General features: G+C 44.5%; 2 protein-coding genes across 13 annotated transcripts; both read right to left on the bottom strand.

The window, feature by feature from the left end:
* Nucleotides 1-37,792: 37,792 nt before the first annotated feature.
* LOC123077908 (uncharacterized) lies at nucleotides 37,793-39,519 on the bottom strand. Its single transcript, XM_044500274.1, has one exon. The coding sequence runs from the start codon at nucleotides 39,283-39,285 to the stop codon at nucleotides 38,074-38,076; it is 1,212 nt and encodes a 403-aa protein (XP_044356209.1). The 5' UTR covers nucleotides 39,286-39,519; the 3' UTR covers nucleotides 37,793-38,073.
* Nucleotides 39,520-41,481: 1,962 nt separating this feature from the next.
* On the bottom strand, nucleotides 41,482-49,891 carry LOC123077906 (KH domain-containing protein HEN4). 12 transcript variants are annotated; one of them, XR_006436889.1, is made up of 10 exons: nucleotides 49,687-49,891; nucleotides 48,296-49,087; nucleotides 47,670-48,173; nucleotides 46,682-46,933; nucleotides 46,235-46,492; nucleotides 45,699-45,769; nucleotides 45,498-45,606; nucleotides 45,199-45,413; nucleotides 43,156-43,273; nucleotides 41,482-41,813 (listed from the first exon to the last, which is right to left on the bottom strand). XR_006436889.1 is itself a non-coding variant. In XM_044500271.1 (9 exons), exons 2-8 carry the CDS (start codon nucleotides 49,073-49,075, stop codon nucleotides 45,270-45,272), a joined length of 2,118 nt encoding a protein of 705 aa, XP_044356206.1. In that variant the 5' UTR covers nucleotides 49,076-49,087; nucleotides 49,687-49,891; the 3' UTR covers nucleotides 43,155-43,273; nucleotides 45,252-45,269. The 12 variants fall into 12 exon arrangements, 5 of the variants coding, with proteins under 5 accessions (XP_044356206.1, XP_044356207.1, XP_044356208.1 ...); XR_006436891.1 differs by having other exon boundaries at nucleotides 45,252-45,413; XR_006436890.1 differs by having other exon boundaries at nucleotides 43,156-43,265; nucleotides 45,252-45,413.
* Between the last annotated feature and the right edge of the window lie 22,198 nt (nucleotides 49,892-72,089).

Here is a 72,089-nt window from a genome sequence, read left to right as displayed (position 1 = left end):
CCAGACAATCTGAGCACATGCTCACTGCTTGAGCTATTCTCCTCCATCTTTTAGCTATAGAACTTGTTGGAGACTTCATATCTCTCAACTCGAGTATTTGCTTGAAATATTAACTTCAACTCCTGGAACATCTCATATGGTCCATGACGTTCAAAATGTCTTTGAAGTCCCGATTCTAAGCCGTTAAGCATGGTGCACTAAACTATCAAGTAGTCATCATATTGAGCTAGCCAAACGTTCATAACGTCTGCATCTGCTCCTGCAATAGGTCTGTCACCTAGCGGTGCATCAAGGACATAATTCTTCTGTGCAGCAATGAGGTAATCCTCATATCACGGATCCAATCCGCATCTTTGCTACTAACATCTTTCAACATAATTTTCTCTAGGAACATATCAAAAATAAACACAGGGAAGCAACAACGCGAGCTATTGATCTACAACATAATTTGCAAAATACTATCAGGACTAAGTTCATGATAAATTTAAGTTCAATTAATCATATTACTTAAGAACTCCCACTTAGATAGACATCCCTCTAATCCTCTAAGTGATCACGTGATCCATATCAACTAAACCATAACCGATCATCACGTGAAATGGAGTAGTTTTTAATGGTGAACATCACTATGTTGATCATATCTACTATATGATTCACGCTCGACCTTTCGGTCTCAGTGTTCTGAGGCCATATCTGCATATGCTAGGCTCGTCAAGTTTAACCTGAGTATTCTGCGTGTGCAAAACTGGCTTGCACCCGTTGTAGATGGACGTAGAGCTTATCACACCCGATCATCACGTGGTGTCTGGGCACGACGAACTTTGGCAACGGTGCATACTCAGGGAGAACACTTTTATCTTGAAATTTAGTGAGAGATCATCTTATAATGCTACCGTCAATCAAAGCAAGATAAGATGCATAAAAGATAAACTTCACATGCAATCAATATAAGTGATATGATATGGCCATCATCATCTTGTGCTTGTGATCTCCATCTCCGAAGCACCGTCATGATCACCATCGTCACTGGCGCGACACCTTGATCTCCATCGTAGCATCGTTGTCGTCTCGCCAATCTTATGCTTCTACGACTATCGCTACCGCTTAGTGATAAAGTAAAGCATTACAGGGCGATTGCATTGCATACAATAAAGCGACAACCATATGGCTCCTGCCAGTTGCCGATAACTCGGTTACAAAACATGATCATCTCATACAATAAAATTCAGCATCATGTCTTGACCATATCACATCACAACATGCCCTGCAAAAACAAGTTAGACATCCTCTACTTTGTTGTTGCAAGTTTTACGTGGCTGCTACGGGCTTAGCAAGAACTGTTCTTACCTACGCATCAAAACCACAACGATAGTTTGTCAAGTTGGTGTTGTTTTAACCTTCGCAAGGACCGGGCGTAGCCACACTCGGTTCAACTAAAGTGAGAGAGACAGACACCCGCCAGTCACCTTTAAGCAACGAGTGCTTGCAATGGTGAAACCAATCTCGCGTAAGCGTACGCGTAATGTCGGTCCGGGCCACTTCATCTCACAATACCGCTGAACCAAAATATGACATGCTGGTAAGCAGTATGACTTATATCACCCACAACTCACTTGTGTTCTACTCGTGCATATAACATCAACGCATAAAACCAGGCTCGGATGCCACTATTAGGTAACGTAGTAATTTCAAAAAAATTCCTACGCACACGCAAGATCATGGTGATGCATAGCAACGAGAGGGGAGAGTGTTGTCCACGTACCCTCGTAGACCGAAAGCGGAAGCGTTAACACAACGCGGTTGATGTAGTCGTACGTCTTCACGATCCGACTGATCAAGTACCGAACGCACGGCACCTCCGAGTTCAGCACACGTTCAGCTCGATGACGTCCCTCGAACTCCGATCCAGCCGAGTGTTGAGGGAGAGTTTCGTCAGCACGACGGCGTGGTGACAATGATGATGTTCTACCGACGCAGGGCTTCGCCTAAGCACCGCTACGATATTATCGAGGTGTAATATGGTGGAGGGGGGCACCGCACACGGCTTAGAGATCAATGATCAATTGTGTGTCTAGAGGTGCCCCCCTGCCCCCGTATATAAAGGAGCAAGGGGGGGTTCGGCTGGCCAAGGGGAGAGGCGCGCCAGGAGGAGTCCTACTCCTACCGGGAGTAGGACTCCCCCCCTTTTCCATGTTGGACTAGGAGAGAGAGGGGGAAGAGGTGGAGGGGAGGAAGGAAAGGGGGGGCGCCGCCCCCCTCTCCTTGTCCTATTTGGATTGGGGGGGAGGGGCGTGCGGCCCTGCCCTGGCCTCCTCTCCTCTCTTCCACCTAGGCCCACTAAGGCCCATTAAGTTACCGGGGGGTTCCGGTAACCTCCCGGTACTCCGGAAAAATCCCGATTTCACCTGGAACACTTCCGATGTCCAAACATAGGCTTCCAATATATCAATCTTTATGTCTCGACCATTTCGAGACTCCTCGTCATGTCCGTGATCACATCCGGGACTCCGAACAACCTTCGGTATATCAAAACTCATAAACTCATAATAAAACTGTCATCGTAACGTTAAGCGTGCGGACCCTACGGGTTCGAGAACTATGTAGACATGACCGAGACACCTCTCCGGTCAATAACCAATAGCGGAACCTGGATGCTCATATTGGCTCCCACATATTCTACGAAGATCTTTATCAGTCAGACCGCATAACAACATACGTTGTTCCCTTTGTCATCGGTATGTCACTTGCCCGAGATTCGATCGTCGGTATCTTAATACCTAGTTCAATCTCATTACCGACAAGTCTCTTTACTCGTTCCGTAATACATCATCTCGCAACAAACTCATTAGTTGCAATGCTTGCAAGGCTTAAGTGATGTGCATTACCGAGAGGGCCCAGAGATACCTCTCCGACAATCGGAGTGAAAAATCCTAATCTCGAAATACGCCAACCCAACAAGTACCTTCAGAGACACCTGTAGAGCACCTTTATAATCACCCAGTTACGTCGTGACGTTTGGTAGCACACAAAGTGTTCCTCCGGTAAACGGGAGTTGCATAATCTCATAGTCATAGGAACATGTATAAGTCATGAAGAAAGCAATAGCAACATACTAAACGATCGAGTGCTAAGCTAACGGAATGGGTCAAGTCAATCACATCATTCTCCTAATGATGTGATCCGTTAATCAAATGACAACTCATGTCTATGGCTAGGAAACATAACCATCTTTGATCAACGAGCTAGTCAAGTAGACGCATACTAATGACACTCTGTTTGTCTATGTATTTCACACATGTATCATGTTTCCGGTTAATACAATTCTAGCATGAATAATAAACATTTATCATGATATAAGGAAATAAATAATAACTTTATTATTGCCTCTAGGGCATATTTCCTTCAGTATAAGTCATGAAGAAAGCAATAGCAATAAAACTAAACGATCATAATGCTAAGCTAACAGAGGGGTCCTATCCATCACATCATTCTCTAATGATGTGATCCCATTCATCAAATGACAACACATGTCTATGGTCAGGAAACTTAACCATCTTTGATTAACGAGCTAGTGAAGTAGAGGCATACTAGGGACACTCTGTTTTGTCTATGTATTCACACATGTACTAAGTTTCCATTAATACAATTCTAGCATGAATAATAAAAATTTATCATGATATAAGGAAATATAAATAACGACTTTATTATTGCCTCTAGGGCATATTTCCTTCAGTCTCCCACTTGCACTAGAGTCAATAATCTTGATTACATAGTAATGATTCTAACACCCATGGATTCTTGGTGCTGATCATGTTTTGCTCATGGAAGAGGCTTAGTCAACGGGTCTGCAACATTCAGATCCGTATGTATTTTGCAAATCTCTATGTCTCCCTCCTTGACTTGATCGCGGATGGAATTGAAGCGTCTCTTGATGTGTTTGGTTCTCTTGTGAAATCTAGATTCCTTCGCCAAGGCAATTGCTCCAGTATTGTCACAAAACATTTTCATTGGACCCGATGCACTAGGTATTACAGCTAGATCGGATATGAACTCCTTCATCCAGACTCCTTCATTTGCTGCTTCCGAAGCAGCTATGTACTCTGCTTCATACGTAGATCCCGACACGACGCTCTGCTTGGAACTACACCAACTGACAGCTCCACCATTCAATATAAATATGTATCCGGTTTGTGACTTAGAGTCATCCGGATCAGTGTCAAATCTTGCATTGACGTAACCATTTATGACAAGCTCTTTGTCACTGTCGGTGTCAAAACCGGCGGATCTCGGGTAGGGGGTCCCGAACTATGCGTCTAAGGTCGATGGTAACAGGAGACAGGGGACACAATGTTTACCCAGGTTCGGGCCCTCTCTATGGAGGTAATACCCTACTTCCTGCTTGATTGATCTTGATGAATATGAGTATTACAAGAGTTGATCCGCCACGAGATCGTAATGGCTAAACCCTAGAAGTCTAGCATGTATGACTATGGTAATCAGTATCTCCTCTCTGGACTAAGTCCTCCGGTTTATATAGACACCGGGAGGGTCTAGGGTTACACAAGGTCGGTTACAAAGAAAGGAATCTACATATTTGGTCACCAAGCTTGCCTTCCATGCCAAGGAGAGTCCCATCCGGACACGGGTGCAGTCTTCGTATCTTCATAGCCCATCAGTCCGGCCCATGGCTAACAGGCCAGACGCTCGAGGACCCCTTAGTCCAGGACTCCCTCAGTAGCCCCCGAACCAGTCTTCAATGATGAGGTGTTCGGCGCATAGATTGTCTTCGGAATTGCAAGGCGGGTTCCTCCATCGATGACTTCAAGTAGTGTCTTTGGCCTTCCATTTAATGTTGTACCCCTCGGCTTCTGTGTATCAACAACTTCAGCTTCCACGTGTCGAGCGGATGCGAGAGGTCAGGGTATTTTTGCACATAACACCCCAGCCACGCGAGGGACAGCGTCTATTTAGCAAGATTGGATCCCAGATCTGTTCAATCATCTCGCGAAGAAAATCCTCAAAGGCTGCTAGGAAAGAACACTCCAACATGTCTAGCGTTCCCAGCCCCTCCTCCCATCCCTGCGGCCCAGAGAGAGGCGAGTGGGAGAAGTGCTCGGTATCCCACAGTCAGCTGGTGAAGCTGCAAACGCAGGGGTTTCTCCCCCCTGCGGATTTGGTCCCTGTTCGAGCAGGGTTAGCCTCCTTCGACGGCAAAACCCAGGCGGAGGATTTCCCCAATGCATCCGGGGGGAACGAGTGTGTTTTGTCCCCTATCTGCTAAGGGGCGTGGGATTTCCAATTCATCCATTCCTCCAAGGGCTTCTGGAATATTATGGCCTCCAACTGCACAATTTTACTCCAGCCTCCATCCTGCACATTGCGGGTTATGTCGCTTTACGCGAATTATTCCTGGGTTGTGAGGCCCATTTTGAACTGTGGAGAAATTTATTCTGCCTTGTCCCACATAACCATGAGGGATCGATATTTGAAGTGGGCGGAGCCGAAATATGGCGCATTGCCGAGACCGGATACCTATCCGGCACGCCGAAGAAGGCGTCTGAAGAGTGGACTTTCGAGTGGTTCTACATTGAGAATGTTGTACTTCCAGACCCAGCCCGGAGGGGCCTTCCTGAGTTCACAAGCGTCCCTTTGAAGAAACGCCACAGCTGGCGCCCTCGGAGCCTCGAGAAGGAAGATAGCGCGGAGGTTCGCCAACTCTTGAGCAAGATAAAGATGCTCGCCTAGTCCAGATATATGATAGTCGAAGTAATGGCGACCTCCATAGTGCGGGTGGTCCGGCCACTCCAATACAGAGGACTTCCCATGTGGCACTATAATGGGGAAGATGACGCCTCCCGCTGCGGCAAGAAAGGACCAGACACCCCTGCCGCCCTGGCCAAAATATTGGCCGAGCTGTTCAAAGGGGAGGAAGAGGAGTTCCTGCGCATCAAACACAGGGAAGGATATTCTATGTATAGTCCTCCTAGCTGGGTAAGCCCCCAACTCCTCTGCTCTACTCATTCTACTCCCTGAGCTATTTTCGATGAACATTAAGCCATCCATTTATAGCAGCACTGGCGAAAGATTTCCGAAGGGCTTCACAGCCCCGCCCCGCAGCCCGAGGGCCACAATCGGGACCTTGACACCGGATTCGAAGAGGATCCGGATATATCCATGGTGCTCGAGGGTGGGGTCTTTTACCAAGCGAGCTACGACGGCACAGAAGTGGCCATCATCGCCGATTACCCTGGTCTTCTCCCCACTTCACACGTAAGTAGTCAGGAGACATCTCCCCCGAAAGGGTTTGTGATGCCCCCGATTTGACCGTACACTAATCATGCACGCAAATGTGTACGATCAAGATCAGGGACTCACGGGAAGATATCACAACACAACTCTACAACATAAATAAGTCATACAAGCATCATAATACAAGCCAGGGGCCTCGAGGGCTCGAATACAATTGCTCGATCATAGACGAGTCAGCGGAAGCAACAATATCTGAGTACAGACATAAGTTAAACAAGTTTGCCTTAAGAAGGCTAGCACAAAAGTAGCAACGATCAAAAAGGCAAGGCCTCCTGCCTGGGACCTCCTAACTACTCCTCGAAGTCGAACTCCATGTAGAATCATCCTCGGGATCTCTAGCTCCTGGACTCCAGCATCTGGTTGCGACAACCAGGCATAGAAAGGGGAAAAGAGGGAGAAAAGCAACCGTGAGTACTCATCCAAAGTACCCGCAAGCAAGGAGCTACACTACATATGCATGGGTATATGTGTAAAGGGCCATATCGGTGGACTGAACTGCAGAATGCCAGAATAAGAGGGGGATAGCTAATCCTGTCGAAGACTGCGCTTCTGGCCATCTCCATCTTGCAGCATGTAGAAGAGAGTAGATTGAAGTCCTCCAAGTAGCATCGCTGAAAGGATCTAGATGACGACTAGAGGGGGGGTGAATAGGCATTTTAAAACTGTTACGGATTTGGCTTTATCCTAATGCGGAATTAAACTAAACTGATACCTTTCAAGCACAAATCCTAAATATGCTAGGCTCAACTAAGTGCACCAACAACCTATGCTAAACAAGATAGGCACTTAAGGAAACTAGCAAGCACAAACTATATCACAAGATATGGAAATGTAGGAACAACTAAGCAATTCAACTAGCACAAGATATATCAATATGAGCAAGTATGAATTGCGGTAAGTAAAGGGTGTGGGTAAGAGATAACCACAAGTGAGTCGGAGACGCGGATTTATCCCGAAGTTCACACTCGTGAGAGTGCTAATCTCCGTTAGAGCGGTGCCGAAGCCAAAGCTCCGGGGCGTCACCAAGTGACTCACCGTATTCTCCTTTTCGAGTCACCCCCAACGGATGAGCCTCGATTCACTCGGGGTTGGTCTTGAAGGCGACCACCACACCTTTACAAACTTCTCCTGAGCACACCACAAACAAGGAAGCTTCCGGAGGAACTTGACCACCTAGGCCACTTCAACACCCTTCCCCGGAGCACACCACAAGAGGAAGCTCCCGGGGGAACCTTGGCCACATAGGCCTCTTTCACAATCTTCTCAATGTATCACCAAACCGTCTAGGAGGCGGAGGCCTCCAAGAGTAATAAACTCACGGGCTCACACTCGAACAAATCGATGCAGGGAGCTCAAACCAATGCAACAAATGCAATGCAAGGTCAAGCAGCAAATGCTCAACTCACTCTCTCAATCTCATAAGATGCACTCTTGAAAGTAGGAGATTGAAGAGAGGGGATGCTTTGGATATGATCAACAAATGGCTCACTAATCCATCCACAAATCCCCCTTCACATAGAGGGGAGATAGGGGTTTGGGAGAGGTGGAGAGAGGCTCAAAATGGTGTTTAGAATGTGTGTGAACCAACCCCCAACCGGTGGGAGGAAAGGGCCCTTAAATAGCCAAACTCCAAAACTAGCCGTTGGGGCTCCAACGGGCATTTCCTGGGCACCCCGTGCGCACGGGGGTTGAGACCCCGTGTGCACGGGGTCCCGTGTGCACGGTACGAGCCCGTGTGCACGGAGTACCCAGAATTCTGGACACCCCGTGCACACGGGGTCCCCAGGACAGCCAGCAGCAGCCCACTAAAACATCGATAACTTGGGCATACGGACTCCGAATTCGATGATCTTGGGCTCGTTTTGAAGCTATGGAAAAGCCCAAGGTCCTCACATAGAGAACCACCCAAGATCAACAAGAAAGAATGATGCAAGTAATGCAAAGGTTTGAGCTCTCTACATGCGACGTGATCAAGCTACTTGCCCGAGAGTCCCTCTTGATAGTACGGCTATCAAACCTATAATCCGGTCTCCAACCAAGCACTATGAGACCGGCAAAACTAGGAAAACCTAGCTAAGGTATACCTTTGCCTTGCACATTCAACTTGAGCTTGATGATGACTTTAATGCTTGCCTCAAGTTGGAATCCCTTTCTTGACGACCACTTGGTGAAGATACTCGAATTGCTTCCTCATGATGCAATGAGGGAAGCCTTATCTCAAGCCCATCTTCACATGCACATTATCATGATGTGGACCGCAAGCTTCAAAGTATATAACCTCCGGCTTCTCATCTTGCACCTGGACTCCCCGAACTCGATGACCATCACCACTTGATGTCATCTCATCTTGCACTTGGACTCCTCGAATCCGATGACCATCACCACTTGATGTCATCCACACATTGGCTACACGAGATCTTTCCTTTTGATGCAAGCCTATGAGAAACACCTAACCCACATAGACATAACAAACATATAGCATGGGTTAGGTAACAAAGCACAATTCACAATTACTTACCATACCACTAGATCACTTGATCTCACGTGGTACATTGTTTGTGCTTTGTGAGTTGACCACTTAGATATACTCTTCGAGCTTCATCTTGGTCAACCAACATCTTTACTTCAAGCTCCATCTTGGTTTCTTGAAAGCCACAATGAACTCTTCATTTCACTTCATTGCTTCAAGACAATATCACCAAAGACTCTTTCATGACCATATCAAGTTCCACTATGAATATCATCTTGGTCACCACTTGCCCTTCTAAAAACTTCATCCCAAACTCTTGAGAGGCATAATGAATTCGTCACTCTAGTTGCTTGCTTCAAGACTTGATCAACATGATCTTGTCTTGAGAGGCATAATGAATTATTCACTCTAGTTGCTTGCTTCAAGGCTTGATCAACCGAAACCCAACACATGAGCTCACCATGATCTTGTCTTGAAACCATAACTCGAATTCTTCTCTTTGATTATTCTCTCAAGCCTTGATCCTCAGAAGACCAACTTGAAACCTCGCTGGATATGGAATCTCGAGAGCCAACACCTAGGCCCCGTGAGCACGGGGTATCCAGAGAGTTGACACTCGACCCCGTGCGCACAATATAAGCCCGTGTGCATGGGGTATCCAGAGAGGGATACCATGAGGACTTCTTCGGATGCTTTGATGGCAATCTTCACATAACAACCCAAAGAACTTCAAGCATCACTATGGAACATATCTTCATATAAGATCCAATGCACTTGATGCTCCATAGGAATTGTCATTTAATACCAAAGCTTAGAGCAAATATAACTTCATCTATATGGACTTCATCCTTGATTCCATCCAATAACCTTGAGGCATTATCTTCATATATATGGACTTCATCCTTGATTCCATCCAATATCCTTGAGGCACCATCTATGGACAAAACCTTCAAATATATCTCACTGAAAACATTAGTCCATAGAGATTGTCATTCAATTACCAAAACCACACTTAGGGGCTACATGCCCTTTCAATCTCCCCCATTTTGGTAATTGATGACAATCTCAACAAGAGGGTTTATATAATGAATTTAAAACAAGTATGGAATCTATCCGAGAATAAATTGAATACTTGAGGTGGTTTTGATAGCCTCAAATATCACAAAGATAGTTGATGTTATCAAAACTGGTTGTACTAGCATCGAACTACTACACAAGAATTTGATGCTAGTAGAACCACACTATATAGAGCAAACTCCCCCACAATATATGCATGGAAGAACTTGGTGGAGTTTCCTCTATATACACATCCATGCAACAACCACAACAAATGTAGATATGCATGAACCAACCTACTTCACCTAAACCCTCTAAACTTCTCCCCCATTGGCAACAAGTGCCAAAATGGAGGAAAAAATCTAGAAGACCAATATAGTATAAGTTCCTCCTTAATTTGTGCATTTCTCATATTGTGAGTGGAATCAAATGCACATATCCAGTTACGAACAAATGAAGAAATTCACACTATATTGAGGATCTATAAAATACACCAAAAAGATATTATGATATGAGCATAGGAGTGTTCTAAAGAACATAGAGAAGCTCCCCATGATTTGTGCATTATTTAGTTTTGTACTTGGATACAACGTGCACAAAATAGGATCATCACTTGACTAAGCAAGGGTCCAAAATATATCCAACAACTCATGAGTGCAATGATATATGCAATACATACAAGCACTCACTACTCAACCTCTTACCGGATCCACCAAAGAACAAAAAGAGACAATTCCAAGGACAGGCAAGGAAACGAAAGGATATCAAAGAGGGATATGCACTTTCTCATGTGTATAAGTTTCTTACGTGGCCAATAATCATCAAGTTGAGCATCCACAAAGAAACTTGCACACACAAAAAGATACAAAAGATAAGAACATGATATCCAAGAATGAATCCATTATTTATACAAACTTGATCTTAGCGTAGGGCTTTGTCACATGGCACATGGCACAAGGCACATGGCGCAAACTGATCTCATTTGCATAAAAATGAATTACTAAGCATGAGAGCAAATACCACAACCAAAAAGATTGTTTCTTGCACTTTTATCAATATTGCACATAAGAGCACTTTGAGGAATTGGTATGCAATAAATTGCTTAATTGGCATATTTGGGATAAGTGAACCATGAGCATGGTTTTATAGATCCCCATGATATGCTTCTTCTCAAAAGTCTCATAGATGCAATAAGGAGGTTTAAGCTGTTGCAAGAAACACAAACTCAACAAGTACTAAACATGCCATGATGCAACATACACAATGTTGACTCTAATTTAAACAAACGCATGAAGTAAGTACTTGTTACCGAGAGAGCATTGGTTCAAGGGGCCCTTGATCTAGCCCATGAACATGAGGGACTTGATCTTGTTCTTAGATAGGTAAATGATCTCCCATAGCATCTTGATCTTGTGTTGGGGGTGATGACTTCCCTTGTGGTGGATCCACAAGAGGGGCTCTTACTCCTTCTTCTTCTACATGGACAAGGGGTGTTTCTTGTGGAGGAATATGACCAATCCCCATTGTACTTGTAGCTTGGGAAGGAGCCTCATCACCTACAACACTTGAAACAAATTGCTCCGCATGGAAGCTGTTATTCTCATCACACTCCACATTCACCATTTCCTCAATACATCCCGTGGATTTATTGAGAATACAGTAAGTGTGGGAGTTTGATGCATATCCAGCAAAAATACCCAAATTATGTTAACCGGGTTGAATTGATGAGAATGAAACACTTACAACCGAATCGGGTTTTCATTTATCTTCTCCCTCAAATCAAGGAATCAACCAAGCTTGGCTCTAATAATTTTCCATGGTGTCTCCACCTTCCTTGTGAATAAGCCAAGCATCCAATGCTTCTCCACAGTACCTAAAACACATTAAGGTACAATTTGGTCCCCAAACATATTGGGTCCGAAGTAGTTAGGACAACCACAATATATAGGGCAAACTCCACATTAAATATGTGCAAAAGGATATGAACTTGAAGTTCATGCACACTTTTAACCATTAATGATTTTATGGAGTTTACCCTACATAGAGGATCAAGTAGCAAGCAAGGCATGAAGAAGAATATAAATAAATATGCATGCTCAGGCCTACCAAGATCCAGAGAGATACAATTTGGACAAAAGAACACTTAACCGAAGAATACTCCGATAATATCACAAAGTATTCAAGTTGTCCAAATTATATCAAAGAGACGAATCCACACAGGACCGCACACAAAGTACAACATATGAACTAAGCAAAAACCAAAGAGCATATAGGATATACAATACACACATGCTCAAAGGCTTATCTTACTCAAGAAGATAATAGATAGCACAAGCAGTGAGATAAGGCAAGTTGAAGCACAAGCCGAGAAGAAGATGATCATAAGGTTCTACCACATGAGGAAATGCCAATTGTAAGAGAATACAAATGGTATTTGGAATTAACACTCGGGGGTAGATTACGAAGATGCACAGGATCATCAACAACTCCAAAGCAAAGAAAGATAAATAAAGCGTACTTGGCCGGGTGGACATTTCTGCCCATAGGACCCCGTGCACACGGGCTAGGTCAGCCCCATGCGCAAGGTGTGTCCAGAGAAAAAACACCACCCCGTGCGCACGGGGGTCTAGGACCCCGTGTGCACGGGGTGTCCAGTGATTTTCACCCACCCCGTGCGCACGGGGGTCCAGGACCCCGTGCGCACGGGGTGTCCAGTAAGTTTCGTGGTACCCCGTGCGCACGGGGGTTAGAGACCCCGTGCACACGGGGTGTCCAGAAACTTACTGAAGAACCTCACAGGACACCGCGACGAAGCACGCAACAAAGGTAAATAACAACCAACAAGAGATAATTAGTGGATACTCTGAGAATTTGAATTTCAAATGAGCTTGACATACCACATAGTGACTAGATAAGATTGAATATCAATACTATGTGGCATTTCTCATATTCACATTTTGGGTTTGTGATGTGCACACAACAAAACACTCCCCCATAATGTGATGATCCACTAATATCTTGCAAGAGCCAATCATGATACAATACAGGCTCAAAACAGCAAACACCACTATATAATGTGCAATTCAACCTACACATGCTAGATAACACAAATCAAGATACTAAGAAACACAACATATAGATGCACATGCTAGATACAAAACCTAAGCATGCAAGGGGCGAGCAACTTTCAATGTAAGCAATATAAATACAAGTTACCGCAAAGAGGAACATTGGATAGATAATATGAAGATAATCCACATGACTTGGCTCGAACAAATAAATGGTGGATATCCTTTTCTTTATGAACTAGCCAAATCTCCAATGTCCTCCACACACCTATTGATCAAGTATGAGCTTGATGGTACCCAACCAAGTTGGGTCCTAAGAAGTTAGTCACAATAGGCTTGGCAACCCAAATGGCCTTTTCCATTTCCAAGCCACTTTGGGCGCCAACAAACTTGGCAAACAAATTGCCAACAACATCCTTCCTAAGCGAATAATGATCATTGACTAGAGGAGGCTTAGGGATGTTACCGTTGGGACAAGATGAGGATATGTGTCCCTTCCCACGACAATTATAGCAACATGTGCTCCCCCTTCTCTTCTTCTTTATTTTCTCAACTTGGGGAGCATTATCTTGGTTCATTATTGGTAGTGGCCTTTCTTCAAGTTGAGGTTGACCTTGAGATTGAACTTGAGGCCGCTTCCCTTGTTGCTTCACATTTGAAGCCTTCTTCTTCAATGGACAATATCTCACATGGTGTCCAACATTCTTGCACTTGAAGCATGTAATGTTGGCATCATTCTTGACTTGGTCTTGTCCCTTCTTCTTTTTCTTGGACTTCTTGTTGTTGGAGATGAAACCAAGCCCACCCTTGTCATGAGGGGATTTTTGAACACTCAAGATAGTGTTGAGAGTGGAATTTCCTTCATGACACATTTCCAAGTCTTTCTTCAAATTAGTGACTTGGGCCTTGAGCTCTTTGTTTTCCTCTACAAGGTTAGTATCAACAAAAGTACTAGAGGAAGTAGAAACTTCATTGTTAGAGCAACAAGGCAAGGAGAGCAATTCATCACAAGAATTGGGAATAATATGTCTAGATGAATCACTAGGACTAGCACATGTCAATAAAGCATTTTGAGTAGAAATAGTGCTAATGTCCACATGAGGCTCACAAGATGTTACCTTAGTCACAATAGCCTCATGAGCTAACTTTAGCCTTTCATGGGAGATTATAAGGTCATCATGAGAGCCCGAGAGCTTTTCATGACTTTCTTCTAATTTCCCATAATTACTAGTTAGCAAAACAAGTTGAGCCCGTAGCTCAACATTCTCCTTCAAGATAGATGCTTCACAAGAAGTAGAGTTAGTAGCACAAGCATCATTGACAATATGAAAGGAGCTAGAAGAAACTAGAGACTTCACATGAGTAGCTTGAAGTTCCTCATAAGACTTAGAGAGTTTGGCGAGCTCTCCTTTGACATTCTGGTAGCCAAGGTCAAGGTGCTCAAAATCCTCTTTAAGTTTATCATGAGCAACTTCAATCTCTTCTTTGGAAGATTCTAAGTCTCTAAGAGTTTCTAGAGCATCAAGAAGGTTACAATCAAGTTTATCATTTTGTTCTTGCTCTTCGTGAAGTAAATCATTACACTTTCCAAAATGAGTAATAAGATCTTTAAATATCTCATAAGTGTTCTTATTTACTCCACGAAGAGAATTACCAATTTCATATATTTCTTGACTCATATCCCTATCACATTCATCATCACACTCATCATTATCATTACTATGAGTAGATGATACCTCCATAGTACCTCTTACCATGAGGCACATGTGAACATCGGAGGTTGATGATGATTCTTTTGGAGAGGGAGATTCTTCATCATCAAGAGTAGGATATCCATGTCCGTCCTCTTGACACTCATAGCATTTCCTCTCCAACGTGGTGATGTTCTTCTTTGCTCCTCTAGCAATTTCTCCATTAATGATGTGTGCACTATTTTTCTTTATTTCCTCTACATTGTTAGTCAAACAACAACTAGAGGAAATAGAAGCATATAGATCATGGCAACAAGGAATATCAAGCATATCATCACAAGATGTATTCAAGGAATCTCTACATGATATGCAAGGACTATCAACACAAGAATGTATGTCATTTTTGGTGCTAGATATGCTCAAGTCCATAGAACCAACAACACTAGCATTTGGACATGAAAGATCATCAATGTTGAGCACAACATCATCATCATCACAAAGGATATTTCCACTCACCATGTCATTACCTTGGGACATGCCATATGATGGTGAGGTGGAAGAAGTTGAAATGTCCAAGCACACGGAGGAAGAAGCAATATGGAGTTCTTCATGATATGAAGATGTGGAGAACTCCTCAATTGACTCCTCCAAAAGATGATGAGCCTCATCAAGATTGGACCCACCATATATTACTTCAAGCTTGGTCCACATCTCATGAGCCGACACACAAGTCATGATTGACTCAAACACTTCGAGGGATATAGACCGGATTATGATATTCTTAGCATCATATCCACAAAGCATATCATCATTTTCCTCACTAGTTGGAAAAAGTCCATCCTTCCATGGAGAAGCCCCTACAAGAACAATTCGCACAAAATTTGGACCCATGGCCCGAAAATGACAAAGCAGGCGAATTTTCCACAAGTGATAGTTTGTGCCACTAAAACAGAAAGTGTCATCGTGCACTATACCACTAGCCGACATATTTACTCTCTAGGCGGTGAAGCCTAGCAAGGAGAGACCAAAGATCTGATACCAATTGAAAGGATCTAGATGACAACGAGAGGGGGGGTGAATAGTGGTTTTAAAACTGTTACGGATTTGGCTTTATCCTAATGCGGAATTAAACTAATCGGATACCTTTCAAGCACAAATCCTAAATATGCTAGGCTCAACTAAGTGCACCAACAACCTATGCTAAACAAGATAGGCACTTAAGGAAACTAGCAAGCACAAACTATATCACAAGATATGGAAATGTAGGAACAACTAAGCAATTCAACTAGCACAAGATATATCAATATGAGCAAGTATGAATTGCGGTAAGTAAAGGGTGTGGGTAAGAGATAACCACAAGTGAGTCGGAGACGCGGATTTATCCCGAAGTTCACACTCGTGAGAGTGCTAATCTCCGTTAGAGCGGTGCCGAAGCCAAAGCTCCGGGGCGTCACCAAGTGACTCACCGTATTCTCCTTTTCGAGTCACCCCCAACGGATGAGCCTCGATTCACTCGGGGTTGGTCTTGAAGGCGACCACCACACCTTTACAAACTTCTCCTGAGCACACCACAAACAAGGAAGCTTCCGGAGGAACTTGACCACCTAGGCCACTTCAACACCCTTCCCCGGAGCACACCACAAGAGGAAGCTTCCGGGGGAACCTTGGCCACATAGGCCTCTTTCACAATCTTCTCAATGTATCACCAAACCGTCTAGGAGGCGGAGGCCTCCAAGAGTAATAAACTCACGGGCTCACACTCGAACAAATCGATGCAGGGAGCTCAAACCAATGCAACAAATGCAATGCAAGGTCAAGCAACAAATGCTCAACTCACTCTCTCAATCTCATAAGATGCACTCTTGAAAGTAGGAGATTGAAGAGAGGGGATGCTTTGGATATGATCAACAAATGGCTCACTAATCCATCCACAAATCCCCCTTCACATAGAGGGGAGATAGGGGTTTGGGAGAGGTGGAGAGAGGCTCAAAATGGTGTTTAGAATGTGTGTGAACCAACCCCCAACCGGTGGGAGGAAAGGGCCCTTAAATAGCCAAACTCCGAAACTAGCCGTTGGGGCTCCAACGGGCATTTCCTGGGCACCCCGTGCGCACGGGGGTTGAGACCCCGTGTGCACGGGGTCCCGTGTGCACGGTACGAGCCCGTGTGCACGGAGTACCCAGAATTCTGGACACCCCGTGCGCACGGGGGTCAAAGACCCCGTGCACACGGGGTCCCCAGGACAGCCAGCAGCAGCCCACTAAAACATCGATAACTTGGGCATACGGACTCCGAATTCGATGATCTTGGGCTCGTTTTGAAGCTATGGAAAAGCCCAAGGTCCTCACATAGAGAACCACCCAAGATCAACAAGAAAGAATGATGCAAGTAATGCAAAGGTTTGAGCTCTCTACATGCGACGTGATCAAGCTACTTGCCCGAGAGTCCCTCTTGATAGTACGGCTATCAAACCTATAATCCGGTCTCCCACCAAGCACTATGAGACCGGCAAAACTAGGAAAACCTAGCTAAGGTATACCTTTGCCTTGCACATTCAACTTGAGCTTGATGATGACTTTAATGCTTGCCTCAAGTTGGAATCCCTTTCTTGTCCACGACCACTTGGTGAAGATACTCGAATTGCTTCCTCATGATGCAATGAGGGAAGCCTTATCTCAAGCCCATCTTCACATGCACATTATCATGATGTGGACCGCAAGCTTCAAAGCATATAACCTCCGGCTTCTCATCTTGCACCTGGACTCCCCGAACTCGATGACCATCACCACTTGATGTCATCTCATCTTGCACTTGGACTCCTCGAATCCGATGACCATCACCACTTGATGTCATCCACACATAGGCTACACGAGATCTTTCCTTTTGATGCAAGCCTATGAGAAACACCTAACCCACATAGACATAACAAACATATAGCATGGGTTAGGTAACAAAGCACAATTCACAATTACTTACCATACCACTAGATCACTTGATCTCACGTGGTACATTGTTTGTGCTTTGTGAGTTGACCACTTAGATATACTCTTCGAGCTTCATCTTGGTCAACCAACATCTTTACTTCAAGCTCCATCTTGGTTTCTTGAAAGCCACAATGAACTCTTCATTTCACTTCATTGCTTCAAGACAATATCACCAAAGACTCTTTCATGACCATATCAAGTTCCACTATGAATATCATCTTGGTCACCACTTGCCCTTCTAAAAACTCCATCCCAAACTCTTGAGAGGCATAATGAATTCGTCACTCTAGTTGCTTGCTTCAAGACTTGATCAACATGATCTTGTCTTGAGAGGAATAATGAATTCTTCACTCTAGTTGCTTGCTTCAAGGCTTGATCAACCGAAACCCAACACATGAGCTCACCATGATCTTGTCTTGAAACCATAACTCGAATTCTTCTCTTTGATTATTCTCTCAAGCCTTGATCCTCAGAAGACCAACTTGAAACCTCGCTGGATATGGAATCTCGAGAGCCAACACCTAGGCCCCGTGAGCACGGGGTATCCAGAGAGTTGACACTCGACCCCGTGCGCACGGTATAAGCCCGTGTTCATGGGGTATCCAGAGAAGGATACCATGAGGACTTCTTCTGATGCTTTGATGGCAATCTTCACATAACAACCCAAAGAACTTCAAGCATCACTATGGAACATATCTTCATATAAGATCCAATGCACTTGATGCTCCATAGGAATTGTCATTTAATACCAAAGCTTAGAGAAAATATAACTTCATCTATATGGACTTCATCCTTGATTCCATCCAATATCCTTGAGGCATTATCTTCATATATATGGACTTCATCCTTGATTCCATCCAATATCCTTGAGGCACCATCTATGGACAAAACCTTCAAATATATCTCACTGAAAACATTAGTCCATAGAGATTGTCATTCAATTACCAAAACCACACTTAGGGGCTACATGCCCTTTCAATCGCATAGCATAATCCTACCCGACGATCCCCTCCTCGTCGCCCTGTTAGAGAGCGATCACCGGGTTGTATCTGGCACTTGGAAGGGTGTGTTTTATTAAGTATCCGGTTCTAGTTGTTATAAGGTCAATGTACAACTCTGGGTCGTCCTTTTACCGAGGGACACGGCTATTCGAATAGATAAACTTCCCTGCAGGGGTGCACCACATAACCCAACACGCTCGATCCCATTTGGCCGGACACACTTTTCTGGGTCATGCCCGGCCTCGGAAGATCAACACGTCGCAGCCCCACCTAGGCTCAACAGAGAGGTCAGCACGCCGGTCTAAATCCTATGCACGCAGGGGTCTGGGCCCATCGCCCATTGCACACCTGCACGTTGCGAGGGCGGCCGGAAGCAGACCTAGCCTAGCAGTCGTTCCAGTCCAATCCGGCGTGCACCACTCCGTCGCTGACGTCAAGAAGAGCTTGGCTGATACCACGACGTCGAGTGCCCATAACTGTTCCCGCGTAGTTGGTTAGTGTGTATAGACCAAATGGCCAGACTCAGATCAAATACCAAGATCTCGTTAAGCGTGTTAAGTATCCGCGAACGCCGACCAGGGCCAGGCCCACCTCTCTCCTAGGTGGTCTCAACCTGCCCTGTCGCTCCGCCACAAAGTAACAGTCGGGGTCCGTCAGGAACCCAGGCCCACCTCTACCGGGATGGAGCCACCTATCCTTTCAGCCCCCTCATCAGAATCACTTGCGGGTACTCAACGAGCCGACCCGACTTTAGTCACCACATGTGTCATGTATATAAAGTATATAGTATATACCCGTGATCACCTCCCGAAGTGATCACGGCCCAGTAGTATAGCATGGCAGACGGACAAGAGTGTAGGGCCACTGATGGAACACTAGCATCCTATACTAAGCAGTAGGATAGCAGGTAAGGGTAACAACTGTAGCAACAATGACAGGCTATGCATCAGGATAGGATTAACGGAAAGCAGTAACATGCTACACTACTCTAATGCAAGCAGTATAGAGAAGAATAGGCGATGTCTGGTGATCAAGGGGGGGGCTTGCCTGGTTGCTCTAGCAAGTAGGAGGGGTCGTCAACTCTGTAGTCGAACTGGGGGTCGCCGGTAGTCTCGGGGTCTACCGGAAAGAAGTAACGGAGGGGGAACACAATAAATAACAGAGCAATCAAATGTAACACAAAGCAAGACACGGCAATATGCGGTGCTACAGGTGACCTAACGTAGTGGTAGGTGATACCGGCGAAGGGGGAAACATCCGGGAAAGTATCGCCGGTGTTCCGCGTTTTCGGACAGACGAACCGGAGGGGGAAAGTTGCCTGTTTGCTATGCTAGGGATGTGTGGTCGACGAACGGGCTGCGTATCCGGATTCGTCTCGTCGTTCTGAGCAACTTTCATGTACAAAGTATTATCATCTGAGCAACGATTTATTTTATATTGATTTTAAAATAATTTATTAATTTCTGGAATTTATTTAATTATTTAATATATACAGTATCCGAAACAGTGTTGCGATGACATCAGCATGACATCATGCTGACGTCAGCAGTCATCTGACACGTGGGTCCCACATGTCATAGACTGATTAGGGTAATTAGGGTTAACTAATTAATTAAACTAATTAATTAAATTAGATTAATCTAAACAGGGTTAATTAACTAATTAATTAATTATTTTTATTTTATTTTTATTTTTATTTTCTTTATTTATTTATTTATATATATATATATATATTATTCTTTTTAATTCCCTTTTTTCCTTTTTTCTTTTTAATTACGTTCTGGGCGCGGGGCCCACCTGTCTGTGGCCCATAGGGGGTTCGTGCCCAGGGGCAGTGGCTCAGGGGCGCGGGGCCCCACCTGGCAATGGCCCAGGGGCCACAGGCGGGCGCGGGCGCGGGCGCACGGGCGTGGGCGTGGGCGACGGGCGCTCGTAGCCTGTCGGGGCAGGGCGGGGTCGTGGCCATGGCGGGGGTTGCCGCAGCGGGGCATGAGGGCCTCGGCGGGCGGAGGCGGGGCGAGCGGCGAGCGCTGTGCGGGGCGGAGGAAGTGGCCGCGGGGCAAAGTGGCAGAGGCGACGGCGGTCGCGGGCGAGCATAGGATGGAGGGGCGGGTGCGGCGCGGCGGAGCGTGGGGCGGTGCAGGGGGCAAGGTGAGCGCAGGGAGGAGGGGCGCCCGTGCGTGCGGGTGGCCGCGGCGAGTGGAGCAGCAGAGCGAGGCGAGGCTCGGGCTCGCGCGGGGGGCAGGGTGCGGCCCCGAGCGGCGAGCAGGGGAGGGGACGAGCTCTGGGCGAGGGAGAGAGAGGAGGGGCGCGGCTCACGACGGGTTAGTAGGGTTCGGGGCAGCAGTGGTCGGGCTGGTTGATGGGGACGACGGCGACGTGGAGGCAGTCCGGCGCGGAGGAGGCGCCGGCGAGGTCGTGCTCCGGGCGGCGATGGACGAGGGCGAGGCGGCGGCGTCGAGCCCGATCCGATCTGGATCGGGGGAGGGAGGGGGAGAGTGGGGGAGTGGTGTGCGTGGGGGGTTAGGGTTTCGGGTGAGAGGGGGATATGGGGAGTGGCCGGCCTGGTGGCCCGGTTGGGCTACAGGCCAGCTGGGCCGGAGCCCGAGGGTTCTTTTCTCCTCTTTTTTTGTTAGTTATTTTTCTGTTTTGTTTCTTTTCTTTTTATTTATTTTTCTTTTACTATTTTACTTTTAGTTTTCTTTTATTTTAGCTTTATAAAAATTATCACTAGCACTTAAATTAATATTTTTAAATATACTATTGCCACATTAATTCTCAACCCAAATTAAAATAGTTTAATATTTTATAAAATTCAAAAGGCATTTATTTTAATATTTAAACCTCTATTTTAATTATTTTGAACACTTAAACATTTTATTAAATTTAGGTTTCTCCATCATTATTACCCATGATTTATTTAACACCTTTACAACATTTTAGTTTTGACTTTTGAAAACTTTAAATGTTTGACTTGATTTTGAATTTGAATTGGTTTTGAACTAACGCGAGATTAGCAACAGTAACTAAGGTGACACGGCATGACTAACTGGGAATTACTGTCACTTAAATATCCGGGCGTCACAATTCTCCTCCACTACAAGAAATCTCGTCCCGAGATTTAAGAGGTGGAGCAAGGGGGAAAGATTTGGTAGCGAAAACCTAACGAGTCTTGTCGTTCTTGGCTGCCCTTTCGAAGAGGTTGATCCCTTTCGTTGATGTCTCCATTACTCTGCTTCAAGTCACCATGATCAAGTCGTCATCCTTTCTTCGGGATCTCCATCGTACTTACGACAGAGTAAGGGGGGTATTCTGGAAGAACGGACCTCTGCAAGGTTGACTATCTGGTCAATATCATCGGGGAAGGTGGCGGAAAGTAACTCTCGAACTAAATCTTAAGAAAAAGCCGAGAGCAAGTAAGAAAGTACCATGAGAAGTTTCAAACGGGTAGGCAATCGTTCGAAGCTTGAAACAAAGTGTGAAAGGGGTTCAAAGCAATCGGAATAAGTATTATGTCTGATGCCAGTATAGATCAATAGGACGGTGGTCCGTGAATCACATACGAGGCCACGCGCGATGAATAAATTTGGGAACAGGGGGTGCACAGGAGAGTCAGGTTTTGATCCTGTGGAACTGTGGGTTATGGGCCCACCATGTGGTTAAAGTAGGAAGGGCGGTGACATCTTGCACGATCATGATAGCAAGGCATGTCAGAGGGTAGCCTGTCAGTTATATGTCAGCAACATCGTCGGTACCAAGGGCAAGGGACGAAGAGAACCATTTTCCTGCTCGTTGAAATGAGGCGGACCAATAGGCAAAGTTCTCGTCCATCGGTGGTTACCGAAATGTCACCAACAATAGTAACAGGGTCTTACTGACAGAGTTGTACACCGAGGTGTTTGCACAAGCAGGGAATTAATACTGCTTAGATCATAATGATCACCAGAAACGTTAAACCAACCAATGGAAAGGAAAAATATGATTATCAGATTAAACAGAACAATGGAAAGGAAAATGTGTTTAAACACATATTTCAGGGGTATATCCTTCCCAAGGACAATGGTTATAAGAGAACCATTTAGGTTAGGGAAGAGGAAGTTCATGACATTACCCAAACAACGGTGTTTGAATAATTGATAACGAAAATTTAGCATTGTGCTTCAAATGTTTTTATTGAAGATCGGGGTACCACAGACATGCTTCGAGATAGCATTGACATGATCATTAGGTAAGATCAGGCTATGGATACACAAAGGTTCCATCAGGAACAACTTATAGAGTAAGTCTTACAATTTCCTCATGGAAGAATGTATAACCTTGCTGAAAAGGAATCTATAACAATAGGGCCTCTAGGCATGATATCACCCTACTGGGTTATATAAAGACCAATGCTATGACTCTTGGAAAAATACTCCAACCATCATATCTGACCGAGATTCAGATCTGATTGGTGTCAGGATACCTTAGACTCAGGATGCCTGAGAAGAAAAGGTGCAAAACAAATTGACGAGATGACATTGTAAGATTCTCGGGAAAATTACTACGAAAGCGGGTTCCGAAACAAAAGCTCATCATTAAACCAATGAAGGGAAAAGGTAGTAGCTGATGAACTCAGCGGCAATTCATCGAGACTTCCAAAAGATGGGTTTCCACAATTATGTGAACAAGGAGATAACATTAGTCAGTGCAAATGATATAATGATGTATGCTCAAGGAAAACATACACAGTTAAACATTGGTTGAAAGGTGCACCTGAATATGGGCTTAGGTAGCATGATCAATGTTAGAATGGTGATTCGATAACCAATACACAAGGAATGAAACTATCGTTCATTAACTTACAAGCAATAGGGTTGCTGGAAGTTTTGAATTTTACACATCACAGTTCATTTGTGGGTACTTCGGTTAAAATCAACATGGGGACCAAGAACTGAATGTAGACGGCAGGATGTATTACTATATCAAGAATTCTTAAGAGGTGGTGAAATTCTCTCAACATTCTTGATATAAAAGATGGTAATACTCCAAAGTAAAGAAGAACAAATGCTGGATAGTAAGGATCTCAAGGTATAACACAAAACATGAACAAGTTTGTGTTGGGGGGGAGGCAAGAATGTTGTCAATGATAACACAACTCATCGAGGGGCAAGGATGGTATTTCTCATCCTGAATTTCAACACACAACTTGGAAGAAGTCAAATTGTTGACGATGATCACGACAAATTTGTCGAGAGGTTTTCAAGAAGATGTAATTGATCGACGATGACATCAAGTCAAAGGAATGATGAAAGCGAAAGGTTATTGGAACCACGGTTAGGACACAAACTCGAAATCAAGTTTGCTGTTCAAGGAGAAGTGATATGACGAGGAAGATTGACGCAAGATTAGCTCACTGTCGAAATTTGTGCGCTGGGAAGGTCCAGGTAGCACAGTTAAAATTCAGCACGATAATGATGTAGCCAATCAGGCTAGGAATGACGTGATCGGGTACAAACTCATAAGTAAAGAAGATTACTAAGAGTTGTTTAATCGCAGTGCGGACTCGATTCAGTTATCGGTGGTTTTGAGTGTTTAAAAACTCGAAGCCCGTGAAAAATTGGAATCAATGAGAATGTAGCACTAGATGGAGAACTCATAATGAGTTATGCAGTTTCGTGATAATCTCGAGATACCAGGGGGGTAATACTCGACGACAAACCAAAGTAGAGGTTGGACTGGGGTATTGCTCTGCAGAAGACAAGTGCTCAACTTGTACAAGAAATGGTATTTAAAGGAGAACATGGTCGGAACCACGATTGCAAAAGGCCAGATCCCAGATATAAGATGAACTTATACCAAGGGAATAATTAATTTAAGAGAAGCTTTAATGATAAGAGCTACATTGTGTCCATGGGCATGAACGCAAAGTTCAAGGTCGACTCCCAGTTCTTCAATGCATAACCTTTCATTCACTCCTCGCTTTGATAAAGGCATTAGTGTTGAAAGTTTTACCTGGTGAAATACCAGATGAGTATGACTCGTGAAAACTTCCGAGTTCACACATATTAAGGAAGGCATAGGTTCAACCCATCGGGGCATCGTGGAAACATATACCACAAGCTTCAGGGGTAAATAACTCAAGCTCGATAGTAGAGCATGGGTGTCAAAACGAGAGGATACAATTTACTAAAGGCATTATGTATCAGGGAAATAACTCACAAGGTGATTAAATACGAGGGCACTGTCGGATAATAATCTAACAAAGGATTTGGTCGTCCACAAGGGATCAGATGTGAGCATCGGTACTCAACTAGAGGAAGAAAGAATGCAAGGGGAGCAGATTATAGAAACAACTGGCTAACTCAAAGCTCAAGTGCAAAGGAATTATGATTTCCAAATCAAGGGATCAGAAGCAAACGCTCTGATTAAGGATGGATAAGTTCAATAGCCTTAGGGGTACAATCGATGGCAATTCGATTGGTCGATACCAGCTCATGTTTAAAATGACGTTTGAGCCAGAAGGAAGAATTCTAGGATCTGATTGAGGATGGTGAGCATTCGCAATATTTTGAATCAACAGACTCAAAATGATAATGAGAAGGAATGACTATAAGATTACGAGACTTATGGGATTAACCATAATGCAAGCAAGCAAGAATTTCAAGAGCAATAGGCTGCTCAGGATTTTCGGTAGATCGAATGGTATTTTGAACACTTTTGTGAAATACATGAATCAACTGGGGATGAGCAAATATCCGGTGAGTGCTAGAAATTATCCATAGTGGTATTCATGTGGCAAAGAACGGCAAGGCAGTAAGCTCAAAGGATTCTCGGAGCAACAAAGAGAATTTCGAGGTATCTTGTAATAACAAGATCAACTGGGAAACATTGTATGAATGGCGAGTATACGTGGTTATCCATAGGAGTTTATCGATGAAAGGGAATTGCAAAAGCGATGAACACAAGTTCTCGGGTTATCAGCGGAGAGTATCTTCAGGGTCTTCACGTGCAGCAGATGATCATCAGTAATAAGGGGCTCTCCGGGTGAAAGTGATAACGAGATCCTAATGTTAGATTTAGTAAAATTCACTTAACCCGAATAGAAGAGAGATCAGAGTCCCAGAGTATAGACAAGGAGTAAAAGATCCTAATACCACCCAATGGCGACGTGGGCCCGTAAGCCACACAGCCATGTTAGTAAAAGTTTTTCAATGACTAGACTCGACTTCGGCCAAGGATTTGGAAAGGGGGATTCCTACAGGCAGTCGGCTCTGATACCAACTTGTGACGCCCCCGATTTGACCGTACACTAATCATGCACGCAAATGTGTACGATCAAGATCAGGGACTCACGGGAAGATATCACAACACAACTTTACAACATAAATAAGTCATACAAGCATCATAATACAAGCCAGGGGCCTCGAGGGCTCGAATACAATTGCTCGATCATAGACGAGTCAGCGGAAGCAACAATATCTGAGTACAGACATAAGTTAAACAAGTTTGCCTTAAGAAGGCTAGCACAAAAGTAGCAACGATCAAAAAGGCAAGGCCTCCTGCCTGGGACCTCCTAACTACTCCTCGAAGTCGAACTCCATGTAGAATCATCCTCAGGATCTCTAACTCCTGGACTCCAGCATCTGGTTGCGACAACCAGGTATAGAAAGGGGAAAAGAGGGAGAAAAGCAACCGTGAGTACTCATCCAAAGTACCCGCAAGCAAGGAGCTACACTACATGTGCATGGGTATATGTGTAAAGGGCCATATCGGTGGACTGAACTGCAGAATGCCAGAATAAGAGGGGGATAGCTAATCATGTCGAAGACTACGCTTCTGGCCATCTCCATCTTGCAGCATGTAGAAGAGAGTAGATTGAAGTCCTCCAAGTAGCATCGCATAGCATAATCCTACCCGACGATCCCCTCCTCGTCGCCCTGTTAGAGAGCGATCACCGGGTTGTATCTGGCACTTGGAAGGGTGTGTTTTATTAAGTATCCGGTTCTAGTTGTCATAAGGTCAAGGTACAACTCCGGGTCGTCCTTTTACCGAGGGACACGGCTATTCGAATAGATAAACTTCCCTACAGGGGTGCACCACATAACCCAACACGCTCGATCCCATTTGGCCGGACACACTTTTCTGGGTCATGCCCGGCCTCGAAAGATCAACACGTCGCAGCCCCACCTAGGCTCAACAGAGAGGTCAGCACGCCGGTCTAAATCCTATGCGCGCAGGGGTCTGGGCCCATCGCCCATTGAACACCTGCACGTTGCGAGGGCGGCCGGAAACAGACCTAGCCTAGCAGGCGTTCCAGTCCAATCCGGCGCGCGCCGCTCCATCATTGACGTCAAGAAGAGCTTCGGCTGATACCACGACGTCGAGTGCCCATAACTGTTCCCGCGTAGTTGGTTAGTGCGTATAGACCAAATGGCCAGACTCAGGTCAAATACCAAGATCTCGTTAAGCGTGTTAAGTATCCGCGAACACCGACCAGGGCCAGGCCCACCTCTCTCCTAGGTGGTCTCAACCTGCCCTGTCGCTCCGCCACAAAGTAACAGTCGGGGGCCGTCAGGAACCCAGGCCCACCTCTACCGGGATGGAGCCACCTGTCCTTTCAGCCCCCTCATCAGAATCACTTGCGGGTACTCAACGAGCCGACCCGACTTTAGTCACCACATGTGTCATGTATATAAAGTATATAGTATATACCCGTGATCACCTCCCGAAGTGATCACGGCCCAGTAGTATAGCATGGCAGACGGACAAGAGTGTAGGGCCACTGATGGAACACTAGCATCCTATACTAAGCAGTAGGATAGCAGGTAAGGGTAACAACTGTAGCAACAATGACAGGCTATGCATCAGGATAGGATTAACGGAAAGCAGTAACATGCTACACTACTCTAATGCAAGCAGTATAGAGAAGAATAGGCGATATCTGGTGATCAAGGGGGGGCTTGCCTGGTTGCTCTGGCAAGTAGGAGGGTCGTCAACTCCGTAGTCGAACTGGGGGTCGCCGGTAGTCTCGGGGTCTACCGGAAAGAAGTAAAGGATGGGGAACACAATAAATAACAAAGCAATCAAATGTAACACAAAGCAAGACACGGCAATATGTGGTGCTAGGGGTGACCTAACGTAGTGGTAGGTGATATCGGCGAAGGGGGGAAACATCCGGGAAAGTATCCCCGGTGTTCCGCGTTTTCGGACAGACGAACCAGAGGGGGAAAGTTGCCTGTTTGCTATGCTAGGGATGTGTGGTGGACGAACGGGCTGCGTATCCGGATTCGTCTCGTCGTTCTGAGCAACTTTCATGTACAAAGTATTTTCATCTGAGCAACGGTTTATTTTATATTGATTTTAAAATAATTTATTAATTTCTGGAATTTATTTAATTATTTAATATATACATTATCCGAAACAGTGTTGCGATGACATCAGCATGACATCATGCTGACGTCAGCAGTCATCTAACACGTGGGTCCCACATGTCATAGACTGATTAGGGTAATTAGGGTTAACTAATTAATTAACTATTAATTAAACTAATTAATTAAATTAGATTAATCTAAACAGGGTTAATTAACTAATTAATTAATTATTTTTATTTTTATTTTTATTTTCTTTATTTATTTATTTATATATATATATTATTATTCTTTTTAATTCCCTTTTTTCCTTTTTTCTTTTTAATTACGTTCTGGGCGCGGGGCCCACCTGTCTGTGGCCCATAGGGGGTTCGGGCCCAGGGGCAGTAGCTCAGGGGCGCGGGGCCCCACCTGGCAATGGCCCAGGGGCCACAGGCGGGCGCGGGCGCACAGGCGTGGGCGTGGGCGACGGGCGCCCGTAGCCTGCCCGGGGCAGGGCGGGGCCGTGGCCATGGCGGGGGTTGCCGCAGCGGGGCACGAGGGCCACGGCGGGCGGAGGCGGGGCGAGCGGCGAGCGCCGTGCAGGGCGAAGGAAGTGGCCGCGGGGCAAAGTGGCAGAGGCGACGGCGGTCGCGGGCGAGCACAGGATGGAGGGGCGGGTGCGGCGCGGCGGAGCGTGGGGCGGTGCAGGGGGCGAGGTGAGCGCAGGGAGGAGGGGCACCCGTGCGTGCGGGTGGCCGCGACGAGTGGAGCGGCAGAGCGAGGCGAGGCTCGGGCGCGCGCGGGGGGCAGGGCGCGGCCCCGAGCGGCGAGCAGGGGAGGAGACGAGCACTGGGCGAGGGAGAGAGAGGAGGGGTGCGGCTCACGGCGGGTTAGTAGGGTTCGGGCAGCGGTGGTCGGGGTGGTTGATGGGGACGACGGCGACGTGGAGGCAGTCCGGCGCGGAGGAGGCGCCGGCGAGGTCGTGCTCCGGGCGGCGACGGACGAGGGCGAGGCGGCGGCGTCGAGCCCGATCCGATCTGGATCGGGGGAGGGAGGGGAGAGTGGGGGCGCGAGTGGGGGAGTGGTGTGCGTGGGGGGGTTAGGGTTTCGGGTGAGAGGGGGATATGGGGAGTGGCCGGCCTGGTGGCCCGGTTGGGCTGCAGGCCTACTGGGCCGGAGCCCGAGGGTTCTTTTCTCCTTTTTTTTGTTAGTTATTTTTCTGTTTTGTTTCTTTTCTTTTTATTTATTTTTCTTTTACTATTTTACTTTTAGTTTTCTTTTATTTTATCTTTATAAAAATTATCACTAGCACTTAAATTAATACTTTTAAATATACTATTGCCACATTAATTCTCAACCCAAATTAAAATAGTTTAATATTTTATAAAATTCAAAAGGCATTTATTTTAATATTTAAACCTCTATTTTAATTATTTTGAACACTTAAACATTTTATTAAATTTAGGTTTCTCCACCATTATTACCCATGATTTATTTAACACCTTTACAACATTTTAGTTTTGATTTTTGAAAACTTTAAATGTTTGACTTGATTTTGAATTTGAATTGGTTTTGAACTAACGCGAGATTAGCAACAGTAACTAAGGTGACACGGCATGACTAATAGGGAATTACTGTCGCTTAAATATCCGGGCGTCATAGGGTTTCCTCGTTCCGCCTCACCCACCGCACTGTCTCGTGCTTCAAAGGGGAGACGTTCGACTTACCGTGCTACTCCAGGAGCGACTCCGAAGAGAGCGGCTCCCGCACCGGGCAAGCCTTCGAAGAGAAAGGCAAACGAAGACACGGTCGGGCCCTCATCAAAGAGGTATGGGTTTGCAAATATGTTTTTTTAATAGTCACATCCAATTGTGACTTTCATGTTCGTCCTGTATTAGGAAAAGAGTTCGCCGGATTGTGTCCGGGGATCCGGCCAGTTATACTCCCAACAGCCGGGATCCGGCCCCAGCCGAAGAGACGGGGGCTGATATGGGAGTGACGCTGGACTGTCCTTCGGCTGAGGGCTCGAAAAATATGCCCGTCACCAACTCGGAAGTGGAGAGCGCCATGAATCATCGACGCCGGAGGGCGATTTTACGAGACCCCCGCTTTTCAGAAGAGGAGTTTAATGCCTTCAGCTCGGCCGATGCATACATCCGAGCTGCTCGAGATGGGCTTAGCAGAGCCACAAAGCAGCATTTAAAAGATGTGCAGGTAAGTTTACTGTGTCTGAGTATGGTAACCATATGCCAGTAGCCCCCGAGACTTAAAGTAGTTGGTACAACTAATTTGAGGATCGCTGCATAATTAGGTTCTTTCTGAGAAGAACGACTTGTTGGCCCAAGAGCTAGAAAAGTGTCAGACACAGTTAAATGCAGTTACCGCCGAACTAGAAAAATCCAAGAAGGCGTCTTCCGGTAATATTTCCCGCCATCGAGAAACAGTAATTGTATAGTGAATGTGTTAACACTGCGGCTTATCTCATAACAGGATCGTCAGATCAACTGGAGGAAAAAGAGTCGAAAAGACTACATGCCACAGGCGAGCGGGTGCTGGCCCGAGTCAGACAGGAGAAAAACAAACTCCAAGATTCGAATACCCAACTAGGCGAAGAACTGAAAGATGTGTGGGCCCAGTTGGCCGACTCCGTAAAGGAGAACAAAAGGCTGTGAGGCGGCATATTCAGTACGTGGCCGAACCTACCTTGTGATAGTTTGGAGACTAAAGGTATTGATAGACTTTATCTTTGTAGGTATGCTGACGGGCCGTCCTGAACAGGAGATGTCCGGATTCTCGGGCGACCTGCTACAAGAGCTGTCACGCATGCATGAGCAAGCTCGGCAGGCGATGCGAAGCGTTGCCAAGGCCTTGTGGCCATCTGCCTCTCCCCCAGGAAAGATGGAGGAGCTCCTAGAGCTATTCAAGGGAGCGCGGAGGCGCATTCGATTGTGGAAAATATCAGCCTGCTGATGTCTACTACGCAACCTTCTCCTTGTAGACGTTGTTGGGCCTCCAAGTGCAAAGGTTTGTAGGACAGTAGCAAATTTCCCTCAAGTGGATGACCTAAGGTTTATCAATCCGTGGGAGGCGTAGGATGAAGATGGTCTCTCTCAAGCAACCCTGCAACCAAATAACAAAGAGTCTCTTGTGCACTAGTTCGGCGAAGAGATGGTGATACAAGTGCAATATGGATGGTAGATATAGGTTTTTGTAATCTGAAAATATAAAAACAGCAAGGTAACTAATGATAAAAGTGAGCACAAATGGTATTGCAATGCTTCAAAACAAGGCCTAGGGTTCATACTTTCACTAGTGCAAGTTCTCTCAACAATAATAACATAATTGGATCACATAACTATCCCTCAACATGCAACAAAGAGTCACTCCAAAGTCACTAATAGCGGAGAACAAACGAAGAGATTATGGTAGGGTACGAAACCACCTCAAAGTTATTCTTTCCGATCAATCCATTGGGCTATTCCTATAAGTGTCACAAACAGCCCTAGAGTTCGTAGTAAAATAACACCTTAAGACACACATCAACCAAAACCCTAATGTCACCTAGATACTCCAATGTCACCTCAAGTATCCGTGGGTATGATTATACGATATGCATCACACAATCTCAAATTCATCTATTCAACCAACACATAGAACTCAAAGAGTGCCCCAAAGTTTCTACCGGGGAGTCAAGACGAAAACGTGTGCCAACCCCTATGCATAGGTTCATGGGCGGAACCCGCAAGTTGATCACCAAAACATACATCAAGTGGATCACGTGATATCCCATTGTTACCACAGATAAGCACGACAAGACATACATCAAGTGTTCTCAAATCCTTAAAGACTCAATCCGATAAGATAACTTCAAAGGGAAAACTCAATCATTACAAGAGAGTAGAGGGGGAGAAACATCATAAGATCCAACTATAATAGCAAAGCTCGCGATACATCAAGATCGTGCCAAATGAAGAACGAGAGAGAGAGAGAGAGATCAAACACATAGCTACTGGTACATACCCTCAGCCCCGAGGGTGAACTACTCCCTCCTCGTCATGGAGAGCGTCGGGATGATGAAGATGGCCACCGGTGAGGGTTCCCCCCTCCGGCACGGTGCCGGAACAGGATCCCGATTGGTTTTTGGTGGCTATAGAGGCTTGCGGCGGCGGAACTCCCGATCTATTCTGTCCCCCGAAGGTTTTAGGGTATATGGAGATATATAGGCGAAAGAAGTCGGTAAGGGGAGCCACGAGGGTGGAGGGCGCGCCCAGGGGGGTGGGCGCGCCCCCTGCCTCGTGCTCTCCTTGTTGATCCCCTGACGTGCACTCCAAGTCTCCTGTATTGCTTTCTTTCCAAAAATAACTTTTTCGAAGGTTTCATTCCGTTTGGACTCCATTTGATATTCCTTTTCTTCGAAACACTGAAACAAGGGAAAAAACAGGAACTGGCACTGGGCTCTGGGTTAATAGGTTAGTCCCAAAAGTAATATAAAAGTGTTAATAAAGCCCATAAACATCCAAAACAGATAATATAATAGCATGGAACAATCAAAAATTATAGATACGTTGGAGACGTATCACCTGCCGGGAAGGTGCGCGAGAGGCCTGGGCCATGGTGAAAACGCGGTACACCAAGCTTGATCCGAATCATATGGCTCGGGTCGGACCTCTAGGGCCAGATGGGAAAGAAGTTCCCATTAGTTTGGTATATGACCAAGTAAAAGTAGCCGCCAAGTATTCCCAGCAGGATTGTAAGTTAGATAGCCTGCTGGACAGCATAGAGGAGGAAGTTTTTGAGTCCTAAGTGACTATGTACTTTCCTTTGCATACGCAACTCTAGCTGAATTGTAAAATGATTGTGATGGCAGACCTTTTCGCTTCAACCTCTGGACCCGAAGGTGCGGAGTATTTCCGAATACCAGAGCGGCCGAGTAGACCGGGTATGCATGGACTGTTCCTATGTGCTGTTTTCTTGAACTGAAGAATGGACTTTCTTTTTAGTTCTTAGTACTCAATAGTAGCAGTCTAGCTGTAAAATTGACCTTCCATTTTATTGAGGTCTTTTTTTAGATTACCGTGTGGTCTTCTTAATACTAATTTTTTGCAAATATACGTGCGTTAACTGTTTCTATGTTGTGTTTTAGCAGGTTGCTTATAATGCAATCTTTCAATTAAACTACTTCTCCTAGCAAGTTGCACCTGATTTTCTTACAAGTGCAAGGAGAATTAGTTTAATTGAATGATTGAATTATAAGCAACTTTTTCATGAAATGCTCTGGTTTGCAGTCCATTCTTGTTCATGATTCCATTGCATTTGGTTAGGTATTGAAACATACTGTTATAATTCTGCCTTTGCGTTGCATCCTTCGGAATTATATCAATCATTTCACTTTGGCTGCTAAGCATTTTAAGGAATCAATGCTTCACCTGATGTTTGATCTTAAGATAAGCTGGAGAAATGAAACTTGTACTGATAAGCAGAAAAAGGTTATCATGGTCAGGCGGAGGCGCAGATTGTCTCCCCTTTAGATTCTGTAATTTCCAGCCGCATGTTCTTTTTTCTTTGACAGCCGCAGTGTGTATGAATTAGGTCCACTATGAGCCGGCTAGATAGGTTATAATCAAGAAGCTCTGATTGTTTCATGGTTGCCTGAAATTTACACCTATGTGAATATTCTTTTTGCCTGAAGTGGTTCCCGCGAAGTTAATACTAAAGTTACAAGTCATTCGGGTCAGTTCTTGAAATGTTGCCTGTTGTTCTGACTCATGTCTCTGTTTTCTTGAACTTAGCAGATATACACGTGTGTCATGTTCCTATTTTTTGGCTGTAGCCGATTATCCGCTTGTTAGTGATTAACAAGTGATTTAATTATAGCCAGCTTCACTTGTTAGTGATTAACAAGTGATTAAATTATAGCCAGCTTTTCAGAAACGTTCTGCAATTCACTCTTCCTTAATCCATTGCATCACTTGGAATATTCTGTTATAATTCCAGGTTCTCGTTGCATCATTTGGAATTATCATTTCAGTTTGGCTGCTAACTATTTTAAGGAATTAATACAACACTCGCACTATTCCTTTGACAATTAGCTAGGATCACCTATGTAGAGCTGATAGCAAAGATAAGAAATGAACCAAGTGTTTGTGGTGCCTCTCTCATTGTTGTTCTTTCTAACTGCAGTCACTGGATATTACTTTGCGCATTAGGGATTATTTGGTGTTCACTGTATTCAAGAACCTATCGCACCCGATTTCCATCCGCGCACAATACTGTTTGGCAATAATAACTTACCTAAAAGATGTATTCTTATTAGGCTAGTGCAGGCGATCGGCTGCGGTCATCATAAGGAAATAATAGTTCACTGTCATGTCAGGTATGCTCGCAGTTCAAACTATGTCTTGAGCTGTGGAGAACATCTTTGCTAGTTTGTAAGGCTCGCTCCTGTGTTTCCTCCTGAAGCACGGTGCAGCCAGTTTGCAAGACAGGAAGAAAATGAGTTGAATCCTTGTGTGAGTGTGTGCATCTATCGCTGTGGTCATTTTGACAATTTTTTCACGGAGAAGTGTGTGCAGCCTAGCCTAAATGCCTAACTGGTTACCAGATTCCTAGGTTTGTAAGGAACTTGTAAAGTTGTGATCCGTGCAGTTGTTGGTCTTGTCGTTTCACCTCCCGTTGGTGAGGTGAAATGAAACAGCCAGTCAGGGCCTGAACTTCTGAATCTGGCACCTGAGGAATGGTGTTGTTATTCAGAGCAAAAGTCCTGTTAACTGATAGCAGTTTTTCATTTATTTTCTTTTTTCTTTATGTCGTACATATTGTAACTTTATTTTTTTAAGGAAAATTACTTTGCGGCTAAAAAAATTACAGAGCAAAGGTAACCGTAACCATTGGCTCTTCCCGTATTATTGTTTTGTCTTTGCCCGACCTGATTTCCAGATGTTTGCTTGACGATAAAGAAGTGCAAGCAGAACATGTTTGCTTGATGCAAGGCGACGGAGGATACAACAGAACATCCCAGACGGAATATGGTGTCCGATGCTTTAACGCCAGCACTTAAGAATAGGTCACGCTGGTGGACTGGAAGGTTCAGAAGATCAGAAGAGAGAGCAACAGACATGCACACGAGCTTGCTACCTGAGAGGGTATCTTAACGGCAACCCGCAAAAATCCTTCCGCATTCGTCTGCGGACAAGGGATCAGTCTGCGGACACGGATACAACGCTAGCCGCATACATTTTCACAACAACTTAAATAATCGAACGAAATTCGATAAAACACGGCCGGATTTCATATAAAATATCAGATTTTCATATAAACATGGATTTCATTACATTTACATCAACTAAGCGGTGCTAGTCCGGCTCTGAAGGTATAATAATACCTAATCTAAATGGCCGCCCGCGGATCCTTTTGTCTTCCTCATGTTCGGCAGTCTGATCATCGGACTGCCGGGAGCCCCGGAGGTATATGCTTCACCGCAAAGGACGGCTCGCTTCCCCATCGCTCATCGGAGTGAAACCCCGGCTGATGCTTCAGCGGGAGGGGAAGGTGGCGCCTACGCTTCCGTGGAGCCCATATGGGATCGACGCAGGTCCTCGCAAGAGAAGAACCGGACAAGACACCGACTGTGTACGCCGGCGTCGCCTCGATGGTGGCCTTCATGGGATCCAACAGGCGACCGCCTCCCCCGTGTTCTACTTCTCCTCGATAATGGTGGCGAACACGAAAGCACTGGCCACCGACTCGTTGCTCTCCACGTACCTGGCTTCTATCTCTATCTGCATGGCGCGACCGCAGGCACGGGAGGCGTGGTACGACGCGGCGTCGTCGACGGTGGCGACGCTGCCCATGCCGCCGTGCTCCCCGCCAGCTCGCCACTCCTCATCGAGCTGGCCTGAAGCGGCGAGTTGTTATACCACGCGCCGGCTTGGGGCAGCAACTGGCTCCGTCAAGCTAGGCGAGAGAGGTGGAGCAGCATGCTGCCTCGCTCGTATCCGGCGGGCTCGGGGTGCCACCCAGCCGGCTTGTATGCCGGAGAACTGCTCTCCGGAAGCCATCAAAAGAGTGGTGAAAGAGGAGATGGGGGAGTGGCGGAGGGGATGCGATTCTTACCCGATGTCTGGCCTTGTTTAAATAGAAGTCAAACGAAAAGAGCTCAGCCGGCGTTGCATTTAATACCGGCCTGCTCATGAATGGACGTGTGGTCAGGACAAGTTTCTCGGCTTCCATGCGGGTTTAAGATCTCATATGCGATTGTAACCGCTTCCCATGCAACCTTGCCGAGAGGTGAGTTGCCGAGAAAAGATCATAGTGCACCCACCGATCGCTTCAACCGCGTGATTTTAAAGATAGTGTGTATAGATATTTTCTTTTTGATAACTTTCTTTTGGAAATGGAGGAGGATCCCTGGCCTCTGTATCTGGATGATGTATCCAGCCACTTTATTAATTATTCACACAAGACCTTATAAAGTCATATAACAGTAGGATTAAAGCCACCGTCTAGGCAACACCTGTCGCTACTCCTATCCAGATAATGAAGGAATGTTGATAGTCTGGGCCTAGTACCAAACAGACCTTGCAGCCAAACCTAAACATCTAATACCTGAGGTCCCAACCAGGACGCCTGTCGGGTATGGGCACCTACCAGTCTGGCGCACTCCTCAGCCAGCCAGGACGCCTGCCGGGTATGAGGCCGCCGCAGCCACTTGCCACCAAACCTTCTTCAAAGTTGTACTGTTGCATCTACTGTGCCAGGTCTCTCTGCCATCGACGCCACCACGACGCCAGACAGCGTCGTCCTCCTCCGCGAGCCCATCCTCGCACATCGGACGCCGAATCTACACTGCGCCACGCCGTCGAGATCTGTCGCCATCAATGTATAGGATGAAGCACCGCTCCACCAAAGATGCGGTCCACTGGTCCCTCGAGCCCTTGCACATCTCCAAGAACGACGCCCCCAAGGGGGAAACGACACAAGAGCGCCGTTGTCATCTGATCTACTGATCTAGGGTTTTCCCCGAAGGTAGCAGATAGTTGTCTTGAACTTCTCCTTGGTGATGCCTTCAAGAAGGAAAAGCCGCCTCACAGCACCGTCACCGCCGGCCTTGGCCAGGTTTTCACCCGGATCTGAACAGAGGACCTCCATCAAGCAACTTGTACACGAACCGCCGCCATCGCTGCCGGGGACTGGAAGGAGAATCCAGGCCGCCACCGCCTGACCGGCCATGGCACCACCATGGTGCCTAGGCCGGCGTCGCCAGGCCCACCATGCCCGCCTGTAGACGCTCACCAGATCCGCCGGCCCGTCGAAGCCCATCTGGGTACGGTGAGATCTGCGATCTGGGCCGCCGCCACAGGGGCTCCTCTGCCGCGGTATCGCGCCTGCTCTAACCCCGGTGTCACACTCGCCGCAGGAACCCGCCGCTCCACGCCGCCGGTGCCCCGCAGTTCTGTGTGCCGCCGCCGCCAGGGGAAGACGCAGCCACCACGCGAGAGGGAGAGCCCCGCCGCCGCCATCACTGGCCAGGCTACGGGCGTGGCCTCCGGCGGCGGTAGGGGAGAGAGGACGAGGGAGGAGGCCTTTGGGTCGGTGGCTGCAGATCGCCCCCCGTGTCGCCTAGGTTTAGGGACGCGGGGGCAGGGAGATAACAATACCAGTAACTTTGTATATAGAAATTTTAGGAATTTTTGTAAGGGCTCATATCCTAACTTTGCTTCGCTCCGCTTCAGTCCAAACCTACCGACGACGGATCTCGCTTCGGCTGCAGGCCGAGCTGGTTCACAAGTTGCCTCGCGGCTTCTACTCCCCATGCCTCTCGAGGCAGCCCAGCAGCTGTAGCAAACCATATCTCTACTACTACCACCACCATTGACAAGGATAACTACGATCGAAGCCATACTCGTTTTCTTCTCTTGGGTCGACAACCAGATTTACAAAAGAGATTACTCCATCAATTAGCCAGATTGCCAAAGCTACACAAGACACGCCCAAGTTTTCCTTTTCGGTTCAACACGCAATACCCTGTTCTTCTTAAACTGTACTGTATTCTACTCATATACTACTACAGAGAACATGCTTTGATTTAAGCTCGATCGCGGCAGGCAACGACATGCTTGCCTTGTGTACGTATGCACAGATGCATGGATGAAAGTTTGGAGCTCCATCAGTGGCAGATGGGGCACATCATCAAGCCGTTCTCGTTGCACTTGCCGCACCTCTCGACCACGCCGCCGGTGCCGCCGACCACCACCTTGCAGCCGCCGCCGCACTCCAGGCACGGCACGAACCGCGCCCCGCCGCACCCCTCGCAGCCGCGGCCGTCCTTGGCCGCGCACGCCTCCCCGCGCGCCCTGGCCCAACGCAGCATCTCCGCCAGCTTCCCGCTCTCCACCAGCTCCGCGCACGCCTCCGCGCCGCCCAGGTACCGCCCCATCACGAACAGCCTCGGCGGCGGCGAGACGCCGGCGCCCTGCTCCTCGTCGGCCGCCAGCAGCTCCCGGAGCTCGCGCAGGTACTCCCCGTGCAGCGCCACGTCGCGCTCGTCCACGGTCAGGCCCGCCGCCTCCGCGCACATCTCGACCGCCGCACGCGCGCGCTCGCATTCCTCGAACGTGCGCCGCACGCCACGGAGCGTCGTCGTGTACAGCACCACCCCGCCGCCGCTCGCGCCCGGGGGGCGTCGCTCGGGATACCCCTCAAACGGGTCCCTCCGGCGCCACTTGGGCGCGGTGGCGGTCCCGTCCGCGTTCTTGGTCTCGCGGTCCCGCAGCAGGAAGGGGTTTTCTTTCACGACGCGCCGCCCTGTGAGCTCCGGCGGCGCGGGCTTCCTCGTGTCAGAATCCGATGCGCCACGCGCGTACGGCGTCGGCGGTGGCGGGGCCTTCTTGGCAGCCTCTCCCGTGCCGGCAACAGACGGCGTCTGGGACGTCTGCTCCTTCTGAGTTGGCGGCGGTGCCGCCGGCTGGGCCTGTGCCTCAGCTGGTTGCTTCTTCTTCTTCTTTTTCTTCTTGGGGGCAGGCTTGGGGTCCGTCGTTTGCTTGGAGTCGAGCGTAGGCTTGATGTCTTCAAGGGCCTTGCTCACCTCGGACCACGACGCCGGCGCGAGCTCGTAGCCGTCGAGCTTGTCGAGGATAGGGAGCGCCACGCCGGCGGTGGGCTTCTTGGCGTCCTGCTCTTCCTCCTCCTCCTCTTCATCGTCGTCTTCGTATTCGTCATCACTCTGCTCTGCCTCGACGTCGCCGTTGGTGGCGGCGTTCTGCTTGGCGATGAGCCACGGCTCCTCGACGGCGCTGATGTCGAAGAGGGAAACGCTGGTGGCCGGAGGGCGGTAGGCAACCTCGGCCACCGCCACTTCCTTGGAGCCCGAGCAACCCATGGTGCGCCTGGTGCCTTGGAGCTAGGCGAGGTGAGACTTGGCTGGCGAGCTCCAGGTACGGCTTTTGTGGCTGTGGAGGGAAGGCGAGTTTGGAGGAGAGGATGCGATGGAAGCTGTGGAGGGAGTGGGCTGCTTGGGTGGTGATAAGATGGTGTGCACGGATGGACTCGCGGCCCGGTTAACATCAGAGCTGCTCCCAAATTTCTTCCCGCCGCTCTGCGCCATGGAATTGCATTTCCTGTTTCCTTGTCTCTCTGTCTTCGAAAAACCAGTGGCCGAGCTTAAACCTATACTGATATACTACTAGTACACCAAGGTACAGTAGGCTCTACATCTCTGCCGACTGGAAAATTCGGATTTTTTTTGTAATTGATGATCAATACAGGTTACTTCTCGCCTAACCAAAATCCACATGGTTACACACATTGTATAGATTGGGTTTTTATTTTATGGGGCATAACTTTATTTTTTGTTATGCAACTACATTTTTAACCAGCTGAATTGATGTGCTAGTTACCGCGGAAAAAACTTGATGCGATAATTCTGATAATTCTTTTTTGCGAGAAAACTTCCGATCGATTCATCTTCAATCATGGCAGTACAACGAACACCAAAAATAATAAAAAATTACATCCAGATCCGTAGACCACCTAGCAACGAGTACAAGCACTGAAGCAAGCCGAAGACGCGCCGCCGTCATCGTCCCTCCCTCGTCGATGTCGGGCACAACTTGTTGTAGTAGACAGTCAGAAAGTCATCGTGCTAAGACCCCATAGAACTAGCGCCATAACAGCAACCGCCGCCGATGAAGAATAACGTAGATCGGAAGGATCCAACCGGAGACACGCGAACATAGACGAACAACAACCAGATCCGAGCAAAGGTACCATGCAGCGGCCTCCTCCTCCAAAAAAAAGCCAGGGTTTGTGCCTCTCGCCAGCTCCGCCGCAGGTCCGCCTTGTCGCCGGTGGCCCTAGGGCCATGGGGTGCGGTGGATCCTGGCAAGGGCCAGCGGGAGGGCTCCGTTGTGAGTCGTTTCTTTGAGATTTGTTAGGGTTTGTGTCCTGCTCAGGAAGGCGAGACGGCGACGGCTCCCTGAAGATGGAATAAAGATCTCCCCGCCTAGCCCTCGTTTCGGTGGTGCGTCTAGCATTGTTCGTGGGCGTGTGGAGGTGTGTCTCGGGTGGATCTATCCTCGGTGAATTTGCTACCAGTATAAGAACAAGGCATCGATGCACCATTGTCGTTACTTCCCTACCAAAGGTCCGAAGCCAGCCTAACCTTGTCGATGACAGCCGGAAAGTCTTCATGCATTAATCATATCCTTAGTTTTCCTCCTCCCCAAGAAGTGACTCCCATGCGACTAGGGTTTTCCCTCCTCCCATCGGTGTCGATGTCGGTCCGCCTCACTTCCGATCCTCTTTGGGTCGTGGAGGTGGAGAGGTCCCGGGCCCTCTTCGGCGAGAGGGACCATGCTCTTGTTCTTGTTTGGTTCACCGTCCCGGTTGGGGCTTGTGGCGGCGCCGATGCCCCCTACTAGGGATAATGTCTCTATGTCCAATCCCCCCCTCCTCCTCGGTGGTGCATTCTAGCGGCGTTAGAGGGTGTGTGACGATGTGTCTCCATCATCTCGTGGGATTCGATCATGCTAGTGTTTGATGGATCTGTTTAGAACCAATCTTTGTTTTTCTTCGGTTATGTGTCTACATATTTGGTCCTTTCGATCTAAATTTTCTTGATTGACGACAGTTATTCTGGTGCACTGATCCAATCTTTGTTTTACTTCAGTTATGTGTCTACATATTTGATCCTTCCAATCTAAATTTTCTTGATTGACGACAATTATTCTGGTGCATTGGTCCGATCGGGCCTTAGCACGACCACTTCCCTACTAAAACAAGGTTTGCTCGCTTCTTGAGATGACATTAATCTACACAGGAGCACCGTCGAATTTGTCCATGAACAAACTCAAGAAGGATCAAAACCCAAAAGACAGCCTCAAAGGTGAGACACTGCCTTTCATCTGAACACCACTGCAAGAAAAAACCCAACTTAGACTACTAGCCATAACTAAGGAGCTGGGATTCCTCCTCTCCACAGAACCAAACAAGCAGAGGGAAGAAGAGCCCAGTGGCCGATGGGGGGATTAGATCTGCCGCCGCCTGTGTGAGAGAAGGAGAAGACGATTGACCACTATTGGAGTGAATTTGTACATGAGTCACAAAATAGAAGCTTCATACAACATGGGCTACAAAATAGAGCCGAAAGGGATTAGATTTGCCGCCCCTTGTGTAAGCGAGAAGACAATTGACCACCATTGGATGGAAGTTGTACATATGAGCCACAAAATAGAAGCTTCATACAATATGTGGCTACAAAATAGAAGCATCCTGGTGCTAGAATATCATAGTAATTTTCTATGTCCATCGCCTGTCTGAATGTGCTTGTGCTCATGTATGCACCGGAAGCGAGGCTTCATGCTGCGTCTGCCTACATTGCTCGTATATTGTGGAGTGCTGCTTAACCCTCTAGAACAAGTATACACAAACGAATGAGTAGTAGCCGTCCGATCCAGTAAATGAACGGCTCATAAACCAGAAGTTCACAGCCATACGGACATGCTGACAGCGCTTCAATCCAAAACGTCCATTTTTTTAGTGTACCAAGAATAAGGAATACCTTCTAAAAAAATAACAGGAATAGAACACTGCGCAAGTTTTTTTTTAAGACGAAGTGCAACGTTAATCGAGCTTGGTGCTTGTGGGCCACAATCGTCTCACACTGGTTGTTAGCTGTCCACGTAGTCCAACAGAAAAATGAAAGTGATTCAAGGACAGTCGCTTTCGTCTCCAGTCGAATCTCATCCGTTCAAGTTATGTATTTCACACCACTTAATTGTTTTCCTGGTTGAAACACGGTTGTCATTTACCAGCTGGAAACTGGATCATTAAAAATCAAAAGCGCATGACATGGGAAAAAATGTCATTTTTTAGTTTTTTCTCCTTTTTTTACAAGGCATTACATATTCAAATGTAAGATAGACACTTCTAGGTACAGCTTATTGTTACAAGGTTGCAAGCACAAATATTTCGAGGTGTTGCATGTTCCGTCTTCAGGACCATCCGCATGAAAACATATATGGCATGATCCTAAAACTCAACAGCTATATTTCATTTATTTTGGAAAGCCGCACATATGTAAAAAAAAAGTGGCTATGCCATCATAAACATCTTAGCACATATATTAATGACTGCAAATCCGGTAGCAGCAATGGATATTCCCAGGTTCGTAACCCAAGGCGGCTTAATTCTTCTTAATATCGTAAACCATATACCGCCCGGTTTTGGGGGCTGAAAGCGAAAACCAACAAGATTCGGATTCGACCCTGTTTAGTGGTCGCTAAGCAGGACACACAAGTACTAGACGAACACCCAGCTCATGCATCGCACCACAAGATCAACAGACTACTTTAGTGAATCACTGTTAAAATCCTCCTAATTTTCCATCTTTACCAATGTTAAAATCCTCCTAATTTTCCATCTTTACCAATATCAAACTAAACTAAGAGCCATCAGTCATAACTGTAGCCAACCCATCCATCCAAACCAAGGCATTCAGAATGATAATACATTAAGCTAATCGTGTAGGCATCTAACAGTATTTAGTAGGTATTCTTATTCACTAAGGCTATTTATTTCCAATGGTCAATCCATTAGTAAAGCAGGTTAGTGGAACATCAACAAGCAATAGGCTGAGTATTTGAAACTCCAATTAATACAAAAACCTAAAAAAAGGTTGGGAGCCTCGTTGATAAAAAATACATCTAGAGAAAACAAGTCAATCAATCAGACAGAACTACAACATTCATACCTTCTAGGATGCAGCCTCCAATGCTAACATAGCAGCAAAGTATAACCAAGCAGAGATGATAACCAACTGTCTGCCTACAAGGAACTACCCCAGTTGACAACTCACCAAAACTGCTGACCTTAAAACATAAGATTCATCAAGCAACCAAATGTCATTTTTGTATCATCATGGTAGCTAGTTATCAAAAGCAACACGAGCAAAGTAGGCGCGAAGCAAAAGAATGAAAGAAACTACAACCAAAATATAATAAAAATTGTCCTTTTCATGTACTCAAAATACTATGGGGGTGACTGGTTACCCCCAGAGAGTATTTGACTAATCTACAATGCCCATTAAGGCAAGAGATAGGTGATTGCTAACTTGAATCCCCTGAGCCTGTCTCAGGGGGGCACAGGCTAGGATACGCTGGTTCAACAAAAAAACATGCCAAGGGGTGAAAAATTATGGGTGGTTATTTGGTTGGCTTCATGAATGATGAATCTCAAAATCACTTAACCAAGGTCAACTCAAGTCTAGACATGGGAGCAGGCTCATTTTCCCCGTTCATGGGAGCCAGCACCAATGCTTAATTTTTGCATCTGTCAGGCCCAGCTACCAGGTGCAAGCTGATCAACCAATTAAGGGGATTGAAAAACATGCTGCATGAGCTATGCAAGTGAATGGATGAGCCAGCCCACCAATCACCCTCTATGTCCCTCTTGTACAAATTTGCTTGGGAGTCCTAACGCACTAATGCAATACAAATTTGCCTTCATCACATTTGTGAAATTCAGGTTCAGTTAATTCAATACCATGTTGGATTTACCAGCTAAAGCTACGAAAATAGGAGGTTTTGTCACCGAACAGCTTATACAAAGGGCAGCCCGGTGCATGTAGCTCCCGCTTGCGCAGGGTCCGGGGAAGGGTCGAAAATAAAATTCACCTCCGAGTGTCCATAAGGTTTTAGATATAGTAGCAACAGAAGTTTGAAGCATTGGATGCGCAATTCAGTAAGTAGAAAATCATGTATAAAGATTATAAAATAGCATGTACATGGTAATGGAAAAACGTACAGCATTAAGGGAAGGTGACTCAAAAATATAAATAATACTATTTATTTAAAGCAAATGAGACCAATAATGTTTGTAATGCATAACTATGTGAACTAGTAATATCCGTATGTCGCGAGCAGCGAAGTTTGCAGATATACATAAAAATGTATGTCCTCACAAATAATATAGAAAATACAACATATAACCAGCAAGACATGCATTCCTAAGATTTAAATGATTGACTTGCTCATATTAATCCAAGCAAGGTTCGCCATCATTAGAGCAGTGTTGTATGCAGTATGTTATAGCAAAAATAATAATGCTACCAGCAACTACTCGACTGCCCTTTGGTCCAACAGGTGCAATATATTAAGCTGCTGCTGCTATAGCTTATGATAGTCTACTACAAATATGTCACTGCAAAGGCCTCTGGGATAGTTGTTCTGCCTGAATTTGCTAGAAGTAATTAATACAGGACACTAGGAAATGATTTGATATGTTTAGGTACTATTACCAGTATTTGATACTCCCTCTGTAAACTAATATAAGAGCGTTTAGATCACTAAAGTAGTAATCTAAATGCTCTTATATTAGTTTACGGAGGGAGTACTAGATATATTAGGGTATTGGTCCAGCGAATAGTGGTCATGTCAGTCCTTAATAATGCAGATGTCAAACCAAAATTCATAATGATCACTAATAGGTTGTTTCCCTTTATAGAAGTTCACAACATCGCATGATCGGGTTCTCATACAAAAAGGTTAGAAACTTTCCAACCCCAAGCTATGGCTTGCATAAAGTGATAGATTCAGGCAGCTATAATGCTTTCCATATCTGGTGCCACAACTTTGGGAGATTATAAAAGGAACCTAGAGAAGTTCCACCACTGGAATTTTAGTCTTTGTTCAGCATAATTATCCATTCACGCATGCAACTCTGCAGACAGAGTGATGAAAAATTCAAACACACATAAGGTTACTAGCTTCATTGCCCAGCACGCAAACAGCATCACCTGGGCGTATGACCTCCCCAGAAGGATCAAAATATTAGAAGGGGATGCATCACCTTCAGAGATTTGAAATCTCATGAGGCAGGTGGTTCACTTAGAACAAATGCTTGAACAAGACTTCGGGCTGCATGCATCTGATCCGGTGTGCCAGATATCATAACAGGTGTATCGATGGAATCAGCTAGCGGTTCATCGATTGTTATCTTAGCTCCTGAAAACTGCATATAGGATTAATTATGTCAATCATACACATATATAGTTAACCAGATATGCTACATGACACATAACTTTCGGACACAAACCTCGCGAATCAGATTCAAACAACCTCCATCATGCCCACATAGAGCAGGTATAACTAATCTTGGAACCATGATATTTCCAGTTATGATTGGCCTAGATGAATGAACAGGACTGCAATTAAATTTTATCAGTAAATACATGATGTTTCCTGATGTTGCCAATCAAAAGGGAAGAAAATTTAAAACACAAGACAAGAAACAAACCCAGAGAATCCACCCATTCCTCTGTGTGCCATTCCAGGAATGCCAGATATTGACATCGGATCACCAACATCCTGCATGCCCAACAAAGTTGAGAGTAGGATCACGATGGTATAGGGCTATAAGCAAAAACATTATGAACTTATGGCGTATTAAAGCCATTTGCCTGATTAATAATCTACAATCCAATGCAGCATGTGATATATATTTGATCACTATTGATTTTGTTAATCAGATGGCGACTACAATTCTGGTGCCATGACACATAGATTAATTCACAACAAATCAGGCAAGTCTCGCATCAAAACTCTTGCATGCCCATCTTATGCAATGCCACACTAACTGGTGACCAAATCTGGTCCCCAGCCAAGCCAATCATTATAAGCAGACTTACAACCTTTCCAAAGAAAGAGGAGCTTTGCTTAGGATGTCCAACATAATTTTATCAACTGACAAACCAAAAGAACTGAATGCTGTAAACTACTGTTCCTCTTATAGCATGCTCAAGAAAATATTGGAAGAGAACAAATCGGTCGTACCTTTGTGGTCCAAGGAGCAGGCATCTCATCCAATGGTCGTCCCATGAAATCTTTATGAAACTGAGATGCATTAGGATAAATTCTAGGAGATGTAGATTCATGGATTCCCGCAAATGCACCAAACTGGGGATCCAGCAAACCAAAAGGTGGCTGCATACTGGGACCCATTGAAGCCATTCTGTCCCGGAAAAGATTGTTACGTAGCCTAGCAGTTATCTGCATCAGAGCTTCCTGAATAGCCTCAGAATCCCCGGTTATCTGAAAGAGTAGAAATTCTGCAGTTAATTAACCTGGAAAAGGAACTAAAAGTGTTGTACGAAAATATCCAGTGTGGTAAAGCCAAGATTGTAAAATAACAGATGAAGTTGACATTCGACAAGGCAAAGATCTTAATGCATTGTTTGTAATATTGATAAATAGGATCTATTCAATCCAACAAAAGCAGACCTGAACAACTTCATCAATTTCTTGTACACCCCTTGGGATCTTGTCTTTGCTCAGCACTATTATATGAGCTTTTGACAGCTTCCTCATTTCAGCTATGATACTGCCACCTTTGCCAAGGAGGCAGCCAACTTGGTTAGGTGAAACAATCAGCCTAGATATTGCAGGACCCTCCTTGTTAGAGGTGGGTGGCGTGATTTTACGCTGCACATGCAGAATTGCATTCTGTGCTGGGGAAATGCCATCACCTGGATGCTACAGAGCACAAAGAAAAATTAAAACATTAGAAAGACTACTTTCCAGGTAGAGGATAACTGCCATTCAGAATGGAATGCTAACAAAAAATAATTAAATGTCATAGCAAACTCCAATGCTATGATTTGCTATTAACAATGAATGCCGCATGTGTCAAAATAAGAAACAGACATTTGAAAAACATATAGCAGAGAGTGAGGAAAGAAGTACAAAACACCAGAAATGTGCCCCAAAATTCTTGTGCCATACAACCTTCTAATGCATTTACAATGTCCACTAAAAATAACAATTTACCAGATTATGTACTCCCTCAGTCCCATAATATAAGACGCTTTTGCAAGCTAACATGGCTTGCAAAAACGTCTTACATTATGAGACGGAGGGAGTACAATATTACCACCAGTTATGACAGGCTCCCTGGCAACCACATTTCTGGTTGCTGCCTGTACTCCCAAGAAATGGTACTGCATATGCTACCAAATGGTAGCCTTGAGGACAAAGCATGAAAACATATATGAAAATTGCCAATAACACATTCAAAGAATCCAATTATCTAGAAACACTGGAGAATGAAAAAAAACAAGAAAAACATTATCTATTCATTTTAATCCTTAAATGCCTTCACTGCCAAAAAACAGGTCACAGAATGGGCTAAAGGGGTAATGAAATAATGAATAGTTACTGGGTTTATTTAATGAATGAAACTGCACTATCAAGAGAAAAGTAAGGTTGTTACCGCCGGTCCAGAGATGATTATGATGTGATCATCTGACTTTGGAATAGTCTCGAGAATTTTTATTTCACAACCGGTATCTTTCTGAATAGTCTTGATACTGTTTCCACCCTTCCCTATAATACTTCCGACCTTGTCACTTGAACATAATAGCCTGAAGGTGAGAGGTTCTGGAGGAACTGAAGCGTTGCCATGCATGAGAGCATCAGGAAAAGCAGAAAAGGGAGGAATGTTTGAGCGTTGGTCAGGAAAAGTTGGGAAAGGTGCAACATTTGGCCTTTGGTCAATGGTATCAAAAGGTCCCCTGGCATGGGATGGCCCTTGAAAAGGGAGATGAAAGTTAGGTGGCATTCCTGGAGGAAGACCATCTGAGCGATCGAAGGTGCGTGATGATGAACCAGAAGGATGAACAACAGGAACTACATCACTTTCCCTAGGGGGGTGAGTAAAGAGCACTTGAGCCACTGCATTCAGACCTTTCCTAACTGAGTCAAGCTCTCCATTAATCTGCAGAAATGATATATCAAGAAATGCCAGAAATATAATCTTCCAAAAGCAAAATCTTGGATACACTACAAAAGATAATTGCAAGGAACAAGAAAACTAAATTCAGTACTGGAAAAATCTACCTGACAAAGTTCATCTTTGAGTAAAGCACATAAAGGAAGATTCTCCTTTGAAACTCGGATTTCACAGCCACTGTCAGCGGACATTTGCTTAATCACACTACCTCGAATTCCCAAAAGCGAACCTACTTGGCTATCTAGCACCAACAATCTGAAAGAAAGAGGAGTTTTCTGGCCTGATGCATCTCCAGTTCCATTTTCACTTTCAGTTATAAAAATCCTATCAAAGACATGCAAAACAGCGTTCATTGCTGATGGTATTACCCTCTCTGGCTCCAACTTTGTAGTTTTTGCAACAGAGGAATCATCATTTTCTTCCTTGCTGTCATCTCTCTCTGCATCATCTTGTTCTTCCTTGCCGTGGGCATTATCTGAATCATCTTTTTCTTCCTTACTGTGGTCTTTCTCCTTCTCATGCTCGCCATCAGCAGAAACAGCAGTACCACCATCATTCTCTTTACCTTGCTCGTGGCTAGCTTCTTTGTCCTTCTCAACGGTAGTTATGACAATAACTCTCTCGTCGCAACCAGGGACTGCTTCATCAACCCGGATTTTCACTCCGTTTTCTTGCCTTATCTTTGCAATGATGCTACCACCTTTACCAATAACATTCCCACATTTCTCAGTAGGGCAAAGAATGCGGATAAGAGGAACTCCAGGCTGTATTGTCAGCTGAGGCTGCTGTGAAGGAGCATGTTTTGTCTTTTGCCACTTGGCCCGACCATTGTGTTCTGAATACTTCTTCTGGAATGGTCTCTTGGAAGGGTACGCATGCGAAGCCATGTCGTATACTGCCTGACAGGCAAGCGGAGAGCACCAAAGAAAATAAGAAATTAGCTACTGTGCCAATAACCGACGAATAAATATGACCATTATCTGGTACCAAATATCAGCGGCCCAATTGTCACAACAAGATGATAATCTAACATCCAGATTTGCAGCACTCAAGTAACCGTAAAAGAAAACAGCATCACATGACAAATATGGTTAAATGTGCAACAAATAGGAGGACATGGCACATCCATATCAACAGAGGCAGATCAAACGTGCTACTTCTAATGCCAGGATTTCTAGGAGGAAACCACACTAGTGCTTGCTACCAATACATAACAGGCCCTAATTCCTAGACCTACATCCAGGGACGGACCTAGTGAAGTCCATGGGGCTTCAGTTGGAAAAATAAACTGCTGTCCGTGCTGCGCCAAGTAGCAAACAGAGAGCAGGCAAAAGAAAAAACTTCCCGGGCAATATAAGCAGGTTAGGGTAAGAAATCAATACAGGTGCGGATGGATCTCCGCTCCACGGCGACACTGTAGAGCGGAGGAGGTGGGGGGGGGGGGGGGGGGGGGGGGGGGGGGGGGGGGGGGGGGGTGAGTACTACGAGAGAAGAATACCTTCGAGGTTCCCGTGCTTCGCCGGGAGAAGGGCTGGAGCAGCGGGGGTGTTCGGCGGAGAGGGTTTCGGCGACGCCGTCGGGAGGGGATGGCGAAGAGGAAGCTCTGCTTCTGGACCCTTTTTTCAGATCCCTTTTACTGGGCCTCGGCAGAAGCTCGTAACTTGAAGGTCTGAGTGGGCCGAAACGTTCACTTCATACCGGCCCTCTCCAATTCTTCAAGCTAAGTACTTCCCATGGGAAATTCTCAAAAAAAAAAGTACTTCCCATGGGAGCAACTAAAGAAGGAGTGGTTCTGTCAAAAAAAAAATATAAGAAGTAGTTTCTCAAAAAAAAACTAAAGGAGTGATTCTTAAAAAAAATAAGGAGTACTCCTTCGGGAGCCCACACAAGGGTCACCTGTGTGGGTTGTGGCGCACTCTCAACCACCGCGACGTGTCACGCTTTGGGTGCTCCCTCCGATTTTTTTTCGCACATGTTTTCTGCTTTTTAGATGGTTTTTTTTTTTTGGCTTTTCGAATTTTCATCGGTCTTTCTTAGCTTTTGGACCAAATAACATGTTTTTTTCTTTCGCGAGAGGCACGGATTTTCTTATGCTAGAGGTCGTGCCTCTCGAAGACGGAAGGGTTTTTCCTTCCGCGAGAGGCACAGTCGTGTCTCTTTCGGAAAGGAAAAAAACATGCTCCCGTTTCGGTTTTTTCATCCGGTTTTTTTGTGAAAAAAGATCGTCAAAACCTATCAACATGAGACATAATTTTGAAGTCCCGATGCAAGGAATCCAACGGTGAAAACGGTTCAATATTTGTATGCGCGGTTTAAAAGATACAATATTTTGAATAAACCGATCTTAAAAAAAGGAAAACTCATGGGTTGCGACAAGTGGAACACTGCATGTGAAGGTGGGAGTGATCTTTGCAAACAATGCTCCTTAATTAGTGATTTTGAAAAATATGTAGCTCCCAGCAAAAAAATACGAGACGGGCCATGTCGGTGTATTAAGAATGGGGTTCTTAATACCCCCAGACTTATGCACAGGCAGTAGCAGCCTTCCCGGCGGCAAGGGCTTGTCGGAGGATAATCAAAGACAAATCTAAGTCGAGATTAATGAAGAAGCAAAAAAAAATCTCAAAAGATAGAGATCAGAAATATTGAAGATACGGCTCCAAAGCCCGGCAAGATCCTTGCCGGGGAAAATCGCCAAGATCCAAGCCCGGCAAGCTCCGAGTCCGGCAAACATCCCACTACCTTGCCACCGCTCCACCTCATCGATCAGGTTGTCACTTGTCGGTTAGGTGTCCAGTGAGCAGGTAATTAGGTGAAACTTGTCTAGTCACGTGGCAGCTCGCCTCTGAAGATACAGCTTTAATGACACTCGTCCAAGTGATGTGTCAAAGGAATTGAAGGTATATGGACGAACGACACACGAGGAGAGACCAGCCTTTCCGGAGAGCGCCATCCACAAGACAGAAATTTTTTTATAGCTTCTTGTGTAAAAAATTTAAGATTTTATCATGTTCTGACTATTTGCAAATATCCAAAACATAACAACAAACTTTCTGTTTTCAAACAGCAACAAGACTTGCAAAATAAGCAAGGTAAAGGCTATACTTGACACTTTTATTGAAGTAAAAGATACAAAACATTATTCTAAATAGCAGCAAGAAAATCCAACTAAAATAAAATGACGCTCGAAGAAAAACTCATATCATGTGACGAATAAAAATATAACTCCAAGTGAGGTTATCAATAATGTTGAAGACGAAAGAGGGGGTGCCTTCCGGGGCATCCCCAAGCTTAGTTGCTTGGGTATTCCTTGAATATTACCTTGGGGTGCCTTGGGCATCCCCAAGCTTAGGGTCCTGCCACTCCTTGTTCTCCTCATGTCGATATCTCACCCAAAACTTAAAAACTTCAATCACACAAAACTTAAGGGAACTTCGTCATATGGGTTAGTATAGTAAAACAAATCATTCACTTGGGTACTGTCAAAGACAAGATTCATAATAATTTACACATAATGCCTATTGTACCCTACAATTTCTACAATTTATATTGACCAATGTAAGCTATAGAAACTATAAAACAAGCAAACTATGCGTTGAAAACATAATCTGTCAAAAACAGAAGAGTCTGTAATGACCTGAACAATGCCCATATTTCTGTTACTCCAAAAATTCTAAAAAAAATTAGGACAACGTAGGAAATTTATATCAATAATGTGTAAAAAAAATGACGCTCTGGTGATTTTTAACAATTTGGTCACTGGGCGCAAAAGTTTTTGTTTTTGCACAGAATCCAATCAACTATCATCCACGCCATCCCAAAGGCTTCACTTGGCAATTTATTTAAACAAAATCTACAAAACATGATTACTAAGTAGCTTAATCATGTGAACACACAAAAATAGGGGTAAATATTGGGTTGTCTCCCAACAAGCGCTTTTCTTTAATGCCTTTTTAGCTAGGCACAATGATTTCAATGATGCTCACATAAAAATAAGAATTGAAACATAATGGGAGCATCATGAAGAATATGACTAGCACGTTTAAGTCTAACGCACTTCCTATGCATAAGGATTTTGTGAGCAAACAATTTATGGGAACAAGAATCAACTAGCATAGGAAGGCAAAACAAGCATAACTTCAAGGCTTTCAACACATAGAGAGGAAACTTGATATTATTGCAATATGTAGAAGCATATGTTACTCTCTCATAGTAATTTTCAGTAGCATCATGAATGGATTCAACAATATAACTATCACATAAAACATTATTTTCATGATCCACAAGCATAGAATTTTTATTACTCTGCACGTAAGCAAATTTCTTCTCATTCATAATATAAACTCAACAAAATAACTATCATGTGATACTTGGTTGGCATAATCAATTAAACATTAAAATCATGATGACAAGTTTTATGGTTATCATTATTATTTCTAGCATACTTGTCATCACAATAATCATCGTAGATAGCAACTTTGTTATCACAATCAATTGAAACCTCTTCCAAAATAGTGGATTCATCACTAAATAAAGTCATGACCTCACCAAATCCACTTTTATCATTATAATAAGATTCAACAACCTCCAAAAAAGCAGGATAATTTTTATCTAAAGTTGACACTCTTCCAAACCCACTTCATAAATATTGCAATCATCATAAATAGGAGGCATGCAATCATCATAACAAATTTGCACATCAAAACTCGGGGGACTAAAAATATCAACTTCATCAAACATATCATCCCCATGCTTTGGGATTTGCATATCATTTGCATCATGGATATTCAAAGAGTTCATACTAGCAACATTGTAATTATGCTTATCATTCATGGATTTTATGCCAAACATTTTATTGAATTTTTCTTCTATCAATTAAGCATAATTTTCAAATCCGCCATTTTCAAGAAAGACACGATAAAGACAAATATATGGGGCAACATTTTTTTGTAGTTTTCTTTTATTGACCAAACTAGTGATAAAACAAGAAACTAAAAGATTCAATTGCAAGATCTAAAGATATACTTCCAAGCACTCACCTCCCCGGCAATGGCGCCAGAAAAGAGCTTAATGTCTACTACGCAACATATCTTCTTGTAGACTCGTGTTGGGCCTCCAAGCGCAGAGTTTTGTAGGATAGTAGCAATTTTCCCTCAAGTGGATGACCTAAGGTTTATCAATCCGTGGGAGGCATGGGATGAAGATAGTCTCTCTCAAACAACCCTGCAACCAAATAACAAAGAGTCTCTTGTGTCCCCAACACACCCAATACAATGGTAAATTGTGTAGGTGCACTAGTTCGGCGAAGTGATGGTGATACAAGTGTAATATGGATAGTAGATATAGGTTTTTGTAATATGAAAATATAAGAACAGCAAGGTAGCTACTAACAAAAGTGAGCAAAAACTGTATTGCAATGCTTGAAAACAAGGCCTAGGGTTCTTACTTTCACTAGTGCAAAATCTCTCAACAATGCTAACATAATTAAATCATATGGCAATTCCTCAACGTGCAACAAAGAATAACTCCAAAGTTTCTATCAAAGAACGTAGGACGAAAACGTGCATCAAGTGAATCAATATAATACCCCATTGTCACCACAGGTATCCATATGCAAGACATACATCAAGTGTTCTCAAATCCAATATTCAATCCAACATAACGAAACAACAAAGAGCAAGACTCAATTCATCACAAGAAGGTAGATTCAACCCAGACTAACACTGTTTTCTGCTCAAATCATACCAAAACCATATAAAATTGTTGTAAACATGGCATGAATACTTCATAAATTATAGATACGTTGGAGACGTATCAGTACGCACGACATCTTTGGCGCACCAGCTAGGGGGAGTCACTTGTGCGAACCAGGATCGGCAGTTAGCGCCTCGGCTTCATCACCAGTTTCATCGCCATGGCGCCCAAGAAGAAGGGCACCACGGCGAACACTCCACCGATGACCAATCTGTTGGGGAACGTAGTAATTTCAAAAAAATTCCTACGCACACGCAAGATCATGGTGATGCATAGCAACGAGAGGGGAGAGTGTTGTCCACGTACCCTCGTAGACCGGCAGCGGAAGCGTTATCACAACGCGGTTGATGTAGTCGTACGTCTTCACGATTCGACCGATCAAGTACCGAACGTACGGCACCTCCGAGTTCTACACACGTTCAGCTCGATGACGTCCCTCGAACTCCGATCCAGCCGAGTGTTGAGGGAGAGTTTCGTCAGCACGACGGCGTGATGACGATGATGATGTTCCACCGACGCAGGGCTTCGCCTAAGCTCCGCAACGGTATTATCGAGGTGTAATTTGGTGGAGGGGGCACCGCACACGGCTAAGAGATCTCAAGAATCAATTGTTGTGTCTCTGGGGTGCCCCCTGCCCCCGTATATAAAGGAGCAAGGGGAAGGCAGCCGGCCAAGGGGAGAGGCGCGCCATAGGGGGGAGTCCTACTCCCACCGGGAGTAGGACTCCTCCTTTCCTTGTGGGAGTAGGAGAAGGGAAGGGGGAAGGAGAAATAAGGAAGGGTGCGCCCCCCTTCCCTAGTCCAATTCGGACCAGATCATGGGGAGGGGTGCGGCCACCTTTTGAGGCCTTTCTCTCCTTTCCCGTATGGCCCATTAAGGCCCAATACGAATTCCCGTAACTCTCCGGTACTTCGAAAAATACCCGAATCACTCGGAACCTTTCCGAAGTCCGAATATAGTCGTCCAATATATCGATTTTTACGTCTCGACCATTTCGAGACTCCTCGTCATATCCCCGATCTCATCCGGGACTCCGAACTCCTTCGGTACATCAAAACTCAATAAAACTGTCATCGTAACGTTAAGCGTGCGGACCCTACGGGTTCGAGAACTATGTAGACATGACCGAGACACGTCTCTGGTCAATAACCAATAGCGGGACCTGGATGCCCATATTGGCTCCCACATATTCTACGAAAATCTTTATCGGTCAGACCGCATAACAACATACGTTGTTCCCTTTGTCATTGGTATGTTACTTGCCCGAGATTCGATCGTCGGTATCTCGATACCTAGTTCAATCTCGTTACTGGCAAGTCTCTTTACTCGTTCCGTAATACATCATCCCGCAACTAACTCATTAGTCACAATGCTTGCAAGGCTTATAGTGATGTGCATTACCGAGTGGGCCCAGAGATACCTCTCCGACAATCGGAGTGACAAATCCTAATCTCGAAATACGCCAACCCAACAAGTACCTTTGGAGACACCTGTAGAGCACCTTTATAATCACCCATTTACGTTGTGACGTTTGGTAGCACACAAAGTGTTCCTCCGGTAAACGGGAGTTGCATAATCTCATAGTCATAGGAACATGTATAAGTCATGAAGAAAGCAATAGCAACATACTAAACGATCGGGTGCTAAGCTAACGGAATGGGTCAAGTCAATCACGTCATTCTCCTAATGAGGTGATCCCGTTAATCAAATGACAACTCATGTCTATGGCTAGGAAACATAACCATCTTTGATTAACGAGCTAGTCTGGTAGAGGCATACTAGTGACACTCTGTTTGTCTATGTATTCACACATGTATTATGTTTCCGGTTAATACAATTCTAGCATGAATAATAAACATTTATCATGATATAAGGAAATAAATAATACTTTATTATTGCCTCTAGGGCATATTTCCTTCAGTCTCCCACTTGCACTAGAGTCAATAATCTAGTTCATATCGTCATGTGATTTAACATCAATAATTCACATCACCATGTGATTAACACCCAAAGTTCACATTGTCATGTGACCAACACTCAAAGGGTTTACTAGAGTCAATAATCTAGTTCACATCGCTATGTGATTAACACCCAAAGAGTACTAAGGTGTGATCATGTTTTGATTGTGAGATAATTTAGTCAACGGGTCTGTCACATTCAGATCCGTAAGTATTTTGCAAATTTCTATGTCTACAATGCTCTGCACGGAGCTACTCTAGCTAATTGCTCCCACTTTCAATATGTATCTAGACCTAGACTTAGAGTCATCTAGATTTAGTGTCAAAACTTGCATCGACGTAACCCTTTACGACGAACCTTTTGTCACTTCCATAATCGAGAAACATATCCTTATTCCACTAAGGATAATTTTGACCGCTGTCCAGTGATCTACTCCTAGATAACTATTGTACTCCCTTGCCAAAATCAGTGTAGGGTATACAATAGATCTGGTACACAGCATGGCATACTTTATAGAACCTATGGCCGAGGCATAGGGAATGACTTTCATTCTTTTTCTATCTTCTGCCATGGTCGGGCTTTGAGTCTTACTCAATTTCACACCATGTAACACAGGCAAGAACCTTTTCTTTGACTGTTCTATTTTGAACTACTTCAAAATCTTGTTAAGGTATGTACTCATTGAAAAAACTTATCAAGCGTCTTCATCTATCTCTATTGATCTTGATGCTCAATATGTAAGCAGCTTCACCGAGGTCTATCTTTGAAAAACTCCTTTCAAACACTCATTTATGCTTTACAGAATAATTCTACATTATTTCCGATCAACAATATGTCATTCATATATACTTATCAGAAATGTTGTAGTGCTCCCACTCACTTTCTTGTAAATACAGGCTTCACCGCAAGTCTGTATAAAACTATATCCTTTGATCAACTTATCAAAGCGTATATTCCAACTCCGAGATGCTTGCACCAGTCCACAGATGGATCGCTGGAGCTTGCATATTTTGTTAGCACCTTTAGGATTGACAAAACCTTCTGGTTGCATCATATACAACTCTTCTTTAATAAATCCATTAAGGAATGCAGTTTTGTTTATCCATTTGCCATATTTCATAAAATGCGGCAATTGCTAACATGATTTGGGCAGACTTAAGCATAGATACGAGTGAGAAACTCTCATCGTAGTCAACACTTTGAACTTGTCGAAAACCTTTTTGCGACAATTCTAGCTTTGTAGATAGTAACACTACTATCAGCGTCCGTCTTCCTCTTGAAGATCCATTTATTCTCAATTGCTTGCCGATCATCGGGCAAGTCAACCAAAGTCCACACTTTGTTCTCATACATGGATCTCATCTCAGATTTCATGGCCTCAAGCCATTTTGCGGAATCTGGGCTCACCATCGCTTCTTCATAGTTCGTAGGTTCGTCATGGTCTAGTAACATAACCTCCAGAACAGGATTACCGTACCACTCTGATGCGGATCTTACTCTGGTTTACCTACGAGGTTTGGTAGTAACTTGATCTGAAGTTACATGATCATCATCATTAACTTCCTCACTAATTGGTGTAGGAGTCACAGGAACAGATTTCTGTGATGAACTACTTTCCAATAAGGGAGCAGGTACAGTTACCTCATCAAGTTCTACTTTCCTCCCACTCACTTCTTTCGAGAGAAACTCCTTCTCTAGAAAGGATCCATACTAAGCAACGAATGTCTTGCCTTCGGATCTGTGATAGAAGGTGTACCCAACTGTCTCCTTTGGGTATCCTATGAAGACACATTTCTCCGATTTGGGTTTGAGCTTATCAGGATGAAACTTTTTCACATAAGCATCGCAACCCCAAACTTTAAGAAACGACAACTTTGGTTTCTTGCCAAACCACAGTTCATAAGACGTCGTCTCAACGGATTTAGATGGTACCCTATTTAACGTGAATGTAGCTGTCTCTAATGCATAACCCCAAAATGATAGTGGTAGATCGGTAAGAGACATCATATATTGCACCATATATAATAAAGTACGGTTACGATGTTTGGACACACCATTACACTGTGGTGTTCCAGGTGGCGTGAGTAGTGAAACAATTTCACATTGTTTTAACTGAAGGCCAAACTCGTAACTCAAATACTCTTCTCCACGATCAGATCGTAGAAACTTTATTTTCTTGTTACGATGATTTTCCGCTTCACTCTGAAATTATATGAACTTTTCAAATGTTTCAGACTTCTGTTTCATTAAGTAGATATACCCATATCTGCTCAAATCATCTGTGAAGGTCAGAAAATAATGATACTTGCTACGAGCCTCAATATTCATCGGACCGCATACATCTGTATGTATGATTTCCAACAAATCTGTTGCTCTCTCCATAGTTCTGGAGAACGGCGTTTCAGTCATCTTGCCCATGAGGCACGGTTCGCAAGCATCAAGTGATTCATAATCAAGTGATTCCAAAATCCCATCAGTATGGAGTTTCTTCATGCGCTTTACACCAATATGACCTAAACGGCAGTGCCACAAATAAGTTGCACTATCATTATTAACTTTGCATCTTTTGGCTTCAATATTATGAATATATGTATCACTATGATCGAGATCCAACAAACCATTTTCGTTGGTGTGTATGACCATAGAAGGTTTTTATTCATGTAAACAGAACAACAATTGTTCTCTAACTTAAATGAATAACCGTATTGCAATAAACATGATCAAATCATATTCATGCTCAACGCAAACACCAAATAACACTTATTTAGTTTCAACACTAATCCCGAAAGTATAGGGAGTGTGCGATGATGATCATATCAATCTTGGAACTACTTCCAACACACATCGTCACCTCTCCTTTTACTATCCTCTGTTTATTCTGCAACTCCCGTTTCGAGTTACTACTCTTAGCAACTGAACCAGTATCAAAATACCGAAGGGTTGCTATAAACACTAGTAAAGTACACATCAATAACATGTATATCCAATATACCTTTGTTCACTTTGCCATCCTTCTTATCCACCAAATACTTGGGGCAGTTCCGCTTCCAGTGACCAGTCCCTTTGCAGTAGAAGCACTTAGTCTCAGGCTTAGGTACAGACTTGGGCTTCTTCACTTGAGTAGCAACTTGCTTGCCGTTCTTTTTGAAGTTCCCCTTCTATCCCTTTGCCCTTTTCTTGAAACTAGTGGTCTTGTTAACCATCAACACTTGATGTTTTTCTTGATTTCTACCTTCGTCGATTTCAGCATCACGAAGAGCTCGGGAATTACTTTCGTCATCCCTTGCATATTACAGTTCATCACGAAGTTCTACTAACTTGGTGATGGTGACTAGAGAATACTGTCAATCACTATTTTATCTGGAAGATTAACTCCCACTTGATTCAAGCGATTGTAGTACCCAGACAATCTGAGCACGTGCTCACTAGTTGAGCGATTCTCCTTCATCTTTTAGCTATAGAACTTGTTGGAGACTTCATATCTCTCAACTCGGGTATTTGCTTGAAATATTAACTTCAACTCCAGGAACATCTCATATGGTCCATGACGTTCAAAACGTCTTTGAAGTCCCGATTCTAAGCCGTTGAAGCATGGTGCACTAAACTATCAAGTAGTCATCATATTGAGCTAGCCAAACGTTCATAACGTCTGCATCTGCTCCTGCAATAGGTCTGTCACCTAGCGGTGCATCAAGGACATAATTCTTCTGTGCAGCAATGAGGATAATCCTCAGATCACGGATCCAATCCGCATCTTTGCTACTAACATCTTTCAACATAATTTTTCTCTAGGAACATATCAAAAATAAACACAGGGAAGCAACAACGCGAGCTATTGATCTATAACATAATTTGCAAAATACTATCAGGACTAAGTTCATGATAAATTTAAGTTCAATTAATCATATTACTTAAGAACTCCCACTTAGATAGATATCCCTCTAATCATCTAAGTGATTACGTGATCCAAATCAACTAAACCATGTCCGATCATCACGTGAGATGGAGTAGTTTCAATGGTGAACATCACTATGTTGATCATATCTACTATATGATTCACGCTCGACCTTTCGGTCTCCGTGTTCCGAGGCCATATCTGTTATATGCTAGGCTCGTCAAGTTTAACCTGAGTATTCCGCGTGTGCAACTGTTTTGCACCCGTTGTATTTGAACGTAGAGCCTATCACACCCGATCATCACATGGTGTCTCAGCACGAAGAACTTTCGCAACGGTGCATACTCAGGGAGAACACTTATACTTTGATAATTTAGTGTAGGATCATATTATAATGCTACTGTCAAACAAAGCAAGATAAGATGCATAAAGGATTAACATCACATGCAATCAATATAAGTGATATGATATGGCCATCATCATCTTGTGCTTGTGATCTCCATCTCCGAAACACCGTGCTTGTGATCTCCATCTCCGAAGCACCGTCATGATCACCATCGTCACCGGCGCGACACCTTGATCTCCATCGTAGTATCGTTGTCGTCTCGCCAACTAATTGCTTTTACGACTATCGCTACCGCTTAGTGATAAAGTAAAACTATTACATGGCGATTGCATTTCATACAATAAAACGACAATCATATGGCTCCTGCTAGTTGCCGATAACTCGGTTACAAAACATGATCATCTCATACAACAAATTATATCACATCATGTCTTGACCATATCACATCACAACATGCCCTGCAAAAACAAGTTAGACGTCCTCTACTTTGTTGTTGCAAGTTTTACGTGGCTGCTACGGGCTTAGCAAGAACCGTTCTTACCTACGCATCAAAACCACAACGATAGTTTGTCAAGTTGGTGCTGTTTTAACCTTCGCAAGGACCGGGCGTAGCCACACTCGGTTCAACTAAAGTGAGAGAGACAGACACCCGCCAGTCACCTTTAAGCAACGAGTGCTCGCAACGGTGAAACCAGTCTCGCGTAAGCGTACGCGTAATGTCGGTCCGGGCCGCTTCATCTCACAATACCGCTGAACAAAAGTATGACATGCTGGTAAGCAGTATGACTTATATCGCCCACAACTCACTTGTGTTCTACTCGTGCATAGCATCAACGCATAAAACCAGGCTCGGATGCCACTGTTGGGGAACGTAGTAATGTCAAAAAAATTCCTACGCACATGCAAGATCATGGTGATGCATAGCAATGAGAGGGGAGAGTGTTGTCCACATACCCTCGTAGACCGACAGCGGAAGCGTTATCACAACGCGGTTGATGTAGTCGTACGTCTTCACGATCCGACCGATCAAGTACCGAACGTACGGCACCTCCGAGTTCTACACACGTTCAGCTCGATGACGTCCCTCGAACTCCGATCCAGCCGAGTGTTGAGGGAGAGTTTCGTCAGCACGACGGCGTGATGACGATGATGATGTTCCACTGACGCAGGGCTTCGCCTAAGCTCCGCAACGGTATTATCGAGGTGTAATTTGGTGGAGGGGGCACCGCACACGGCTAAGAGATCTCAAGGATCAATTGTTGTGCCTCTGGGGTGCCCCCCTGCCCCCGTATATAAAGGAGCAAGGGGAAGGCAGCCGGCCAAGGGGAGAGGCGCGCCATAGGGGGGAGTCTTACTCCCACCGGAAGTAGGACTCCTCCTTTCCTTGTGGGAGTAGGAGAAGGGAAGGGGGAAGGAGAAATAAGGAAGGGTGCGCCCCCCTTCCCTAGTCCAATTCAGACCAGATCATGGGGAGGGGTGCGGCCATCTTTTGAGGCCTTTCTCTCCTTTCCCGTATGGCCCATTAAGGCCCAATACGAATTCCCGTAACTCTCCGGTATTCCGAAAAATACCTGAATCACTCGGAACCTTTCTGAAGTCCGAATATAGTCGTCCAATATATCGATTTTTACGTCTCGACCATTTCGAGACTCCTCGTCATATCCCCGATCTCATCCGGGACTCCAAAATCCTTCGGTACATCAAAACTCAATAAAACTGTCATCGTAACGTTAAGCGTGCAGACCCTACGGGTTCGAGAACTATGTAGACATGACCGAGACACGTCTCCGGTCAATAACCAATAGCGGGACCTGGATGCCCATATTGGCTCCCACATATTCTACGAAGATCTTTATCGGTCAGACCGCATAACAACATACGTTGTTCCCTTTGTCATCGGTATGTTACTTGCCCGAGATTCGATCGTCGGTATCTCGATACCTAGTTCAATCTCGTCACTGGCAAGTCTCTTTACTCGTTCCGTAATACATCATCCCGCAACTAACTCATTAGTCACGATGCTTGCAAGGCTTATAGTGATGTGCATTACCGAGTGGGCCCAGAGATACCTCTCCGACAATCGGAGTGACAAATCCTAATCTCGAAATACGCCAACCCAACAAGTACCTTTGGAGACACCTGTAGAGCACCTTTATAATCACCCATTTACGTTGTGAAGTTTGGTAGCACACAAAGTGTTCCTCCGGTAAACGGGAGTTGCATAATCTCATAGTCATAGGAACATGTATAAGTCATGAAGAAAGCAATAGCAACATATTAAACGATCGGGTGCTAAGCTAACGGAATGGGTAAGTCAATCACGTCATTCTCCTAATGAGGTGATCCCGTTAATCAAATGACAACTCATGTCTATGGCTAGGAAACATAACCATCTTTGATTAACGAGCTAGTCAAGTAGAGGCATACTAGTGACACACTTTTTGTCTATGTATTCACACATGTATTATGTTTCCGGTTAATACAATTCTAGCATGAATAATAAACATCTATCATGATATAAGGAAATAAATAATACTTTATTATTGCCTCTAGGGCATATTTCCTTCACAATCCGCCAGCGCCTTCACAGACAGGCGACGGTGCAGGCGGTGGGCCGAATGGCGGAGGCCAACATCAGCTTCCGTGATGCTCTGGCGATAACAGCCAGGCGAGCGGCATTGTTTGCACCAACCCACCAGTTGTCATCTCCAAGGACCCGCGCTCGGGGCGGCAAACTCCAAGGACAGCAGGGTGCACTTCAAGACACCCATGCTAGTGCACATGTCGCAGCTGTCGCAGACTGTGGGGCAACGAGCAGCGCCACGGCGTCGGCGCATCCGAGCGTCCTCATGGCAAGAGCCCTGTGGATTACCCTCATGATCCCCAGGTCCAACGCGCGTGCAAGCATGTTGGCGAGAGCGGGCGGCGATCGCAGGTTCGAGATGGGCTACTTCCAAGTCAGGTGGAAGCAAGCAAACCTCTCGTTCCTTGCGCCTCTCCATGCCTTACACGCCTGAAGAAGCACTAGCCTGCGCCCCGTTACTCTTGGAGTTTCCTCCCCGAGCGGACAAGATGGAGGATTGGAGAGCCACCATTCAGAGTCTTGTTGGCTTCACCAACAACGACAAGCCACGGCGAGCAGGGCCCTCTAATACGTCTCCAACGTATCTATAATTTTTTATTGTTCCATGCTATATTATATTCTGTTTTGGATGTTTAAGGGCTTTATTACACACTTTTATATTATTTTTGGGACTAAATTGCTGTTTTTTTGCCTATTTTTTTTGCCTATTTCAGAGTTTTGCAGAAAAAGAATATCAAACGGAGTCCAAACGGAATGAAACTTTCGGGGACGTGATTTTTGGAACGAACGTGATCCAGAGGACTTGGACCCTACGTCAAGAAAGCAACCAGGAGGGCACGAGGTAGGGGGCGCGCCTACCCCCCTGGCGCGCCCTCCACCCTCGTGGGGCCCATGTTGCTCCACCGACGTACTTCTTCCTCCTATATATACCTACGTACCCCCAAACCAACAGGGGCATCCACGAAAACCTAATTCCACCGCCGCAACCTTCTGTACCCGTGAGATCCCATCTTGGGGCCTTTTCCGGCGTCCTGCCGGAGGGGGCATTGATCACGGAGGACTTCTACATCAACACCATAGCCCCTCCGATGATGTGTGAGTAGTTTACCTCAGACCTTCAGGTCCATAGTTATTAGCTAGATGGCTTATTCTCTCTCTTTGGATCTCAATACAAAGTTCTCCGCGATTCTCGTGGAGATCTATTCGATGTAATCTTCTTTTGTGGTGTGTTTGTTGAGACCGATGAATTGTGGGTTTATGATCAAGTTTATCTATGAAGAATATTTGAATCATCTTTGAATTCTTTTATGTATGATTGGTTATCTTTGCAAGTCTCTTCGAATTATCAGTTTGGTTTGGCCTACTAGATTGATCTTTCTTGCAATGGGAGAAGTGTTTAGCTTTGGGTTCAATCTTGCGGTGTCCTTTCCCAGTGACAGCAGGGGCAGCAAGGCACGTATTGTATTGTTGCCATCGAGGATAACAAGATGGGGTTTATATCATATCGCATGAGTTTATCCCTCTACATCATGTCATCTTACTTAAAGCGTTACTCTGTTCTTATGAACTTAATACTCTAGATGCATGCTGGAATAGTAGTAGATGCAGGCAGGAGTCGGTCTACTTGTCACGGACGTGATGCCTATATACATGATCATACCTAGATATTCTCATAACTATGCTCAATTCTATCAATTGCTCAACAGTAATTTGTTCACCCACCGTAATACTTATGCTCTTGAGAGAAGCCACTAGTAAAACCTATGGCCCCCGGGTCTATTTTCCATCATATTAATCTTCCAACACTTAGCTATTTTTATTGCCTTTTATTTTACTTTGCATCTTTATTATAAAAATATCAAAGATATTATCTTATCATATCTATCAGATCTCACTTTCGTAAGTGACTGTGAAGGGATTGACAACTCCTTTATTGCGTTGGTTGCGAGGTTTTTATTTGTTTGTGTAGGTGCGAGGGACTCCTCCTACTGGATTGATACCTTGGTTCTCAAAAACTGAGGGAAATACTTACGCTACTTTGCTACATCACCCTTTCCTCTTCAAGGGAAAACCAACGCAGTGCTCAGGAGGTAGCAAGAAGGATTTCTGGCGCCGTTGCCGGGGAGGCTTATGCAAGGTCAAGTCAAGATTTGACTCCCGACAACGAGCCATTTCTGGCGCCGTTGTCGGGGAGTCTATGCAAAAGTCAACATACCAAGTACCCATCACAAACTCTTATCTCCCGCATTACATTATTTGCCATTTTCCTCTCCCCCACTTCACCCTTGCCGTTTTATTCGCCCTCTCTTTTCCGTTCACCTCTTTTTTGCTTGCTTTTTGTTTGCTCGTTTGTTGGATTGCTTGCTTGTCACGATGGCTCTACCTAGATTTGGTGATCTTCACCTTAAAAGGTTAGAAGAGATCGAAAGCAACGTTAGAAGTTTTATGACTTTACAATTTGAGCATAATAATTTCTTTAGAAACGAGCTTAAGGAACAAAAAGGCTTTATGGGATACATGACTAAAGAGCTCGATGATATGTCTAAGGAATTTTATGGGTTGAAATCTCAGATTGCTCATCTTGAGAAGCTAATTGCTGAAATCTCGGATAAGCAAGCCACCTTAGTTAATAAGATGGCCGCTAAACCGAAAAAATTCTATGAAAATAAAGATGAAGATCTAAAAGTTATTGATGTGTCCCCTATTAAATCTTTGTTTTGCAATATGAATCTTGATAATGATGGGACTGAATATGAGTCACCTTTACCTAGAAGGCGTTCCAAAAATTCGGAGTTTTTAGATCTTGATGCTAAAATTGATAAAAGTAAGATTGAAGAAGTTAAAACTTTAGATATCAATGAACCCACCATTTTGGATTTCAAGTAATTTAATTATGATAATTGCTCTTTGATAGATTGTATTTCCTTGTTGCAATCCGTACTAAATTCTCCTCATGCTTATAGCCAAAATAAAGCTTTTACCAAACATATTGTCGATGCTTTGATGCAATCTTATGAAGAAAAACTTGAGTTGGAAGTTTCTATCCCTAGAAAACTTTATGATGAGTGGGAACCTATTATTAAAATTAAAGTTAAAGATCATGAATGCTATGCTTTGTGTGATTTGGGTGCTAGTGTTTCCACGATTCCAAAAACTTTGTGTGATTTGTTAGGTTTCCGCGAATTTGATGATTGCTCTTTAAACTTGCACCTTGCGGATTCCACCATTAAGAAACCTATGGGAAGAATTAATGATGTTCTTATTGTTGCAAATAGGAATTATGTGCCCGTAGATTTTATTGTTCTTGACATAGATTGCAATCCTTCATGTCCTGTTATTCTTGGTAGACCTTTCCTTAGAACGATTGGTGCAATTATTGATATGAAGGAAGAGAATATTAGATTCCAATTTCCCTTAAAGAAAGGCATGGAACACTTCCCTAGAAAGAAATTAAACTACCATATGAAACTATTATGAGAGCCACTTATGGATTGCCTACCAAAGATGGCAATACCTAGATCTATCCTTGCTTTTATGCCTAGCTAGGGGCATTAAACGATAGCGCTTGTTGGGAGGCAACCCAATTTTATTTTAGTTTTTGATTTTTGCTTCTATTTAGGAATAAATATTTTATCTATCCTCTGGTTAGATTTGTTTTTATGTTTTAATTAGTGTTTTTGCCAAGTTTAACCTATAGGAACTTCTTGGATGTTAGTTATTTGATCTTGCTGAAAATTCCAGAAACTTTCTGTTCACGAAAACAATTGTTAAAAATCACCAGAACGCGATAAAATATTGATTCCAATTGCAGAAGATCAATAAACAAATTTTCTAGGTCTTCCTATTTTGGTAGATTTTTTGGAGTTCCAGAAGTTTGCGTTAGTTACAGATTACTACAGACTGTTCTAATTTTGACAGATTCTGTTTTTTGTGTGTTGTTTGCTTATTTTGATGAATCTATGGCTAGTAAAATAGTTTATAAACCATAGAGAAGTTGGAATACAGTAGGTTTAACGCCAATATAAATAAAGAATGAGTTCATTACAGTACCTCGAAGTGGTGTTTTGTTTTCTTTCACTAACGGAGCTCACGAGATTTTCTGCTAAATTTTGTGTTGTGAAGTTTTCAAATTTTGGGTAAAAGATTTGATGGATTATGGAACAAGGAGTGGCAAGAGCCTAAGCTTGGGGATGCCCATGGCACCCCAAGATAATCTAAGAACACCTAAAAGCCAAAGCTTGGGGATGCCCCGGAAGGCATCCCCTCTTTCGTCTACTTCCATTGGTAACTTTACTTGGAGCTATATTTTTATTCACCACATGATATGTGTTTTGCTTGGAGCGTCTTGTATGATTTGAGTCTTTGTTTTTTTAGTTTACCACAATCATCCTTGGTGTACACACCTTTTGAGAGAGACACACATAAATTGGAATTTATTAGAATACTCTATGTGCTTCACTTATATTTTTTGAGCTATATAGTTTCGCTCTAGTGCTTCACTTATATATTTTAGAGCACGGTGGTGGATTTGTTTTATAGAAACTATTGTTCTCTCATGCTTCACTTATATTATTTTTAGAGTCTTAAAACAACATGGAAATTTGCTTTAATTATAATATCATGAGAAATTTGATGCTTGATAATTGTTTTGAGATATAAAGGTGGTAATATCATGGTTGTGCTAGTTGAGTAATTGTGGAATTGAAAAATACTTGTGTTGGAGTTTGTGATTCCCGTAGCATGCACGTATGGTGAATCGTTATGTAACGAAGTCGGAGCATGAGGTATTTGTTGATTGTCATCATTTGTGTGGCGGTCGGGATCGCGCGATGGTTAACTCCTACCAACCCTTCCCCTAGGAGCATGCGTAGTAGTACTTTGCTTCGAGGGCTAATAAATTTTTGCAATAAGTATATGAGTTCTTTATGACTAATGTGAGTCCATGGATTATACGCACACCTACCTTTCCGCAATTTTCTAGCCTCTTCGGTACCGTGCATTGCCCTTTCTCACCTTGAGAGTTGGTGCAAACTTCGCCGGTGCATCCAATCCCCGTGATATGATACGCTTTATCACACATAAACCTCCTTATATCTTCCTCAAAACAGCCACCATACCTACCTATTATGGCATTTCCATAGCCATTCCAAGATATATTGCCATGCAACTTTCCACCGTTTCATTTATCATGACACGCTCCATCATTGTCATATTGCTTTGCATGATCATGTAGTTGACATTGTATTTGTGGCAAAGCCACCGTTCATAATTCTTTCATACATGTCGCTCTTGATTCATTGCATATCCCGGTACTCTGCCGGAGGCATCCACATAGAGTCATATTTTGTTCTAAGTATTGAGTTGTAATTCATGAGTTGTAAGTAAATAAAAGTGTGATGATCATCATTTTTAGAGCATTGTCCCAAGTGAGGAAAGGATGATGGAGACTATGATTCCCCCACAAGTCGGGATGAGACTCCGGACTAAATAAATAAATAAAAAGCCATAAAAAGGAGAAAAGGCCCAAATAAAAAAATAAAAAATGAGAGAAAAAGAGAGAAGGGACAATGTTACTATCCTTTTACCACACTTGTGCTTCAAAGTAGCACCGTGATCTTCATGATAAAGAGTCTCTTATTTTGTCACTTTCATATACTAGTGGGAAATTTCATTATAGAACTTGGCTTGTATATTCCAATGATGGGCTTCCTCAAATGCCCGAGGTCTTCGTGAGCAAGCAAGTTGGATGCACACCCACTTAGTTTCTTTTGTTTAAGCTTTCGTACACTTATAGCTCTAAGTGCATCCGTTGCATGGTAATCCCTACTCCTTGCATTGACATCAATTGGTGGGCATCTCCATAGCCCGTTGATTAGCCTCGTTGATGTGAGACTTTCTCCTTTTTTGTCTTCCCACATAATCCCTATCATTATACCTTATTCCACCATAGTGCTATATCCATGGCTTGCGCTCATGTATTGCGTAAAAGTTGAAAAGGCTGAAGCGTGTTAAAAAGTATGAACCAATTGCTTGGCTAAAACCGGGGTTGTACATGATATGAATATTTTGTGTGGGGAAGATGGAGCATAGCCAGACTATATGATTTTGTAGGGATAACTTGCTTTGGCTATGTTATTTTGATAAGACATAATTGCTTGGTTAGCATGCTTGAAGTGTTATTGTTTTTATGTCAACATCAGACTTTTATCTTGGACCATATTAAATCTGAACATTCGTGCCACAATAAGAAGAATTACATTGAAATTATGCTAAGTAGCATTCCACATCAAAAATTCTGTTTTTATCATTTACCTACTCGAGGACGAGCAGGAATTAAGCTTGGGAATGCTTGATACGTCTCCAACGTATCTATAATTTTTTATTGTTCCATGCTATATTATATTCTGTTTTGGATGTTTAAGGGCTTTATTATACACTTTTATACTATTTTTGGGACTAACCTATTAACCAGAGGCCCAGCCCAAATTGCTGTTTTTTTTGCCTATTTCAGAGTTTCGCAGAAAAAGAATATCAAACGGAGTCCAAACGGAATGAAACCTTCGGGAACATGATTTATGGAACGAACGTGATCCAGAGGACTTGGACCCTACGTCAAGAAAGCAACCAGGAGGGCACGAGGTAGGGGGGCGCGCCTACCCCCTTGGGCGCGCCCTCCACCCTCGTGGGGCCCACATTGCTCCACCGACGTACTTCTTCCTCCTATATATACCTACGTACCCCCAAACCAACAGGGGCATCCACGGAAACCTAATTCCACCGCCGCAACCTTCTGTACCCGTGAGATCCCATCTTGGGGCCTTTTTCGGCGTCCTGCCGGAGGGGGCATTGATCACAGAGGGCTTCTACATCAACACCATAGCCCCTCCGATGATGTGTGAGTAGTTTACCTCAGACCTTCGGGTCCATAGTTATTAGCTAGATGGCTTCTTCTCTCTCTTTGGATCTCAATACAAAGTTCTCCGCGATTCTCGTGGAGATCTATTCGATGTAATCTTCTTTTGCGGTGTGTTTGTTGAGACCGATGAATTGTGGGTTTATGATCAAGTTTATCTATGAACAATATTTGAATCTTCTCTGAATTCTTTTATGTATGATTGGTTATCTTTGCAAGTCTCTTTGAATTATCAGTTTGGTTTGGCCTACTAGATTGATCTTTCTTGCAATGGGAGAAGTGCTTAGCTTTGGGTTCAATCTTGCGGTGTCCTTTCCCAGTGACAGCAGGGGCAGCAAGGCACGTATTGTATTGTTGCCATCGAGGATAACAAGATGGGGTTTATATCATATTGCATGAGTTTATCCCTCTACATCATGTCATCTTACTTAAAGCGTTACTCTGTTCTTATGAACTTAATACTCTAGATGCATGCTGGATAGCGGTCGATGTGTGGAGTAATAGTAGTAGATGCAGGCAGGAGTCGGTCTACTTGTCACGGACGTGATGCCTATATACATGATCATACCTATATATTCTCATAACTATGCTCAATTCTATCAATTGCTCAACAGTAATTTGTTCACCCACCATAATACTTATGCTCTTGAGAGAAGCCACTAGTGAAACCTATGGCCCCCGGGTCTATTTTCCATCATATTAATCTTCCAACACTTAGCTATTTTTATTGCCTTTTATTTTACTTTGCATCTTTATTATAAAAATACCAAAAATATTATCTTATCATATCTATCAGATCTCACTTTCGTAAGTGACCGTGAAGGGATTGACAACCCCTTTATTGCGTTGGTTGCGAGGTTTTTATTTGTTTGTGTAGGTGCGAGGGACTTGAGCATGGCCTCCTACTTGATTGATACCTTGGTTCTCAAAAACTGAGGGAAATACTTACGCTACTTTGCTGCATCACCCTTTCATCTTCAAGGGAAAACCAACGCAGTGCTCAAGAGGTAGCACCCTCGTAGTAGCAGCCTGTCGTTCTAACACGTGCTGCTGGAGAAAGACCTGGAGGCGGAGCACGCACAATGCAGTCCCCTCCACGACAGCAACAACCTCAACGGCAAAGCCAGCGGGTCGATGCCTGCTACTTGTGAGCTGCGTTGGGATTTCCTCGAGGAGGAGAGGATGATGTAGTACGGTAGAGATAAGTATTTCCCTCAGTTAAGAACCAAGGTTATCAATTGTAGGATCGGAAGTATGTGATAAGCAAGAGCTCCCCCTAAATTTGTGCATTATTTAGAATTTGCTTTTGAATGCAAATGCACAATCGATTAGGATCATGGGTTACTCTTCCATGTCACATACATCTTGGTGGAGCGCTCAAAATGATAGAAGTTAAAAGCATGCACTCATCACCAAGCAAGTGAATGATCATATAAGGATATAAGAGATAATATCATCCAACAAGCATTAAGGGTAGCATATGATCAAACACATGATCAAACAAGTATCTCACAAGCACACAAAGTATCTCACACAAGAAAACAATAAAAAGTTTCGACCAAAATAGCAAGAGAGATAAAAAGCAACACTCTCTCTCGAAGCCTATGATCTATACATTTTTCTCCCCCTTTGGCAACAAGTTACCAAAAAGTTCAAAAATGCATAATGCTAAACGACTCTCAGGCTTGATCTTCATGAGGCGGTGTTGAGAGAACTCCAAGGACGAAGGCTTCAGATGATGCAGCTGGAGCTGGTGTAGTGGCTGCTGGAGGTGGCACTGGAGCTGTAGCTGCTGGTGCTAATGTTGTCGCTCTAGTATCTGTCACGGGCACTGCAGCAGATCTTTGTCCTCTGGGCACTCTAGCAAAAGCATCTGTAGTAGACTTGCCCTTCTTCTCCTCTGCTTCCTCCTGAAGCTTCTCAACTGCAGTTTGGATCTCAGTTACCTTCAGATCAAGATCATAGAATTTGGTCTCTATAATCCTCTCCAAGCTCTCCTGGTTTTGAGTCAGGGTGGCCAAGCCCTTCTCAATCCTCAAGGTGGATTGGATCAGATATGCTAACTGATCTTGCTTGCTCTTCAGGAAAACCTGAGATGCCTCCTCTACACTTGGCATCTTTGCAGCTTTCTCTGCCCTTGCCTTCTCTCTCTTCTCATGTGCTTGAGCTGAAGATGGTTCATTTTCAGTCATGACTACAGTGTTGTCTTCAAATTCAGGGTAGATGGGCAGGTGCTCCTTATCCAGTAGATATTTGCCTGTGCCCATTTTTGAGTTGATGAGCTCCTGAATTTGTGGGGCATACCCACAACTCCTCTTCTGATCAGCTGCTGTCCTTTTGATTGTCTCCACAATCAGACTCATGACTTTGAATTTTTGAGGCACATCAAACAAATGTAGCAAGTTGATAGCATGTCCTCTGATCATCTTGTGATCACCTGACTTGGGTAG

This window comes from Triticum aestivum, chromosome 3D, assembly GCF_018294505.1.
Source record: "Triticum aestivum cultivar Chinese Spring chromosome 3D, IWGSC CS RefSeq v2.1, whole genome shotgun sequence".
NCBI lineage: Eukaryota > Viridiplantae > Streptophyta > Magnoliopsida > Poales > Poaceae > Triticum > Triticum aestivum.
The sequence above is the reverse complement of the archived record's forward strand: the minus strand, read 5'-3'. Positions and strand labels throughout refer to the sequence as shown.

Coding starts and splice junctions, on each gene's coding strand:
- LOC123077908 (XM_044500274.1), bottom strand. CDS start 39,285: ATGGGTTGCTCGGGCTCCAAGGAAGTGGCGGTGGCCGAGGTTGCCTAC.
- LOC123077906 (XM_044500271.1), bottom strand. CDS start 49,075: ATGGCTTCGCATGCGTACCCTTCCAAGAGACCATTCCAGAAGAAGTAT. Junction 46,934..47,669: donor TAATCATCTCTGGACCGGCG/GTAACAACCTTA, acceptor TGTGCTCTGTAG/CATCCAGGTGATGGCATTTC. Junction 45,770..46,234: donor CTGCTCCTTGGACCACAAAG/GTACGACCGATT, acceptor TTGGGCATGCAG/GATGTTGGTGATCCGATGTC.